The sequence below is a fragment of the Bos indicus genome, chromosome 23, assembly GCF_029378745.1.
Source record: "Bos indicus isolate NIAB-ARS_2022 breed Sahiwal x Tharparkar chromosome 23, NIAB-ARS_B.indTharparkar_mat_pri_1.0, whole genome shotgun sequence".
Classification (NCBI taxonomy): domain Eukaryota; kingdom Metazoa; phylum Chordata; class Mammalia; order Artiodactyla; family Bovidae; genus Bos; species Bos indicus.
This window is the reverse complement of record NC_091782.1, coordinates 26,492,425-26,562,003: the sequence shown is the minus strand read 5'-3', so window position 1 is coordinate 26,562,003 and position 69,579 is coordinate 26,492,425. Positions and strand designations below refer to the sequence as shown.

The 69,579-nt window shown below is 43.6% G+C and overlaps 1 protein-coding gene across 1 annotated transcript; it reads left to right on the top strand.

Moving 5' to 3' along the window:
- The first annotated feature begins 41,635 nt into the window (after positions 1 to 41,635).
- GCM1 (glial cells missing transcription factor 1) lies at positions 41,636 to 59,394 on the top strand. Its single transcript, XM_019985523.2, has 5 exons — positions 41,636 to 41,707; positions 53,235 to 53,487; positions 54,508 to 54,620; positions 56,250 to 56,378; positions 58,490 to 59,394. Exons 1-5 carry the CDS (start codon positions 41,636 to 41,638, stop codon positions 59,222 to 59,224), a joined length of 1,302 nt encoding a protein of 433 aa, XP_019841082.2. The 3' UTR covers positions 59,225 to 59,394.
- Positions 59,395 to 69,579: the final 10,185 nt, after the last annotated feature.

Genomic DNA, 69,579 nt, shown 5'->3' with positions numbered 1-69,579 from the left:
TACAAACAAGATGAGCAACAAACCGTGGTTAAACCATTCATTCATTGGGACTTTCCTGGTGGTCCAGTGGTTAGGCCTGTTGGCTCCCAATGCAGGGGGCTGGGTTCCACCCTTGGTCAGGGGACTAGATCTCATATCCTGCAACTAAGATCTAGAGCAGCCAAATAAACAAATATTTTTTAAAAATTCACTCATCAAATGTACAGCAGACATTTGCTTGAGACAGGAATTTTTGGTACTATAAAAGAAACTGTAAGCAGGGAAAGGCAGACTCTTAATTCCGTCTAACACTGTAGTAGAGCATGTATGGGAACATACTGGTGAGGTACCAATCCTGATGTGAGCAGAGATAGTCCAGGAAGAATCTCAGGAGGAGGTGCCATTGAGCTAAAGGTGGAGGGATGGGTCAGTGTTAGGCAGACATGAAGGTAAAGGGAGCAGGAAAAATAAAAGCCTGGAGGCATGAGGGGGAGGGTGCAGGTTCCAGGACCTCAGAGTCAGTATCACAGAGGCATGGGGGGCAGTGGGGAGGGAGGAGATGATGGATGTGGGGGTCCAGGGGTTGGCTCCTGCAGAGCTGCATGTGCCTCATCAGACCAGACTGAATGCCGAGAGCAGTGAGAACTTTTGAAGACATCACTTCAAACAGATAAGATTTATTTATTTTAGATTTGTTTATATATTTATTTTGGGTTTACTGGCAGAGTAGGGAGGTTGGTGTTTGCCTGTATGGTTAAACTTGGTAAAGACAAATATAGTACAAGGTACCCAAGATGGAAAGTGCCAACACACTGTTGGAACATTCTCTTCATTCACATAGCACATGAGGATCAATGTATTTGCCTTGAATATTTCCTTCTTCTCTGACATGTGAGCAGAGTCACTGTTTTGTGAGAGAGGGCAAATGGAAAAGATGCCAAACTTCAATGACATTCTTTTTAAATTTCATTTTATTTTTGAGATTTCAAATTTTGCTTTTTTATTTTTTTAATTGCAGTATAATGTACATTATTAGTTTCAGGTGTGCACCATAGTAATTTGACACCTATACGCATGATGCATTAATCGCCAGGCTAGATTTAGTAACCATCTATCACCATACAAAGTTATTGCAGTGCTACTGACTATGTTCCCCACAGTCTGTTACATCCCTGTGACTTATTTGTTTTACAAATGAAAGTGTGTACCTCTTCATCCTATTTTGCTCCTGTCCCCACCCACTTCCCCTCTGGCAGCTGCTGGTTTGTTCTCTATATCTGAGTCTGTTTTGTCATGGCTTTGTGTTTTGTTTTTCAGATTCTACATATGAAGCCATATAATATTTATCTTTCTCTGTTCAGTGACCGCTATTTGTCTCAAATATGGTTTCACCACTGATGCTTCATCCCAGCATTTCACACTGGCTGCCTCAAACTTTTTTCATCAAAGTCTTAACAATCATCCTGTCAATGTGACCTTAAAAATAAACTGTACAAAAGGTGGCTTTTGGGGACAATATGTTCATGGGAAAAAAACTCTGTCTCCCTTCTACCCACCCATCTGTGCTTCTTCCTAAAGTCACTCGTACTTCAGAGCTTAACACTGTGTTTTTTAGATCTTAGGTGCCAATTATGACTTGCATGAGCCATACTAAAGAAATTGAGAAATCCCTCTTTTGACTTGACTCCTTGGAACTCTGGAAAGGATGAATAGTAAGATTTCCTGTCAGATTCAGGCTTTATTTAAACTCTGCTTTAGTGCATACAAAGGCAAATTCTGTTTATTTAAAATTTTAATCATTACATATCAAGAACCACCATAACGGGACTCAGTTATGGGACTCAGCAAAATCACCAAATGTATCCATTTTTCGTTGCATTCAACCTCAAACATCTTTTAGATTTTGCATTCAACCTCAGACATCATTTTTGGTTTTCTTACTGGTCACCACAGCCTTTTAAAAAAAAAAAAAAAAAAAGGCAACAATACGTTGTATCCAGTAAGTTGATATTAGGAACTGTTCAGTACTCACATAGAGTGTGCTTTCATGTTGTAGGTATGAACATTCCCAAAATGTAACTATTTGTGTGTAGTCTTCTCTTAAGAAAATTTATCTGAAAGATGATCTTTTTTTATTTTGAATTCCATGAAAGAAAATCCTAGTTCCCATTCTGAGAATTTTTTTTTTTTTTTTTAAGATTAGTAAAGGGAATTTCCTGGCAGTACAGTGATTAGGGATATACAGTCTCACTGCCAAGGGCCCAGGTTTGATCCCTTGTCTGGGAACTAGGATCCTGTGGGCCTTGTGGTGAGGCAAAGAAAAAAAAAGATTAGTAAAGGATAATTTAACAAAAACAAACTACAGAATGAAATTAGATTTTTTAAAGTATTTTGTAGATTTATAATTTAATACTGACTTCACCTGCCTCTGCATTTTCATGACTGGACTTTAAATATAATTAAAGTTTTATCTCACAAGGTTCTCCCAAACAAGCCACTGTTCTGCAAACCTAATGGAGATGATTTTAGTAAGAGGAGTGGAGGTGGGGGCAGAAGATGGAGAGCTACGGGGTATGCGGCAGATTCAAAAAGATGAAAAAAAAAAGTCTGATTTCTGTTTGGGTTGAAAGTACATTTTTGCTTCTTGCTTCCCCAGAAACAATTAGAAGAGGAAGCATAGGTTAACCTTACGGAGTCACTAGGAGTTAATTACTCAGGGTACAGATGAAAGCAAGAAGGAATTCTAAAAATAATGCCTTCTTCAAAACTGAAGCTGTTGGCAAGAAGCAGGATGGGAGGGAGAGCTTATTAGCTTGACTCCTCTGCCCTCTGCAGCTCAGGCTCCCAGTTGATATCAGGCACTTTCTAAGATGAGAGTTCACTCTGCAAAGGTCAGAAGAACTGAGGACACGGACGAACAGCCATCGGGTGAGCTTGGTGGCACAAAAAACGAAGTGGCAAATTCACACTTGTGTTGGGGGCCCCTCTGACCCCTCAGCCTCTTGTGATCCACAGAGGTAACTGAAAAGCAGGCAGCCGGCCAGAGCCACTGTAGACGCACAGAGCCGCTGCCGACGCACAGAGCCACTGCAGACAGCCATCCTCTTGGGCCGAGTTCTGTCATCCAGCCCGCTGTCATCCTCCGGTATCAGTTGCTCTGGGAGGAGCAGCAGAGGGTTGCCAAGGCATTCATTTGTCTGTCCGTGTCCATTCTATTTTCTGTGCCCTTTATGCAAAAGAAGCCCTGCTACAGCCCCACTTCCTCCTAAAAACTTGACACCTAGCCCCACCCTGTGCCTTTCTACAAACCCTGAGAACTGTTTTACTCCACATGGCGACCCCGTGACAGATGCTACATGGTAGATCCCTTCCTTCTTTCTTCTCCTCCTTCCTCCATCTTCCTGCCCTCAAATCGTCTCGGCCCTGTGCTGGATGATAGAGGTACAAGGAAGACCGGGATGTTCCCTGCCCTCGAGTATTCCTCAGTCCAGTGAAGGAGACAAAAACCGAGGTCCGAAAACTTTGACTAATGAAGCAGCATGTCGCAAGAGTTCCAGCTCATATGAAAAGGAGAACTTACCTCTTCAGATTCATAATGAAGGCCTCCGTGCTCAACACCACATATAAAACATGCTGTGTACACAAGGATGAGTTCCATCAACAAATAGATTGATCATTTCAGAAAAGGCCATTGTGCCCAAACAGCAGCATTTCAAGTGCTGCCTTTTCTTTCTCCCACTTGCTAAAGGAAGGCCTTATCTGAAAGAATATGTTCGCCCACGACTAGAGAGGCTGTCCGAAGGATGTAGGCCTTTCTTAGTGAAAGATTTGCAGTACAGGTAAGAAGGCCCTTCCCTCATCACAGGGGTCACTCCCAGCGCTGTCACAAAGGAGCTCCTGAGGCAGATAGAGAGGCAAGGCCTGGCCGGCCAGGGCTGCCTTCTGGAGGGCCCTGCAAGTCCACGGCTGGTGGCCCAGCAGAAGCGGACATCAGGCCTTCTGGGAAATTCTTCCCTTGGTAGACAACAGATGTCCCGCTGCAGCTAGGCTTTTAGAGGGTGGTTACAAAGCCACTGGGCTTCCCTGGTGGCTCAGTCGGTAAAGAATCTGCCGGCAGTGCAGGAGACCCAGGTTCGATCCCTGGGCCGGGAAGATCCCCTGGAGAAGGAAATGGCAACCCACTCCAGTACTCTTGCCTGGGAAATCCCAGAGGAGCCGGGCATGCTGCAGTCCATGGGGTCGCAAGAGTTGGACATGACTTAGTGACTAAACCACATGGCAGCACCCAGAATTCAGGTTGCAGGGCTGGACATCAGAGACCAGGAGACGTACCAGAAGGGATGAGAAGCTTACAGGTTTACAGACAGCCTGGTCACACAAAATCAGAGAAAGCATTAGGGACCTTTATTTATTTCCTTATGAACAACTCTCAAATCTTTCTGCTTTCAGATGTTGCAAATTCAGCCCACCAACTTTGGACCCATAGGTCTCAGAAAAAAACAAGTCTCCACTGCTTGAGTGACTACTACTTTACTTCTTGTCTTTAAACCCTACCCTACTGTGAACTGCCAGGCCCCTTCCTCTTTCCCCACGAATCTGAAAATGGGTCTTTATTTATTTAGACCATGCCCCACTGCACATGGGATCTTAGTTCCCCAACCAGGGATTTAACGTGTACCCTCTTCACTGTAAGTGTGGAGTCTTAACCACTGAACTGCCAGGGATGTCCCCTGAAAATGGTTCTGTAAACACAATTTGAAAACCACTGCCGTGGTACAATATTGGAAAACTTGTTCATGTGCTGAAGCTGAAGCATCCATTCTATTTCAAAGGACGCCTCCTCGATGTTTTGGTTAGCTGCCGCTGTGTAACGAACTACCCAAAACATAGTGGTTGGAAGCAACAGGGATTTTATTTGCTCCCAGCACCGCCACTTACTAGCAGTGTCAATGTGAATGATTCTACGAAGCAGGAATTCAGGAAGCTCAGTGCAGTACTTCCAAACTATAAAGGCAGGAACGGCAGATCTCTTAGGTCCAGCCTCAGAAGTTACACAGCCTCATGTCTGCTGTATTTCTGCCTGTCAAAACTAGTCACAGAACCAGCCCAGATTCAAAGGGAGGGTAGGAGAAGGGCGCAGAATTAGCAGCCACCTTTAACCTACCACAGTGAGGGCAGCCTTTCCAGACTTCCAGCTGAAGCCTCAGAGTCTGTTATGGGTCGCTCCTTGCCCCTTGAATTTCTGTTCCATGACATTCATCATAAGTTAGCTATGTGGTGAGCTGGCTCCCTCATCAGGGCCCTTACGGCCAATGAGGGCAGGAATCTGTTAGACTAACCACCATATACTCACTGCCTGGCGCAGAACTGAAGCATTGCAGGCTTTTGGAAAATGTTCAGTGAATAGGATAAGCCATGATAAGGAAAATAGAAAATGCACACTTGGGGACAGTTAGAACAACACAGTGTAGCTCATGTGATACAGTTCTGTCGGAAGAAACAAGATAAGATAGTGCTCTGGGCCTTTGAAAGCCATCTTTTGGGGTACCAAATTTCTCATTAATCACCTAGAAATCTCATGCTTCCTATCTCTTCCACTACGGAGGAAAAATCTGACATATTCCATCTAAGTATACCTATATATCGAATATTCTGGAATATCTATATATATTTTTAAAAATTTTTAATTGTGGAAAATTACACAAACAGAAAATTTACCATCTTAACCATTTTTAAGTACCTATTTTGATAGTGTTAATAACTTCACATTGTTGTGCAATCATCTCCACCATCCATCTCCAGAACTTTTTTCATCTTGCAAAACTGAAACTTTACACCCATAAAACAACAACTCTCTGTTTCCCCATCTCACCAGCCCCCATTTCATTTCCTGTCTCCTTATCTCTACTCTATAGATACTTCATATAATTTTTTTTTTTATGTCTGGCTTATTTCACTGAGTATAATGTCTTAAGTTTCATCCATTTTATGGTATGTGTTAGAATTTCCTCTTTTTTAAAGACTGAATGATTTTCATAACCATCTACATTTTAACCTTTTTTTTCTTGTAATTGTGAAATTAACAATATCTATCCTAAGAGGGTGTAAAAGAACGGCAGTGCTTCAAAACACTAAACTTATCTGCCCATGCACATCAGGTAGATTTATTCTTTTTTTTTTTTGAAGTACAGTTGGTTTACAATATTGCTAGCTTTTGGTGTACAGCAAAGTGATTCCATTACATGTATTCTTTTTTCAGATTCTTTTCCTTTATAGGTTATTACAAAATGTTAAGTATAGTTCCAATAATTTTAATTTCAATAATTTTAATTATTCCTCATCTTCTCCGGAAGATGTCGCTGGTCCTTGAAAATGGAGGGTCACATCTGGCCATTAGGCGATTAGGTGCTAGTTGTTCAGTTGCTCAGTCGTGTCTGACTCTGGGACCCCACGGACTGCAGCACGCCAGGCTTCCCGGTCTTTCACCATCTCCCGGAGCTTGCTCAAACTCATGTCCATTGAGTCGGTGATGCCATCCAACCATCTGGTCCTCTGTCATCCCCTGATAGATTTCCCTTCAAATAATTCCTACTCAGTTACCCTGACAAAGGGTCACTCAGACCCTGGACTGAGCATAGCCAGAGAATGGTGCCCCTGACATCCTCCTGTTAGCCTTCCAATCTCTTTTCCTCTTGTTATTTAACACAACCTCCCTACATCACGCTACCCCCCCAACCCCCCTACACCCATCTTTTAATACTAACCTGTTCCAGGAGTCTCTCTCCTGGGCAGTCACCTTGGAATTTAGTAATCCCTTTCTCACCCTGCAGACTCACCTGCCACGTCTCTTGTATTCTAGTTACCCTTCCCGGTAAACACCCAAGTGTGACTAGGATTGAAAAATGATATTTGTGAGTGGAAGATTTATAGCTGTTTTTTCCCCCCCTTTCTCCGTTTCCCAAACTTTTTTTGAATTGGTTACACATGTCATAATTTAAAATTAGTTTTTAAAAGTTAAGCCAAGTTTTTACTAGGTCAGCGATGCCATAATTCTGCTCTCAGTTCAGTCTTTGATACCTAGCCTTCCCGATTTTTGCCATTAGTGAGGACCACCTGTGCTATCTGCCTAATAACTTTAAAACAATTTTTAAATTTTTGTTATTGAAGTAAAATTGATTTAAAATGCTATGTTAGTTTCTGGTATACAGCAAAGTGATTATATATTTGTATGTATATATATATTCTTTTTCAGATTCTTTTTCATTATACATTATTACAACATATTGAATACAGTTCCTTGTGCTATACAATAGAACCTTGTTGTTTATCTATTTTATGCCTAGTAATGTGTATCCCTCTCCCACCTCCTATCCCCTTTGGTAACCATGTTTGTTTTTCTGTGTCTGTGAGTCTATTTCTGTTTTGTAAATAAGTTAATTTGTATCGTATTTTAAATTCGACATATAAGGGATATCATAAGGTGTTTGCTTTTCTCTGTCTGGCTTACTTCACTAAGTGCAATAATCTCTAAATCCACCCATGTTGCTGCAAATGGCATTATTTCCTTCTTTTTATGGTTGTATTGTATATTTACACCACGTGTCTTTATCCACTCATCTTTTGATGGACATTTAGGTAGCTTTCACGTCTTAGCTATTGTAAATAGTGCTGCCATGAACACTGGGGTGCAGGTATCTTTTTGAGCTGGAGTTTTCTCTGCAATCCCAGGAGTGGGATTGCAGGTCATATGGAAGGTTTATTTTTAGTTTTTTAAGGAAGCCCATATTGTTTTCAATAATTATTTGCCTAATGACTTCTATTAAACCTAATTATTTTTACAGAGTTAAATAATTATATCCTAAAGGATAACTTTATGTGACATCTTAAAATAGAAAACGCATTTGGCACAAATATAAAGTAACCAGAAAAAAAAAATATGGCAGAAATAAAACAATATTCTCAAATCAACTTTAAACCTTGCCTGAGGGAAGCTGGGATCCTTTGCTAAAAGGGTGATTAGCAAGTGTTAGGGATCTTCTCCTAGGAGCATTGAGACATTGTGAATTAGTACAATGGACCTCATATCTCTTGAGGGTTCATTTGCACTTTAATGAAGTAATCTTGGAGACTACACCTTGGCTGGAGGGAAAGACTTTCTAAATTGTATTTCAGTTGCAGGGACTAATGGGGGTGGAAGAGGTATGTGAGCACCGTTAGGCTAGAGGGACTGGTCCAGAAGGTAATACCCACTGTGTGTGCGTGCTCAGTCACTCAGCTGTGTCTGACTCTTTGCAACCCCATGAACTGTAGCCCACCAGACTCCTCTGTCCATAGGATTTTCCAGGCAAGAATACTGGAGTGGGTTGCCATTTCTTACTCCAGGGCATCTTTCCCGCCCAGAGATCAAACCCCAGTCTCCTTTGTCTCCTGCACTGACAGGCAGATTCTTCACCACAATGCCACCTGGGAAGCCCTTGGTGGCACTGAACTCTCTGGCCTGTGCCCATGCCCCACAGCAGGGATTAAGGAACTAAGATGATGGAGCATTTACCAGGGCCTGACCATATCTCCTGTACTCACAGATATTCAAGCAGACAAAAACATAGTTTGTCTGTGTTTTTCCCTGCTGGGAACATTAATCACAGATAGGGCAGAAGAAAACAAACGCAGAGCAACTGAGGGTTGCTGGTGGTGGTGGTTTAGTCGCTAAGTCGTGTCCGACCCTTGCGACCCCATGGACTGTAGCCCGCCAAGCTCCTCTGTCCATGAGATTCTCTAGGCAAGAAGACTGGAGCGGGTTGCCATTTCCTTCTCCACGGAATCTTCCCTACCCAGGAAACGAACCCGGCTCCTGCATTGCAGGCAGATTCTTTACTGACTGAGCTACAAGGAAAGCCCTGAGAGTAGAGTAGAGTGCTGCAGAAATAGGCTTTCTGCAAAATTGTCTTTGCAACTTTTTCCCTCTTCAGTTTAGTCTTCACTCATTGCTATAGTTGTCAAGTCAACTGCAAGTGAAGACCCAAATGCTAGATAAATCCATAAATATTAGGCTGTAGTACAAAGACCTCTAGAGCTGGAAGTAGGAAACCTGAAATCCAACTCTCTTCCAACAGTTCTTAGCCCTATGATCACCAAGACCCACTTACCCATCGCTACTATTAAATCTTCAAATCTTTATTTGAATAAATTTTATTTGAATAAATAATTTTATTTATTTATTTGAATAAATTAGGCTCTGAGGCTCCCTGTAAGATGAGAACAATATCTTATCCCATCCCTTAAAGTCTGAGGACTAGACCAAATAACCCATTGTACCCACAAGTTTGGGGGTCATAGAATCCCATGAAGTAGAGAAAATCAACTGTACACTTCTTGAGCATGAAGCAAATACAAGATATACCAGTGTCTGAGCAGCCAACAAAGACATATAGTTCTGTATAGATAGCCAACTATGCACAATAAGGATGATGAAGATGTGTAGTTTTTATTGAATATTCACTCCTCACAACAGCTCCCCATAAATTAGTTTTATTACTATCCCCACTTTAAAGGTGTAGAAACCAAGGCACAGGGAATCCAAGTCAATTGTTCATAGCCTGTCATCCACATGCTGTAGAGATGCTTTTGAACAGACACCGTCTCTCTGTCTCGGGAGCTGTGCTTTTAGTGCTAAAGTCACATCACTTAGGAAAATAGGAGGAAGAAGATACACAAACCACTGCCTTGCCCTCAGAGCCTTGTGGCCTAAAGGGAGCCGGCACAAATGCAAGCATGAAGCCAGGTAGAATGCAGAGGCAGATAGAGCTGTTAGAACAAAGGGTTCCTTCTGGATGGGAACTGTGGGCAGGAGTGAAGAGCAGCTGGCCCAGGCTTCCACCTCTGTGTGGGGACTCCCTGGGGAGGGTCACACAAGAGACCCTCACACAGAGAGGGTCACACAAATAGAGCAGCACAACTTTCAAAGGGGACTTGATGGTCCCTTTCACGCCTGGCCTTCCACTTGCATTCTGACATCGATAGAACTTAGCATCACCAATAGGGACAGTAGGCAAGAGGCCCTGATGGGGTGGACCTGAAGCCCACTGCCTCTCCGAGGAAGAAGTCTTGCTTCTGTTAAATCCATTAAACAAGGAAGCCAGAGAGCAGAGGTAGTTCTAAAGCCATGACGACCTTCATAAGCAAAGCAAAATCTAAGCCTGTGACTGCCTCAAGGTTATGAAATTGAAACGTAAGGACAACCAATTACAAACTAGGCTTTAAGTTACAGCCAATCAATAATTTCCTTGCTCTGTTTCTGTCTTCTCTCTCTAAGTCTCTCCCAGCTCCCTTTGGTGAAGGCCTCAAAGCCATTCCTGGTTTAACACTGCCCAACGTGGAATCAATTTTTGCTCAAACTCTTAAAAATTGTCATGTGCCTCAATTTATTTTTTAACACGCCCAACAATCTAATGATGCCCTGAGAGCTAAGCTTACATGAAATGCAGGAAATAGAGGAGAAAGTTAAATGATGCCACATGGAAGCAAGATGACAAAGTCAGAATATGGAAACATTCTGCAGAAAAACAGATGTGTTTTCTGTAAGTCAGTCATGCAGGTCAAAGGAGAGGGACTAGTCTAGATGAAAACTCTAAAGAGCCATCACAACCTTGTGTAATATGGGCCCAAACTCTAAGAAACCAACTGTAAAAAGATATTTTTGATATAATCAAGGAAGTCTGACAAGGAGCAATAGAATGGATTTGTTGTTTTTCAGTCACTAACTCACATCTGACTCTTTGTGACCCCATGAACTGCAGCACACTAGGCTTCCCTGTCCTTCACTATCTCCCGGAATTTGCTCAAATTCATGTCCATTGAGTCGATGATGCTATCTTACCACTTCATCCTCTGCTCCTCCCTTTTCCTTTTGCCCTCAATCTTTCCCAGCCTCAGAATCTTTTCAAATGAGTTGACACTTCATATCAGGTGGCCAAAATATTGGAGCTTCAGCTTCAGCATCAGTCCTTCCAATGAGAATTCAGGTTGATTTCCTTTAGGATTGACTGGTTTGACCTCGTTGCAGTCTAAGAGACTCTCAAGTGTCTGCTTCAGTACCATAGTTCGAAAGCATAATACTAAGAAAAAGTTATTTAGTTAGGAGTGAATTTGGAATTGTGAAATGCCATGCTTTAGAGATCTGTCATGCTTTTAGGGATTTGATATGATTTCTAGCATCTTCTTTAAAATATTTTAGCAAGAAAGAAAAATGGGGATCGATATAGAAGACACAGCACAATTTTGACACTGCTGAATTTCAAGGAATGGCTATGGGTGGGGTTTCACTACTGAATTCTCTCTACTTTTGTGTATGTTTGAATATTCATAACAAACTAAGGAGTACAGAGAAAACTGTTTGCAGATATTGATAACAGCCTCACTCATAATGGCCCCAAACTGGAAACAGACTAAATGTCCATCAACAGATGAATCAATAAACCATCAGCCATACAATGGAATACTACTCAGCAATGGAAAGGAAGAGACTGCTAACACACACAACGTGGATGAATTACAAAGCTATTTGCTCTATGATTCCATTTATAGAACATTCTGAAAAGGACTAAAGGGACAGAAAGTTGATCAGTGGTTGACAAGGCCCAGGGTTGGAGGATGAGATTGACTACAAAGTGGCAAGGGGAACTGGGGGGGCGGGGGCGGGTGGATATCCTGGTGGAAGTTATCTGTATCTTGGTGGTTATGTAAGTTTATGCTGTGTGCTGTGCTAAGTAGCTTCAGTTGTATCCAATTCTGTGCTACCCTATGGACTGTAGCCTGCCAGGTCCATGGGATTCTCCAGGCAAGATACTGGAGTGGGTCACCGTGCCCTCCTCCAGGAAATCTTCCTGACCCAGGGATCAAAGCTGCAACTCAAAAGTCTCCTGCATTGGCAGGCAGCTTCTTTACCGTTAGTGCCACAGGAAGCCCATGTAATTGTATTCATTTGTCAAAATTCATGGATGTGTGCACTAAAAAAAGGGTGAATTTTACTCTTAAGTAAAAATTATATTTTAATTAATCTGACCTTAAAAAAAAACAGAGTGAGACCAAGAGCTAAGGAGGAAAGGGAGGAAGGGCGGGAGGAAAAGAGCAGAGAGGGGTCCTCTGCAGGCTTGGAGTCTGGAGATAGAGCAAAACTCCTTGCATACAGGGACCTGTGCAAGGTCAGAGCCATCTTGAGACCACTGTCTCCCTGGGACTGTTGCCACAGCCTTGGGGAGTAAAACAAAAGTATAAATCCTGCTTCTCTTTTCCCTTTGTGTTCACTGGGCCGTGATGCTTTTCCTCTGATGTGGCCCCTTCTCCTCGCCTTATTCACACTCTTTTAGGAAGACGGTCCCTGCACAGACTCCGGGCTGGCTGATGAGAGCAGTGCTGAGACATTTGATCTCACCTTGATTAAACTAGAACAGCCTGTTCCGGGGCTGGAACAAGCAGTGACCCAAAGGTTTTGTTAGAGTCTGGCTGTATTGATGCAAGTAAATGAAAGAATAGATGAGTATTTTTACTGCCAGCCGTCTGGCTAAGAATGGATGGGGAAGCATTCAGGAAGAATTAAATAGAAAACAGTGATGTTTCCTTGTTAGCATCCTTTTCAGCTGGTGGGGAAATCATTTCAGATTTCCATTTTTGGCAAATATGTCCCATATGTCCCTAGGCTGGAGCCCCAGACCCTCCTCAGGACGCCTTCAGACAAGGAGAGTTGCCTAATCACAACCCGTTTGTGTGTCCTGTGCTCGGGAGTTTGTGTGTCTGACTCTTTTGTGACCCCGTGAACTGTAGCCCGCCAGGCTCCTCTGTCCACAGGATTCTTCAGGCAAGAATACTGGAGTAGGTTGTCATTTCCTTCTCCAGAGGCCCTTTCCCACCCAAGAATGGAACCCAAGTCTCTAGTGCCACAGGCAGATTCTTTACCACTGAGCCATCTGGGAAGGCCCCTGTTTATTTCACCCTAAATTTTACAGTCCTAGGTCGTTTGCTGAGTTGTCATTTTCGTGAGATCAAAGTACATTTGCTTTAAGAGGTAAAAGCCACTATGAAGAAAATAAATAAGCTACAAGGATATATTGTACAGCATAGAGAATATAGCCAACATTTTATAACTATAAATGGAGTGTAATTTTTTTTTTTTTTTTTTGGGTGCAGCTTGTGGAATCTTAGTTCCCCAACCAGGAATCGAACCTGGGCTCTTGGCAGTGAGAGCATGGAGCCCTAACCACTGGATTTCCAGGGGAGTATAACTTTTAAAACTTGTGAATCACAAAGTTGTACACTGGCAACCTATATAATATTGTAACTCCAATATACCTCAAGAAAAAATTAATAAAAATAAAATAAATTCTCCTGCTAAAAAAAGTATGTTTGTGAATGACTGAAAGTTGGTTGACTAGCAAAAATAAACTATCTTATCATTTGTTGATGAAGCATTATCTCTTGTAATAAGAATTTTGGTGACCATCAAGAAATCAAGCTATTAGAATTTTAGAAAAACATTATTTTCTCATTTGAGATCTCAAAATTTTATTTTTAAATTAAAAAAAATGTTTACAGTGTTGTGTTGGTTTCTGCTGCACATCACAAATCAGCATAATTATACATACATCCCCTCCCCCATTCCCATCCCTCCAGTTCATCGTAGAGTGCCAGACTGGGCACTCTGTGCTGCACAGCAACTTCTAGTCTAAATTTTATTCTTAAAAAAAAAATATATATATATATATATATATTTATTTATTTATTTATTTAGTTTGACTGTGGCATGTGGAATCTAGTTCCCTGATCAGGAATCAAACCCGGGCCCCCTGCATCAGGAGCTAGGAGTCTTAGCCACTGGACCATATGGCAAGTCCCAAGTTTATTCTTCAACTATTAGAAGCATCTTCCATTCTGATAGTTGAAAAAATAAAAAATTAGAATGAGAAGTTTCTTTCCCACAGTTGTCCCCATTTTCCTAGCACCTCCTCCCCAAAAGAGTTTTTTTTGTAAATGGCAACCCACTCCAGTGCTCTTGCCTGGAGAATCCCAGGGACCGAGGAGCCTGGTAGGAGGCCGTCTGTGGGATCGCACAGAGTTGGACATGACTGAAGCGACTTAGCAGCAGCAGCAGCAGGGACTTCAATGCATATGAGTGTGAATATTTACTTACTCCACTTCTAAAATCTAAACTTTCCATTAAAGTATACGTCTGAAGGAAAATGTACACAAATGATAAATGATCAGCTTAATATTTTTTCTCAAAGCAAACATACTCATGTCCTCCTAGAACAAGAAAGAAAATGTCCTCAAACTCTCATGGTCCATGAGGCTCTTACCATGAGCCTCTTAATAAACAGATATTCAGGTCTTTTGCTCATTAAAAGGAAAAAAAAAAATCCACAGGACATTTATTTTGTTTTACTGATTAGTGGTTCTTTACATTTCTGGCTATGAGTCCGTCATTAATTATGTGTACTGCAAATAACTTTTCCTCTCTGTGGCCTCCTTTTGATCCTTTTAATGGTGTCTTTGAATGTACAGAGGTCCTTAGCTTTAATATACTCCAATTTGTAATTATTTTTTTTAACCAAGCCTCACCACCCGTGAGATCTTAGTTCCCCGACAGGCCTCCTGCGGTAGAAGCACCAAGTCCCAGTCACTGGACAGCCAGGGAATTCCCTACATTTTCTTATTTTATGGTTACCATTTGTTGTTTCCTGTTTAAGGAATCTTTGCCTTCTGCAAACTCACGAAGATATTTGTCTATGTTTCCTAGTAGCTCAGTTGTTTTACGTTTTCAGATCTCCAGGCCATTGAATTGGTCTTTATGTACGTTGTAAGGTAGTGGTCCAGATTCATTTTTCTTTCCATTTGAATATCCTGTTCACTTAGCACCATGCTTTGAAAGGACTATATTTTCTCTACTATATACAGTAACACCTTCATTGTAAATTAGCCATTCATCCGTGTGCTTCTGGGCCCTGTTCTGTTTTATTGGTCTATTTGCCTTTCATTGCACCAAAAGACCACACTGATTTAACTACTAGAGCTTCATAAGTCTTTTTTTCCTCCAGATATATTGAGGTAGCATTGACAAATAAAATGATAAGATATTAAAGTGCACCAAGTAATGGTTTGTTATATGTTGTGAAGATATTCCCCCATCAAGTTAGTTAGCACATCCATCACTTCTTATATGCATATTATTTATATACATAATAGTAAACATGTATGATATAACTATAATAAACTCTATAAATGTGATTAGTTTTATGTTTACTCCTTCATGTATTCTTAAAAGATTCCTACCTATTTAAATACATTTATGTTTCTTAAACATATGGATTATTTTAGGAACAGTGGAAGGATAATTATGAGCAAGTGTCTAGTCCTAACTTTTCCTTTGCATTATTTTGGGAAATTCTGCTTTGGTTTACAGAGTTTTGCCTTCCTCATGGACTCTGAGAAATCATATACTTCATGAGCGCCTTTGTCATGCCTTGAACATGAGAGGAACAGGAACATGGGAGGCAGCCTTTGGAAAGCTGAGAACAACACTATTTATAGGAGGGAAAAAAGATTGAGGTCCTCGATTTCACTTTTCAAGTGAATATAATAACGTGTGATCTGTGCAAATTACTTACACTTTTAAAGTACTGTCCTCCTTACAGGTTATTACGATAGAAACTGAGGCATATTAAAATTCTGAAGAGTTTATTTGAGCAGAGTGTATTAGTTGCTCAGTCGTGTCCAACTCTTTGTGACCCCATGGACTGCAGTCCACCAGGCTTCTCTGTTCATGGGATTCTCCAGGCAAGAATACTGGAGTGGGTTGCCATTTCTCTCTCCAGGGCATCTTCCTAATCCAGGGACTGAACCTAGGTCTCTTCTGTCTGCTTCAGGCCGATTGGCAGGCCGATTATTATTTTGAGGAAAAACTGATTCAAATCAGGCGGCACCAAACCGGACTTGGTTAGAACCGTTTTGTTGACAGGAGCAGGGGAAAGACATAGAGAGAAAGTGCAAAGCATAGAAGGAAACTGTGGGATTGGCTGTAATTTACAGCCCTACTGACTGTTAGTGATGCTTTGCCTTTAGGCTTTGATTCTTAGACATTTCAGGCTTAGGTTTTGGTTTTCTTATTCTGTCCGCTTCATTCCAAGGACCTCCACGTTTAATGAATGCTGTGGGTAAAATGGAGATAACATATAACGTTCAATGTTGTTGAAAAATTAAGTACAAAACGAAGGCGAAATATCTAGCACATTGACATTCAGTTCATTCATTCAATAAACATTCATTGAGAGGATTTTAGTTTCACTTGGAACTAAATAATTGAAGTGGACAAAACAAAGATGTCTTGCCTTGTGGCGTGAGCATTGTAGTAACTGCATAATAAGTGCATGATAGAATATGTTGTGGACAAGGAAATGGGACCCCACTCCAGTCTTCTTGCCTGGAGAATCCCACGGACAGTGGAGCCTGGGAGACTACAGTCCACGGGGTGGCAAAGAGTCGGACACCACTGAGCCACTGAACCGCCACCACCGTAATATGTTGCAAGTTACAAGGCAAGATCATACACGAGTGCAAGGCTGAGGGACCAAGAGGCCAGGCGGGACGCACTGCAAAGGCGACGTTCAAGCAGATTTGAAGGTGGCAGAGGTTCCCACGCTGCTGTCTAAGGAAAAGCATTTGAGGCCGAGGGAACAGTCAGTGCAAAGGCCACAGGTGGGAGCAGCACAGTCTTGGCTCAGAAGCCACAAGCAGGCCATGTGTTGTGCTGAGCAGGTTAGCAGGAGATAACCAGAGAAGAGATCAGAGAGGTGGGGGTGGGGAGGCAAGATCAAGCACATCTTTGTAGGCCATTCAGGGACACTGGCTTTTCTCTCTCTCCAACTCTCTGCAACCCCCTAGACTGTAGCCCACCCAGGCTTCTCTTCCATGGAATTTTCCAGGAAAGAATGATGGAGCAAGTTGGCCATCTCCTACTGCAGGGGAATTTCCCAAATCAGGGATCGAGCCCAGGTCTCTTTCATCTCTGGCATTAGCTGCAAATTCTTTACCACTGCACCATGTGGGGCTTCTCTTCTGAAGCGTACTTGATATAATCTCTGTTACAGGTATACAATATGGTGATTCACAATTTTTAAAGGTTATACTCTATTGATAGTTATTATAAAAAATCTCTGGCTTTTGCTCTGAATGAAACACAGAGCCAACACAGGGGTCTCTTGTGACTTCCATTTAACAGGAATTTTCTAGCCACTGGGTGGAGATAATATCTGATAAGGGTGGAAGAGAGGAAAACTGTTAGGAGGGTATTGCCATAATCTAGACAAGCTGATGAGACAGTGACACCTGTGAGAAATGGACAGAGATGCTAGATAAATTATAAATGGATAGCCAACAGAAACTCCTGACCAAGTCTAGGCGGAAATAAGAGGGTGATCAAAATAATGGCAAAGATTTAGGCTGAAAGGAAAGATGGGGTGACAGTAACCAAGGGAAGGAGGGCAGGCAGGGGATGGCAAGGGACTGGATCTCACTCTGGACTGCTGCTTGGACTGAGATGTTGATTCTCTTAGATGCTCCCGTGGTGACGCCAGGTGGACAGTGGGTAACAAAGCATGGCTCACAGGGGAGAGAGGCCTGAGTGGGGGTATTTATTGGGAGTCATAAGCCTAAGCTGAGTGTGGTGTTGGAGAAAACTCTTGAGAGTCCCTTGGACAGCAAGAAGATCTAATCAGTTCATCCTAAAGGAAATCAGTCCTGAATATCCATTGGAAGGACTGATGCTGAAGCTGAAATTCTAATACTTTGGCCACCTGATGCGAAGAACTGACTCACTTGAAAAGACCCTGATCCTGGGAAAGATTGAAGGCAGGAGGAGAAGGGGACGACAGAGGAGGAGATGGTTGGATGGCATCACCAACTCAATGGACATGAGTTGAGTAAGCTCCAGGAGTTGGTGATGGACAGGGAAGCCTGGTGTGCTGCAGTCCATGGGGTCGCAAAGAATTGGACACGACTGAGTGATTGAACTGAACTGAACTAAATAAGCCTGAGAGATGAGCTTTAAGCTCTGAGACGGGAGACGCAGGAACAGAGCGAGGAGATCCTGGGGCTCAGCGATAAGACGGGAAAAGAGGAACCGAGGGAGGAGACTATGAGGAAGCATCCAAGAGGCAGGAGAAAAATCCTGAGGGTGTGGTGTCTTGGAAGCCAAGTGAAAGGAGAGCTTTGAGGCTGAGAATCATCCCCCATGTCACCGGCTGTGCAGCAACCAGGTAAGATGAGGCGGGGATGGGTCACTGGGTTAGCTGTTTGTGACTGATGGAAGCACTTTCAGTGGAGTGATGGGGATGGTTTAAGAGAGATCTGGGGAAGAATCGTGGCCTTAAAGTACAGATAATTTGGGCAAGATTTTGGCTGTGGATGAGAGCAGTTACTGATGGGAACAGAGGGAAGGACAGGAAGAGGTTTCTTTCTTTTTATTCTTTCTAGGATTGGAGAAATTACAAGTTTTTGGTGTGCAAATGGGAGCGATTTAGTAGACAGAAAAACTGATGGTGTCGAATTGGGTAGAAATAATAGGGCAAACATTTTGAGTACTGGAAAAGGGATGGGATTAAGTGGCTTTGAATTGGAGCACAGAAGGTGAGGGGTCAGAAAACTCTAGAAAGAACCAGATGGTAAATATTTCAGTATTTGTGGGTCCTATCGTCTCTATCTCAACTCTTCTGTTGTGGCTGTAAAGCCACTGTGGTTGGTACATAAATGAACCGGCATGGATTTGATCCAATAAAACTTTGTTTCAGCTCATCAAAATTTTAATTTCCTATATTCTTCATGTGTTGCAAATATATCCTTCTTTGGATTTCCCCCTCTTCCATTCATTAAAAAAAAAAAAATGGCAGGCTGTGCAGAAATGGGCAGTGGGCTGGATTTGGGCCATGGGCCAGAGTCTGCAGACCCCTAATCTGTATAACTGGCAAGAGTAACCTAGATGGGTACAGAGAAATTGGACATAAGTGGTGAGGGGAATCTGAATTCTCTGGAGTGCTTCAGTTTTCTCAGTGAAGTAGCACCTTGAGAATGAGGATGAGTGAGAAAATATAGACGATTTCAGGAGACAAGCAAAGGCATAAAATATAGAGCGTGGATTGACCTGAAACATCTAAGTAGAACGCATCTCCCCACTGCATTGACCCCTTTTGAGGTTGGCGGTCTTGCATCTGAAGTCAGAGCTGTTCAAGGGGGCTGAGTGTCTCTGCAGCCGTGACACAGAATAGTCACAAAGTTGGGCTCAGCAAACTATGGTTCTGCTATTGAAGTGTCAGGTAGGAGGAGGCCAAGGTTGAGAGTTATTGCATAAGAGAGTGTTTGTAATGATTGTAGGAATAAGAGAGATTTATTAAACAATAATACAGGACACCCAATTAAATCTGAATTTCAATAAAGAACAAATAATTTTTAGTGTAAGCCTTTCCAGTGATTAGGAGAGGGAGAGAGACTATAAAGCAGTCAAAGGAGCTTTGCAAACTGGGGCATCAATGGATTGAGGTCTCCTGCAGGAACGGACGTTGGGGAGGGGTACCAGAGAGGGCCAGGCAGAGTCAAACAGCTGCCCTTGAGATCCCAGCAGGGGCAGCCACTGGTGACAAGGGTTAGGGTTCAACCATGGGAGGAGTGAGTGCCACTGGGTGGAGGAGGCGATCATGGTTCGTACGCCATTCAAGGAACTAGTGGCTCAGAGGGATTGAATGTCGTGACAGTATCAGCGGTGCCAAGGATGACAGATAATTCACACTCATCATCTGATCAGCACTGTGTGGGACATGAAATAAAAATTGGTCAGGGTTCCAGTTCAGGGTAACCTAGAAAAGTCATTTAGAGCTATATCAGGGGTCCTTGAATGTGATGCTAAGAACTTAGGACCACTCATTTATTTTATTTTTTAATTTTTAAAATATAGATTTGGCTGCACCAGGTCTTAACTGGGGGCATGTGAATTCTTAGCTGTGGCATGTAGGATCCAGTTCGCTGACCAGGGATCATACATGGTCCCCCTGCATTGAAACCTTAGAGTCTTAGCCACTGGAAAACCAAGGAAGACCCAGGACTGCTGGTTTAACATTGCCTCCCTTTCGTGTGAAGAAAAGTAGTGAATCAATGAAGTCAGTACACCTCACTCGATTTGACATACCTGAATGTGAAAGTGTTTTAAATACACGAAACACATGTTATGGTATGTAAACGAGGGTTGGGTACGCTGAAGCTTTTTTTTTTTTAAGCTTTTATAATCTTCTGAGTATTTTTAAATGAAAGCAATTTAGAAAATACTTCAAGGACTTTTTTTTTTTTTTTTTGGTCTGGAACAAGTGAGTAAAATTAGACTGAATAAAAAGAGAAAGGCTGACCCCTTAAAATATGCATTGGACGCTTGCATGGGCGCTGCAGGGTGGGCTTAAGGAGGAGTCTGGGAGGAGCCAGCGAGGAGGGTCCCGAACCGGGTGTAAGTTCTGACCTTCCAGAAGAGGGAAGAGGCACACAAGCATTTCCTGCGAAATCATGTCCCTCCCTGGCCCACTTCAGCGTGCACGCCCCACTCCCCTTCTCCATCAACATCCAGGTTGTCACTAGGATCTGGAAACAAACAACTCCAAGGAGACACAGAGGGCCTTTCGAGTTTTCAAAGTACAGTCCACTGGGCAACGCTGGCTAAGATGTGTGGCCACCTCAGAAGAAGTGAGCTCTTGATACCCAATCAGAAATGAAAAATGCTTCAGTTCTTATGATTACGATAGAATAAGCTCAGGAAAACACGACAGAGTCAGTGGAGAAGCAGCAAACCCACAGCATCTACAGAAATCCTCCCTGGGGGCTGGAGGGGTTGGCAGAGCAGGACAGGAGAGAGACTGGGTGACAGTTAAAAACTCTACCCCACCTCTGGAGGCTAAGTTCCCAGGGAGCAGTGGGGGAGGTCTGTGCACAGCCTGTCCCCAATTCCTAGAGCAGCTCCTGACAGAGGAGATGAATAAACACTTGTGGAGTCAACAAATGAGTACAGAACAATGAAGGAAAACCTGGAGAAGCTCCTCCGCTGCCTTTGGCCTTGGGCAAATTAATTTGCATCTCTGAGCCTCAGTTTCCTCCACCTCCACACCTTTTGCAAAGAAGACATGAAATGGCTCTGAACTTTTAGGAGTAGTGACTCTTGCTGTTACTGAAAGGGAAAGAGGTGAGGAATCATCTTCGCCTGGTAGGAACATATTTTTAGAAATAACTTGAAAATTTTTAAGGGGGCCAGTGCTTTAACTACATTTTTGGGAAATCTGGGACTTTTCTGGAGGTCCAGTCGTTAAGACTCTGAGCTTTCACAGCAAGGGGCATGGATTCAGTTCCTGGTGCGGAACTAAGATCCCACGCCACACGATTCGGTCAAAAAAAAATTTTTTTTTTTTAATTGGAAACTCCTGAAACTTAGAAGAAAACTATGCAAGTAAAGGTGGAAAATTACTTTCTAATCTATGTCAATTCATATAGAAGACAGTTACATACAATATCTGCAGAAAATCCCTGGGAACAGACAACATCCTAGGAAAAAACATGACATGTAAATGGATAAACAGCAGCACGTAAATAGGGACCAGGGCGTCAACCCCAAATTCAGGCTTACGTATCTTGGAACGGGAAAGTCAAGTTTCGAGAGGGAGTCTCATCTCCCACGCAGAACCCAGATCTTCCCAGCAATAGTCAAATCTAGATCTGGAGCCAGAGTTTAACACCTCCTGCTGCTGCTGCTGCTGCTGCTAAGTCGCTTCAGTCGTGTCCGACTCTGTGCGACCCCTGAGATGGAAGCCCACCAGGCTCCCCCGTCCCTGGGATTCTCCAGGCAAGAACACTGGAGTGGGTTGCCATTTCCTTTTCCAATGCGTGAAAGTGAAGTCGCTCAGTCGTGTCGGACTCTTAGCGACCCCATGGATTGCAGCCTACCAGGCTCCTCTGTCCATGGGATTTTCCAGGCAAGAGTACTGGAGTGGGGTGTCGTTGCCTTCTCCGTAACACCTCCTAAGACAGTCCAATTCATTTTGAATTAGTCAAAGTTTTTTCCTTCCAAAAATTAGTCTCTAGCAATTCCCACCTCCCCACCCCTCCCTTGCTTTGGCACTAGCTCTGACCTCCGGAGCCTCCGGAGGAAATACAGGCCAGCCAGAAGGACAGGGCGTTGTGTCCTTCTGACCATTGTTACTGCTTCTCACAGCTGTGTACGCAGGGGACACCCCGGAAGTGTTCACTGCATTGAACCTGGCCTTGCCTTTTCTCGCAGTGACGTCTAACAGATGAAACAGCCCTGGTCTCCATCACTACAACATCAGGACTGCTCGTTGCCCTCTGAGATGTCAGCTGCAAGCATTGATCCGAAAACCCTTTGGGAAGATAGGTGTCTGCTCTGATTACCTCAGTCAGTCAAGAAGCAGCTGTTGAGGGCCTACCATATGCCAGGCCCTGTTGTAAGTGCTGGGAGCCTATCTCCTAACAAAATAGGCAGGTCACCTTCGTACCTTCTCTGTGAGAAAACAGAATGCATAAGGAATATCAGATCTTCCAAAGAGTGATAAGTGCTAAGGGAAAAAAAAATGGAAGCAGGTAAGAGGAATTAGGAGTGTTGAATGGAAGGTGTGGTGGTTCCAGTGTAAGCAGGACAGCCACTCAGCCAAGATGAAACGGTGATGAGAAGGTATCCGTGAGATCATTGAGGGGAGGAGAGCGTGGCAGGCTGCGTGAAGTCCTGCAGGGCCAGCCTGTGTGGTGGGAAGGACAGAGTGAGTTTAGGGGGAGAAGGGGGACCCATCACAGAGATGTTGTCAGGGAGATGGAGGGGAGGGCTGCAGGAGTCCCCAGCCACATGGGGCTACCGAGCTCTTGAAGAGTGGCTACGACCCACTCCATTTCAAAGACTTTGAATGGAAGCAAGAATGTGAACTTTCTCAATGTTTACATGGATCCCACGTTGAGACGGTAATATTGTAGAGATACTGTGTTAAATAAAATATACTACTACAGCCATGTCACTTGTTTCCTTCTACTTTTTTATCATGGTTACCAGGGAACTTAAAACTCCACATGTGACTCCTGTTCTGTGTCCACTGGATAGGGTTGGTTTCGGGTCTTGCACACCCTTCTAAGAACTTTGGCTTGTATTCCAGTTGAAATGGGGATCCCTTGGAGAGCTTAGAGCAGAGGAGTGACATGGTCAGGCTTTTTACAAAAGGACCCCTCCAGCTGCGGTACTGAGATTAAATCGCAGGAGGTCGCTCATGGACAAGAAAGCCCCGTTAGGAGGCTGTGGCCACGATACAGGGGAGATGCTGGTGGTTTAGCCTGGGGTAGCAGTAAAGGCGACGAGATGTGGTTGGAACTGGATGTATTTTGAAGGTAGCGCTTACCAGGATTTCCTGCAGGATTAGATGTGGGATGTGAAGCAGTAGAAGGAGCCAAACGTGCCAGAAATGATTTTGGCCTGTGGGAGCTGGAAGGATGGGGCTGCCACTGCCTGAGCGAGGAAGACCATGGGCAGAGTAGGAGATTGTAAGGATGCCCATGAGTTTAAGAATAAGAGACTGGGGAGAAGAAGCGGAATCAGAAAAGGACTAAGAAGGGAGGAGGCAGAAGGTGGTGACCTGGAGCCAAAAGGAAGAATGTGTCTCCAGGGAAAGCAAAGACATCAATGTGTCTCTTGCCCCAAGAGACAGAGTTGAGAACAGAGAGCTGACCATTGGATTTAAATGATGGAGGTCAAGAGATTTTTCGGAATAGTCTGACCAAAAGCCTGATAGCAGTGGGTTTGCCTGAGAATGGACAGGAAAGACTTTGGACACAGCAAGCATGGAAAACTCCAGGAATTTTACTGGAAAAGGAGGAGAGAGGTGAGGCATAGCTGACAGGTACTTGGGGCCAGAGAGGGATTCTAAATTATGATGGGGTCAATAGCAACAGGTTTGGGTGCTACTGAGAATAACACAGTAGAGAGGAAAACTGATGATGTAGCGTAAACGTGGACCACTGCCGGATTCCGGTTTCCCTGGAGATGAGACGGGATTCCATCCAGGGCACAGGCAGATTTGCCTGTAGGAACCAGGGCAGTTCCTCTTCACTGTAAGCATGTGGATGCTGGTGGGACATGGTGAAGGGTCTCTTCCAGCTGCTTCATTTGGTCAGTGAAGTGGGAAGCAAATCCATCAACAGTTGGAGGTCTTGCCGAGTGAGTTCAAAGTGTCAAATAGGCATCCAGGAGAGAGCTAGAGGCAATGAACGGGGGAAACAGAGGCTGGTAAGGGTCCCAGTGGTACTTACGGGTGTGAGTTTAAAGCGAGACCAGTCAGCACGGTAGTGTGTTTTCTCTAGCCACTTTCCACTGCAAAGGGCCAGAAGTAGCCTACACCCAAGGCTGTGGCACCTGCCAAGCTTCTCTGGAGCTTCCCTGGTAGCCCATACGGTAAAGAATTTGCCTGCAATGCAGGAGACCCGGGTTCAATCCCCGGGTTCGATCCCCGGGTCAGGAAGATCCCCTGGAGAAGGGAATGGCACCCCTATTCAGTATTCTGACCTGGAGGATTCCATGGACAGAGGAGCCTGGCGGGCTGCAGTCCATGGGGTCGCAAACAGTTGGACACGCCTGAGCGTCTAACACTTCACACACATAGATTTGACCCTTTCAAACAAATATTTGCTGAATGGCTTCTGTAATCACAGCAGTAACGTTAATAAAACTGCTTTTGCGCTGAGAACCGCCAACTCAACCGCCTCTCAGGTGAGGCGGCGTGCTCTTGCACTGCCTCCCTGTGGCCATGGCGGGAACTGCGGCTGCTGAGGCACCAGATCAAACAGTGCTGCCGCCTCCTGGCAAATTTCTGCTACTGCAAATACGCCAAGACCACATCTACAACGATTTTCTCACTGCCCTGGGCTGGTGAGCACTAAAAACGAGGACCCGTCCAAAGGCTAATCTTGGATGGCCAGATCATCCCCTCCATTTTCCATTCTTATTCTCAATACGGAGCAAAGTAATCCCTACTAAAGGACTCTTTTTTCCTGGGAAGGTTTCCATCTTAGCGGACAACTTTAAATATCCAATAGCCCTCAAGAGCCAAGGCAATTAGTCATTGAATTTTAAGCATCTGTGGAAGATCAATGCAAGAAATATTTTAGATGCAAAAATTTGCATTGTGGCTACTCCCTTGCATGCTGTCTTATAGATGGAATATTACTCATTTTGTTCTCTTTGACTTTTGGTTTAACTCTCTGGTAGTAGGTTTTGCTAGTTTTACTTTTCTCCTTGTTAGGTATTTTTCATTTGATTGTTATATTTACAGTTTCTCCGAGTCCTTTCTTGCTTTCTGATGTTCTTTTTTTCCGTGGTATTTTGCTTGTTCCATCCTCAAGGACTTTAACGTCATAGTTGCCTCATTTTCTTGCAGTCTTCTCCCTCCAAGGCTTGGCTAGGGTTGATTGGTTGGTTTGAAATCTCTCTCTTTCATGTTTAGGGCTTTTGCCAAATGTGCAGTCATCCTTGACTATCATATTTAAAAGTGAGGCCACTTTTTAAAAAGCTGATTTGATGTTCTACACATATGGGTTAAACTTGTTGACTGGTGGGTTCTTTTTTATGGGGCTGGTCATTTTTATTATGGAACCCTGAACCATCTGCACTTCTTTTTTCTGAGGCTGTTAGATTTCTACAGTAAAAAAAGGATCATTCATTTGTTACAGCCAGAGTGGTGTCCAAGCATAGGCTTTGTGGTTGAACTTCTGAAGGCAGGGTGGGGAAAAGGGCTGTGATCCTGACAATTAATTTGTAGACATTAATTGTGTTAATTTCAGCCTGGTGCTCATCCCAGTTTTAACTTGTTCTTTATGTCCCCAAATTTCAAACTTCTTCAACTCCAAAGCTTTGGTTATTCAGTTTCCTAAGAGAACAGATCTCGGCTGTCTTATTGGTTGTGGCAGGAGGAGATGATTGTCTGATGAGTGCATGGGGGACAATGACCCAGCTGGTCAGTACTCAGACACTCAGCTAATGCTTTTCCCTCCTGACAGTCTTGCCTACCCAGGTCCCTAGGGTCTCCAGGCCCTGAGTCTGTGAACCAGTTGGCTTTCTTTTCTTCCAGATCCACCTCCACTTAGGTTGGAATGTACCCTCTTCCTAGGTTAGTTTCCCTGATGTCTATTTTGTGTCCCCAAAATTTTGGAAATCTCTCTTCTACTGTGTCCTTTTTTTTTTTTTTTTTTTTCAAATTTTTGTTCTAACTCCTTTTAAAATTCTTTTGCAGCTACTAGTCGGTTTGGGGAAGGTGGGGAAATAAGTGTCTATGGGCCATCTACCATTTTTAAACAGAAGGTTTTGGGGGTTTGAAAACTATTTCATTGCCCCAGGTCTTACTTGCAGCTTGTGGGATCTTTAGCTGCAGCATGGGAACTCTTAGCTGTAGGGTGTGCAATCTAGTTCCCTGACCCCTGCACTGGAAGGCAGCTTCGTAACCTCTACACCACCAGGGAAGTCCTCTAAACAGAAGTTTTAAATGGGCAAGTTTTGAAGAGACAGAGGGAAAAGTACAGAGGATGGGGCCTTGTCTGGAAAGAGGGCTCAGATGGCGCCTGGTAGGGCTGGGCACGTGGGACAGTTTGAAGGGACTGAGCCTCTGGGCAGAGCTGAGAAAGGTCTGATCCAAAAGTTGCAGAGAGGAGACCGGAGGAGCCTGGAGCACTTGGGGGCAGCGAACATGACTATGTCATAGCTTTGCTCTAGGGAGTCCTGCTTGGGCCAAACCATCATACACGTGATCAACTTTATGCCAACCTTTCTAAGCTGAGCATTAGCGTCAAAGAGCAAGGCTCTTCCTACCCAACCTGTTCAACTCTACCTGCTTCTGTCATGTTTTTCTGAGTTCCTCCTATTATTGCAGCATCTCTAACAGAACTTGGCATTATTTCACTATTATCTAAATGTGAGCAGGCCTGATCTCACAGACCTATCTTCATATTTCAAAAGGAGTTATAAACAAACAACAGGAGCTTCCCTGATCATTCACAGTTGGTAAAGAATCTGCCCGCAATGCAGGAGACCTGGGTTCGATCCCTGGGATGGGAAGATTCCCCTAGAGAAGGGAACGGCTACCCGTTCCAATATTCTGGCCTGGAGATTTCCATGGACTGTATAGTCCATGGGGTCCCAAAAAGTTGGACACAACTGAGCGACTTTCACTTTCACCTATAAACAACAAGGTCCTACTGTACAGCCAAGAGAACTATATTCACTATCCTATGATAAGACATAATGGAAAAGAATATTTATGTAAGAAAAAGAATGTGTGTATACATATGAAAGTGAAAGTGAAGTCGCTCAGTCGTGTCTGACTCTTTGTGACCCCACGGACTGTACCTGCCAAGCTCTTCTGTCCATGGGGTTTTCCAAGCAAGATTACTGATTTGGGTTGCCGTTTCTTTCTCCAGGGGATCCTCCTGATTCAGGGAATGAACCTGGTCTCCAGCATTTCAGGCAGACTCTTTACCATCTGAGCCACCAGGGAATCCCTTTATGTATATATACATGTGTAACTGAATCACTTTGCTATAAACCAGTAATTAATACAACATTGTAAATCAACTATACTTCAATAAAATATTTAAAATAAAAAAATAACAATAAAAATAGGGTTCACTGTTATGGAAAACTGTCACATAAAATATTAAGGTTAGACGGACCTTAAGACATTGTCTAGCTTATACTTCTGTGCCTGGTGGTGGAACTGTACTCAGGAAGTGACTTGAAATGCTCATCACGACTACGGACAGGCCATGTGGACAAGGGACAGGGCTGGAGCTGGTGCTGTAAAACCCCTGAAGGAGTCCCCTGTACCACGTTGCCTGGTGGTGACCAGATGGCTGAAGCTCTCAGCTTCTCCACCTACAAAATTGCACAAGTAAATGCCCCTTAAAAATGGTTGTAAAGTCACATGTTGTAATTCAGATCAAAATAGATCATTAACAGCACACTACATTTTGTATTCAAAGATAAGGTAATGGAATTTGCTAGGAATTTTGCTACGAAGTATGTGGAATGTGCCGTACCTTCAACCCTTCTTAAATTCAGTACATTCCCTAATCTTATGAAACTTACAATTCAGTAATATCTCTTTAGAGAAGGGAACAGAACAAAGGCAGAAACCTGACTTTTTTTTAAACACTGGAATTTGCTTCTCAAATTAGAAATAATTCAGAGCATACTTCTCTGACCACATCTGCTGCTGTTAGCTCAATTTTGCTCTTTTCTTGACTGATGTTGAGTTTCTCTACCCTGTATACACAGGCTTGAAAAGCTTAAATGCAGCGAGAACATTCCAAGTGACCATCGGTGGATGGATGGATAAACCCAGTGGGGTATATACATACAATGGAATATTATTCAGCCTTAAAAGAAAAGAAATTCTCATACATGTTACAACATAGGTGAACCTGAGGGTTTTCTTCTAAGTGAAATAAGCCAGTCACAAAAAGACGAACACTGTAGGAGTCCATTTAATGAGGTACTTAGTCCATTCATACAGACAGAAAGTAGAATGGTACTTACCAGGACTTGGAGGGGAAGGGGAGTTATTGTTTAACAGGTATGCAGTTTCAGTTTCGCAAGATGAAAAGTCTTTTGGAGATGGATCGTGGCAATGTTTGCAAACAGTGTGAACATACTTCATGCCACTGAACTGCATGATTAAACGTGGTTAAACCAGTTGACCAAATGGTCTCATCTTTTTCATTTATATGCAAAAGAAATAGTTTTAAGTAACTTTTTAAACAGCAAGATGATAAAAATGGTATGAGTGTAACCTAAACTTTCTCCTCGAGGTATGACCTTGTATACTTATCTTATTACTTATCACTGAGTCGAAGGGCAGGATCTAGTTTTCAGGGCAGACCCAGGGCCGGCGTGTCCATGGCCCTGATAGCTCACTCATCCGTCACTGTCCTCCATCCTGCAGAACAAGCACTCTTAAACTTTCAGGGTTCCTTTTCTTCCTGCAAATTTTGAAGCAAAGTTTTGTTTCTGTTTTTGTCTGCCTCTAATGCTGGGACCCCAGGAGGTGGGGCAACAGCCCTCCTCTCCAATCTTCACACCTCGTCCTGCACCCACCCGTCCAAGGAGCGCCTCTCACGCGGGCCTTGCTGACCACTCCCCCCCCACCCTACCTGGGACCTGGGCCTCAAATTTCCATGTCAGGGTGAAACAAGGGTGTAAATATTTACAATTTTTATACCTGCGGTAAGACAAGAAGGGTAGCTAATGCTGTTTTCTATGGTGATGCAGGTATATATTTTGATAACAGCAATTACAGGCTCAGTATTGTAAGCAGTCAGAGAAGGCAATGGCACCCCACTCCAGTACTCTTGCCTGGAAAATCCCATGCATGGAGGAGCCTGGTAGGCTGCAGTCCATGGGGTCGCTAAGAGTCTGACACGACTGAGCGACTTCACTTTCAATTTTCACTTTCATGCATTGGAGCAGGAAATGGCAACCCCCTCCAGTGTTCTTGCCTGGAGAATCCCAGGGATGGGGGAGCCTGGAGGGCTGCCGTCTCAGGGGTCACACAGAGTCGGACACGACTTAAGCGACTTAGCAGCAGCAGCAGCATTGTAAGCAGTACGGTAGGCCACTGCCCGCTGCAGGCTTGTTAACTCAGAAAGAACTGAATTAAAGCGATTTTATAACAACAACAACAAAAATGGTTAAAACAGTAAATGTTATGCTACGTATATTTTACAAGCTTTTTTAAATGGGAAAAATAAAGGCGCTTCAGTGCATTGTAAGTGTGTAAATCCATTAGCATATCCAGAATTGAAATCAGAAGTGGGGACTTCCCTAGTGGTCCAGTGGTTAAAAATCTGCCTTGCAATGCAGAAGACACAAGTTCGATCTCTGATCAGGGAACTAAGATCCCACATGCCAAGGAGATCTGAGTCTGAGCACCACAGCTAGAGAGTTTACGCACCACAGCAGAGATCTCTCATGCTGCAGCTAAGACGCACTGCAGCCAAATAAGTAAATAATTTAAAGTATCAGAAAAGAATTTTTAAAAAATCAGATGCTCGTGCTTCTACGGCCTTACACATCTGCCACACAAGAGCAGGCGTTCAGTCTACTTGTCAGGCTGGTTGAATTGCCATGAATTTCTACATATCAACTTGCAAGTGATTTCAGTGAATTATTCTCAAGATTGAAGATTTCTGGATGAAGTTTGAAGGCATTATAAGAAAGATACTTTCTCACAAGTATTCAGTGGGTTTCTCAGAGGTTACATGGCAGATGGTTTTGTAACAGTCTGAATGTGGGAGCAGAAATCAGGTGGCCAGCTTCAAAAGTTACTAAGTTTCAAGTATTAGAGAAAAGGAAAGAGTTACAGGGACTCACTTTTAAAATGAGTCCATTTCAGCAAGTCCTGTTTCCAGACTTCTAAATGACTGAGATGGCGGGTAAACGTCAGCCCTTCCATTAGCCAGGACCTTGGGCAATTGTCTGGGCCAGTCTGTGTCTTCAGGCAGCTAAGATACCATCATCCCATTTTGCAGATGTAGCAATCCTTGTGCCCAGAGAGGCAAAGAAATTTGTGTCAAGCCACACACAAAGTGTGTGGTCTGTGTCCAGGACTCAGGGGTCCCGTCTTTCTGAACCTGTGCTTATTTCTGCTCTATCGTGCTCTGCTTTACGTAACTTCTCTGTTTGCCCACCACATTCTAGAGTGAAAATATTGTGTGTGTGTCAGTTGCTCAGTCGTGTCCGAATCTTTGAGACCCCATGGACTGTAGCCCACCAGGCTCCTCTGTCCATGGAATTCTCGAGGCAAGAATACTGGAGTGGGTTGCCATGCCCTTCTCCAGGGGATCTTCCAGACCTAAGGATTGAACCCAGGTCTTCCACATTGCAAGCAGATTCTTTCCTGCAATGTTTGACTACCTGGGAAGGTGAAAATGTTATCCTTTCTAATTATTGTGTAAAAAAGTCTTTGGGTGTCCCAAGCTGTTGCTTATCTGAGAAAAGGTGGATGGTTATCTGGATTCAGAGACTAAAGACAAGAATCTGAGTCTGTGATGTTTTATGAATTGGTTAACCTCTCTGAATCTGATTCCTTATCTGTTAAAATACATGCTCAATTCAAAGTGTTTTTGTCAAGTGGGATTTGTTGGTGCATGTATTTTTTATAGCATAAAGAAAAAGGGTTTTCAAAGAGTGGTCCAGAAAGACCTGGGGGTTTCCCAGGAAGGGTTCAAAGAACAAAACTATTTTCACGATAAAACTAAGCTCTTACTTGCCTTTCTTCACTGAAAATTTCTCACAAGTATTCAGTGGGGTTCTCAGAGGTTACATGGCAGTTGGTTTTGTAACAGCCTGAATGTGGGAGCAGAAATCAGGTGGCCAGCTGTCTTCGATTAGGTTAGATAGTAAAGACCCTTGCAAAAAATGGTAACTTTGTGATTGTGATTCTCCTCAATTTTTTGTTTTGAATATACAGTTATTTTCATGAAAATGTTATTTCTGTTAAAATACAATGAGTTATTCAACGGACATCACCAATTCAATGGACATGAATTTGGGCAAACTTCAGGAGATGGTGAGGGACAGGGAAGCCTGGCCTGCTGCAATCCCTGGGGTCTCAAAGAGTTGAACATGACTTGGCAACTGAATAACAACACAACATAATGCGTTATTACTGTTAATTGAGATGAATTAATAAATATTTCAAAAATTTTTCAGTTCTAATTTTAATATGATCAATCTGACAGACATAGCCACATACACAAAAGCTCTTTAAAATTTTTTAAAATTTTATTTGGAGGATAATTGTTTTACAATGTTAGTTTCTGCTGTGCGACCACATGAATCAGCTATAAATACATATATATCCCCTCTGTCTTGAACCTCCGTCCTACCAGTACCTCTCCACCCCACCCCTCTGGGATATCACAGAGCACAAAGCTGAGCATGAAAGCTCTTTGAGGGTCTCAATTTTTCAGAATGAAAAATGTCCTGAGATCCAAAATTCTGAGAATTATTACTACAAAGTCCCGTAGAAATAGTAGAATTTTTACTTTATATCATTGGCCTTTAAAGAAAAAAATGTATCACATGATAAAAAGGATGCATTCCTTTGATGGAAAATTTAGAGAATTATAGATAAATATGAAGAAGGAAATGGTATCAATAATTCCATAATACAAAGAACTGTTATCATTTCTTTTTTTGCACTTTTCTCATCATCCTTTAATTGTGAATATCTAACCTGTGATTTTGCCAGGCTTCAGAGTTTAAATTGGGGGGCTCGAAGAGTTTTAGGCGGTTATTTGCTGGCCCTCGGACCCACCTGCAGGATCCCGATTCCACCCCAATCATCTGGTTTCTTCAAGGGGTGTCTTGTGTGTTCTGATTACTGACTCTTGGGTTATCATCTGTCCATCTTATCCTTCCTCTCTTGTTCTACCCGCATTGGAGCTGGGGCAGCTAAGATCCACACAACCCACCACCTCCTTCCAGTGTCTTCATTTTCTCGGGGTGCCCTGCCTGATATGGGCAGGAGCTCTGGGGACACAGAAGCAGGGCACCGAGCCCGCTGGAATTGGTCCTGGATGCCGAAAAGCCTTGCTGTGAGCGAGGCCTCCCTCCTCCAACGGTGTATGTCCTAAGGGCAGTTGATGGAGTACAGTTTTCCTAAAAGTATCTTTTTCCTCAACATCTCCTTTAAAAAAAAAAAAATGTTTTTTGGGGGTGTTTTTCTTGATGTGGACCATTTTTAAGGTCTTTATGGAATTTGTTACAATATTGTTTTTGTTTTATGTTTTGGGTTTTAGCCATGAGGCACATAGAATCTTAGCTCCCCAGCCAGGAATCAAACCTGCAGCCCCTGCCTTAGAAGGGGAAGTCAACCACTAAAGCCAGGAAAGTCCTGTCATCTTCTCCCTTTAACTCCTGCCCACTTCCTAGTCCTGAGCTGGGAGCCCATGGAGAGTTAGAGGTAGGGCAGTTCACACAGTGCCTACTGAATGTCACTAGAAACAGTTTCCCTGAGGTGCTCAGGGTTCAGAACTTTAAAGCTTAGCATTTTATAGCAACACTTCTCAAACTTTTGGGTCTCAGGACCACTTTTCTTAAAAATTAATGAGACCCTCAAAGAGCTTATGTGTATGTGTATCTGTCAATATTTACCATTTTAGAAATTATTAGGCTGGTGCAAAAATAATTATGGTTTCAGACCCTGAATTTTAAATCATAAATAGGCTCAAATACATCTCTATTAATCAAAATAGGAACCATTGCAATCAATACATTTTTGCCAATGAGAAATGTTTATTTACTCCTGTAGCATAAAAAGCTGTGCTTCGGGATTTGACAACCACTTGGAAATCATTTCTGTGTCCTGCTGATTGTGGAAGCAGTTTCTCTGCCAAAAGTTGTGGAGATGCTTAAAGAAGTGGTAGTCAGTTGGTGAGAGGTCAGGTGAATATAGCAGATGAGGCAAAACTTTGTAGCAAAATTTGTTCAACTTTTGAAGTGTTGGTTGCACAACGAGCGGTGAGGCCTTGCAGTTTTTGACGCATCTCATCTATCTGCTGAGCATACTTCTCAGATGTTATGGTTTCTCTGGGATTCAGAAAGCTGTAGTGGATCAGAGGGGCAGCAGACCACCAAACAGTGACCGTGACTTATTTTTGGTGCAAATTTTGGCTTTGGGAAGTGCTTTGGAGCTTCTCCTCCATCCAACCAATGAGCTGGTCATCACTGATTGTCGTATAAAATCCATTTTTGTTGCACAACACAATCTAATCAAGGAATGGTTCGTTGTTGTTACGTAGAATAAGTGAAGATGACACTTCAAAACAAGAATCTTTTTGGTTTGTGGTCACTTGATGAGGCACCCACTCACTGCGCTTTTCCACATTTCCAATGTGCTTCAGATGCCAAACAACCATGGAATGGGTGATGCTGAATTCTCGGGAAACTTCTTGTGTAGTTGTATGTGGATCAGCTTCGGTGATCCTCTCAGTTGGTTGTTGTCAACTTCCAATGGCTGGCCACTGTGCTCCTCATCTCCAAGGTTCTAGTCTCCTTTGCAAAACTTCTTGAATTACCAGTCCACTGTACGTTCATTAGCAGCTCCTGGGCCAAATGCATTGTTGGTGTTACGAGTTGTCTCTGCTGCTTTATGACCCAACTTTAAACTCCAGTAGGAAAATCTCTCAAATTTGCTTTTTTGTCTAACATCATTTCCATAATCTAAAATACGTATAAAATAAATAGCAAGCAATAATTCATTATAAAAAACATAAAGCAAGAAGTGTGCATTAAAATGATATATAATGTAACCACATTTATTTAAGAAAGTATCCCAATATCAAATGGCAAAGTTCAGCAATGCAAAACTGAAATTACTTGAGCACCAACCTAATAAAGCAGAGATAATTTTGAAATATTTACTAATTTATCCAAAATAACAGTAACAACTCATTACATTTTAACAGAAATCTTATTTTTGTGAAAATAAACTTAAAACCATGTTTTTCTGAACAGAACTATAAAACCTTTATTTTTTGTGAAAAAAAGTGTGGTACCTCATCCCTTCATGGAAATGGTGGAATCATGTCCCTGCTTTGTTTAATCTGTGGTTCTTAAATTATTTTTTTTAAGTTGATGTTAATTTCCTAACTTGCAAAACTGTTGATGAAACAGAATAGTTTTCTCAGTCTTGTCATTACCCACAATGTTATCAGCCTGTAGGGCATCCCACTTCTCTTGCCTTTGAGACAAAAGCACAATAAAATATTTATAGGCATTTGGAAACAATCCACCACTATGAATTGGAGAGCTTGTTTGGTTTTGATTTTTTCTATTTGGGAGGGGATTGACATTGGGTTTGTGCTTGCGATTTTTATATATATATATATATATATGTTATTGTTTCTATTGGCAAAACAGTTCTCAAGCCTCATAGTTAAGTAAATATTTAAAGATTTCATAATGTTTTCCAAAAAGCACCATAACAGCCAACTATGGTTCTAAGCAGCTGACCATGTTTGTCTTGTCTGCCCAGAGATTGGAAAGAGATGCTAAGCCTTTTCTTTCTCAGAAGAGATACAGCGCAGAATCTGCTTTAAGATGATGCAGGTTCTCTTTAGAACTGAGGTACTTAGACAGAACTGGGAGAAATCACAAATGGCTTAAAGGTTGAGAAACCCTAAAGGAAAAACCCAAAGTTCAGTTTTATGCAGCACAGAAAGTGATCGCTGAGAGGTCCCTCGGTTACCTGCTTGAAAGTTTCGTGTGTTACCTAAGTGTCTCGTTGGGTGGATGATGGCTGTTCTCTATGTCCTGCATGTTGACTCAGGTGAGACATTACCAAGCATTTTCTGATTTTAAGGGGTATCAGGTAAGTGCCTTTGGGTACTCACCTTTAGAAGCATAAATAAAAAGGAGAGTGGTTTATTTTGAAGTCTGGGCTAAGTTCAGGCTTACTTAGATGGGAGACGTGTTAGTAGATCTCTAATAATTGCAAGTTGGAGCCATTCACCTCTAAGGGGAAAGAGTGTAGATAGTCTCGAGGATCACGTAATTGGGAAGGAGAGGTTGGAGCTAGCTTCAGGCTTGTCTGTGCCCAGGTCTCTCTCCTCTCCCTTTGCCTGCCTCTCTCTTCTGCTTCTTGCTCCCTTGGTTGTTTCATCTCTCAGACCTGTTATATGGCCACACATGTGGCCACAGCAACTCTGAGGTCAGGCTTGCAATTTGGCATCTGAAATGAAAAAACAATACATCTACCTCTGATTTGGAAAATTCCAGGGAAGAACTGCATAAGTCAGACTGGGTCCCATGCCAGAAGGGACAGAAAATTCTGATAAACAGCCTTGGGGGAGGAAAGAAATGTTCTTTAAAATGATGAGGTAAGGAAGCAGTGGAATCTTTTTTTAAAAAACTGTTTAAACTTTTTGGCCACACCATGGAGCATGTGGGATCTGAGTTCCCCTACAAGGGATTGAACTTTCATCCCCTGCCTTGGAAACATGGAGTCTTAACCACTGGACCACCATTGAAGTCCCAAGAAGCTGTCAATCTTGATGCCAGGAGGGGCTGGGGTGTCAGACAGGCTTACTCTGTCAGGAAGGGAATGTCTTTTAATGTCCTTCTTCTCTGATTGATTTCTTCTGTGACCAGGGTCAGTTTGCTGATGCTAAGAGATTGGTTACTTAACAATCTTATAAAGATCAAGTTACTTAACATTTCTGTGCCTATTTGCTCCTAGCAATATAGCTTAATGATACTGTATCTCAGGAGGTAGCTGTGAAGATTACAGAATAACATCTGCCTCCCAGGGATGCTCTAAGGACCAGTGTTTAGCATGGCCCCTGATATATAGTAAGTGTTTCGTCAAGGAAAGCTGTCATGATTACTGTTGTTATCGGTAACAATGCCAGAGATCCAATTAGGAGAGTTTGGGCAAGACTGTGGGGTATGGCCTTAAGAAAGCAGAAATGTCATCACTCATCTGGGACATATGGTCAGAGCTCAACCCGAGTGTGGAGACGGAGCACCTCAATTCATTCAGTTCGCCCTGTGTCAGAATAGGGCTGGTTTTGTGGACAAGGATGGATCTGCTGTTGAGGCTGGAATTCCAGTAGATCTTTCTGTAAAGAGGAAGAGAGTAGAAGATACCAGCTTCACCTTGAGGGAGCTAGCAACTTAGTGGGGAGCCAGAACCAACACTCATGAACAGTTAAAGCAACAATATGTACAGTAGTATTATGATCGTGCAAAGTAAGACCTGCATTTGGTGATGTATGTAGGAAAACAACAGTCTGAAGTGACATGGGCAACATATAACCTGTGGGAGCCTCCAGGAACTTGGGAACATGAGGTGATTTTGTTTTTTTAAGATTATGAATTTGGGACTTCCCTTGTGGTACAGTGGTTAAGACACTGAGCTTCTACTGTGGGGGGAATGAGTTCAGTCCCTGGTCAGGAAATTAAAATTCCCCATGCTGCATAGCTCTGTCAAAAAATAGGAGAAAAGAGAGATTATGATTTTTTTTTGTTACTAAGGGTAAAAAGTGCTGGTTTAAAGTGATGTAAGACAGCTTACAACCCAGAAGAATTCTGGAATACCACTGAAGTGAGAAATCCTGTGTTGTAGATCTGTTGTGGGAAGGTGTCATAACAGGTGGCATTTGGGGAGCTCCTGAGGGTTGGGTTGGGTGTAGCTGTATGGAGGGGAGAAGACACCCTAGCGAGGAACCCTGAGCAACTGGATGATCATGGCATGTGCAATTATCACCTTATTTCCTCTCAGCTCTACATCCACTCCTCATCCTGCTTACTGGTTCTGGAGCTAGACCCCAGAACATTTCTCTTTGGCCAGCTGGCACAATGCCAGGCCTTGTCATGCTACAACTGTTTGGGGATGGAGAAAGATCCTGACCAAAGAGGGTCTACAAAGAGCACACCAAGATTAACCAAATAAAATACAAGAAAACCATGCAGGGTCTTAACTCCAGAAGGGGAGGAATTTCTTAATGAACTGAAAGCCTAATGAAATATCTTTCCAACATTGCCAAAGGTATCCCAGGGCATAACACAGCCGGTGAGGCTGCCCCAGCATCTTGCCTTCCAGCTTACTGATTCCTTCCTCTGATGACCTGGACCTTCCTCCAGGTACTGACTTCTCAGCAGGCTGAGCACACATACTCCTCATACCATTTTACCTTGCCGGTGGTGTCGCCACTATCTAGGGCTAAGTCTTATTCCTTGACACCTTCAAATGGTTTGTCCTTCAAAAGGCTGATCAGGCATCCTGTTGGTGGAAGAAGATTCCCCTGAGTCTCCTCCCTCCAGCTTAGTACCTTCCCCTCTACATCCTTCCAGACTACTTCTTTTCCATGCATCTTGTTATCTTAAGCTCAGTGTCTGCTCATCTTTTCCACTTCTACACTTCTTCAGGGCTTTAATGCTTCCTTGCTTATCTGCAGAGACTAGCAGACTGCTTGGGACACAGCAGGTGAGCTGAACCAATGTGGGCTGCACCCTGGCTGCTTAGGACACTTTTGAAGAAAGGATTATATTATTCTTTACAATTAAAACACTCAGAATTCATGGGGCAACCTTGTTAGGGGCAGGATGGCATTTTAGTGATTTTAGTAGCTTGGGAGGTGTTGGCTAACCAACATCTTGTCATTGTTGTTCAGCTGCTAAACATCTATTCCAATGAATTCCATCACTATGACATATCTTGCTGGTTGTCTGTCTTCTCTCTTTTGTACGCATGCCGAGGTAAATGGTGAAGGAATTAGAATTCTACCGTTACTCAGTCTGCCTTGGGCCCAAACTTTGAAATTACAAGAAAGAAAACATCTGGACTTCCTCATGAGAATCTTAGCAATGTCCATTTCTGTTAAAACGCCTTTTTGACATAAACAAGGGGAATGTTCATAAGCGTACCATAGAATATTCATCACATTGCTGGCATTCTGCGAAGAATTGGGGCTGGGTAAGTGGCTCCCGGGTCACTCTTACCTATCCCAAGCTGAGAGCATCTAGATTTTGATTGGATTATTGCCAGAGCTCATTAGCATAGTGTACCTTGACCTGGATTAGGGAACAGCAGTCTCTGCGTAGAAAATGACCAGAACTTGCTGGGACCTGAATCGGAGAGGAGATTTTTCTGAAGCAGTTTTGTCTACATCTCCAGAAGTCAGAGGTGAGGAAACCATTATAAAGTTTCAGTTGTAAGATAAATAAATTATGGGGATATAATATACAGCATTAAAAATATAGTCAATAATTTTGTAATAATTGTATGGTAACAGATAGTAGCTTGTCTTTGCGTGATGACAATGTGTTTTACACTTGAGGCTAATCTAATATTGTAAGTCAATTTATATATTAAAAAAAATGTAACAAAGCCAGAAATCCTAAGGAGAGACAAATGTAAGGGCGGCGACAATGGTCACCGCATTTCTACAGGGTTTTCATTTGTTCCGCTTGGTCTTCTGTGGAAATGGTGAGACATGAACACAGTTTGGCCCAAGTTGCTTTGAAAAGAGTCTGGACAAATGTTTTTTAATCCTGAGGAAAACGGAATTTGCTTGTTTATGTTTCAAAGACTGCAAACCATCTTTTCTTCTTCCTTGCGTTTTAGTGTTAGCTCTCAGAGAAATATTAAGCTCATGTTCATTTGGCAAAAATTCATATCAGAAAAAAATCGGAAAAGCAAGGTAGTTTTTCTGCACAAGATTTTTTATTTCCTTTTCCTTAATTTAAAAACAAAAGAATTATATTGACATTGCTTAGGCTTAAGGCAAAATCTTCTACTCTTTTGAAATGTGAATCTTGTTATTCTAATATACTTGTTTTTAAAGTCTGAATTAAAGTCAATCTGTGGCATCATTTATTCTGTAACTTAGGGTTTCTTTCCCAAACAGAATTTGCTTTACACTCAATGGATATTTAATCTTGCACATCAGTGTTTGAATTGGGAGTACTGAAGTTTCATCTTTTTGGATGACTAGGTTGTAGGTGAGTGTGGGTAGGTATGTTAGGGAGGGAAAAGACTCCTATTAACTTGTTACTTAGTGGCCAAGAGCTTCATTTACACGCTCGGGTCACAGTCATCTATATCTATGCACTTTACTTCAGTACATCTCAGTGACTGCCAAGTGTTAGGGTTACATAAAGCTAAATTACTGAGGAACAGAGTACATGGGACTCTAAGATTGAGATTATTTAACTTGTGGTTTGAGTGACTCTTAAGTGGTTCTGTGTAACATCATTATGGCTCTAGAGCACCAAGGCACGGAAATGTCACACATGTAAACATGTCTTACTTCATATTCTACTAGCAAGCACATGTCATCTCAAAATGATTTCCCCCCCCTCCCTCAGAGTTGAACACTTTAAATATCTTTCCTTCTTTTTACTTTTTTGGGGGGAGGGGAGGGTAAGTTCCTTTTATAGACATGAATTTGAGCAAACTTCGGGAGATGATGGAAGACAGAGGAGCCTGGTGTGCTACAGTCCAAGGGGTTGCAAAGAGTTGGACACAACTTAGCCACCGAACAACAAATCCCCTTAAACCAATTATAATTAGAAACTAGTATTTCTTGTGTGGAGGGGGTGTTTTTTAATACCTACTGCCGGGGTCCAGCCCCGGTGGATCCAGGGAATTCGAAGTGGGGATGGCGTCGGCGAGGATCAGGAAACAATTGCTTAATTAAACGTTAATTAAGGATATAAAGAGTGGTTAAATAAGGATAGCTCAGTGGGGAAATTCAGTGGAGAAAAGAGGCTGAACAATTTAATGAAAGTAAGATCAGACAGAATTTTCTTGTGGCGAGCAGGGAAGAGTGAGATTGCTGAAGTCAGAAAGTCTTGAAGGGTGCTTCGGATTAAACAACGGTGAGAAACACTATTTTAGAGCAGTAGTCCTCAGTTTTTCCCTCCGGGAGATATTTGGCAATGTCTGGAGATACGGTTGGTGGTCAACAAGGAGGGGTGGGTTGCTGCCAACACCTAATGGGTAGAGACCAAAGGATGCTGTTAAGTATCCTCCAATCCAAGCCCCACAACAAAGATTATAAAACAGGTTTTCAATGTCAATAGTGCCAAGGTTTTAAAGGAATCTGATAATCATTTGAGAATATTTGAAGATATAAAATATATGAGTGAAGTCGCTCAATCGTGTCCGACTCTTTGTGACCCCGTGGACTGTAGCCTACCACACTCCTCCGTCCATGGGATTCTCTAGGCAAGAGTACTGGAGTGGGTTGCCATTTCCTTCTCCAATATATAAAATATATGTCGGATTATTAATCTCTATGGGAATTTAAATTTTAAAAAGACTTCTAGACACATCTGGCTGTGATGTTCCCCTCTTGTAACACACCCACAGGGTAGCTAATTTTGAAGGTGTATCCATGGAAACAACTCCAAGCCAGGTATCCCTCCCTCCCCAACCCGATATATGGAGGAAAAGGTCCTAACCATTGGCTACAGGTGACCATGGTACTTATAGAGGCCTTTGCACTTGGGGCTAGCAACCAGGAAGGTAGCCCAAATCTGAGGGTGAAAGTGATGTTCTTCCGCATGGTCAAGCTTTACTCCAGCAGGCTCACTAATGGCTCCTACATTTTGTTTTTGTTTGTATGTTGGTGCTTCCCAAAATATCAGTGAAACAGTCTTTTCTGGCAGACAAGTGCTGGTATTTTTAATGATATTTTCTCCTGAATTCCTTTTCTTAAAAGTCATTTTCAACTGGCGGATAACTGTTTTACAGAGTTGTCCTGGTTTTAGCCATACAACAATGCAAATCAGTCCCAAGTATACCTATGTCCTCTTCCTCTTGAACCTCCCTCCCCTCCCCCTCCACCCAAGAGCACTGATTTTTATCTCTTTAATGATCAGTATCATTGTCATTTATTTTTTAGTGTTGGAAAGCAGTCTCCTGGTCTAAACTGCTTGGGTGGACTGATCCAACTGTAAGAGCCTTTGAGAGCAAAATTCTCAAGTGCTTCTAGAGCAGCTGGATAGACGGAAACCTGTGGGTGACCTGACTTCATCATGGAACCTGAGAACGCGGATTCTGCAGACAAAGAACTAAGCTGGGATATTAATGATATGAAGCTGCCTCAGGTATGTACTTGTTCTCATGCTGTGCTCAGCATTTGGCTGTGAAGCCTTGAACGTAACTTGCCAAGACCTGGAAGGAACTTGGTGAGGGTCCCAGCTGAATAAATGCCTCTCCTACAGAGTTTCGTTTGGACATCCAACCAAGGACTTTTTTAATGTATATGACTTTGATGTATTTATTTTTGGCTGTGCCGGGTCTTCGTTGATGCACGGGCTTTTCTCTAGTTGCGGTGCCCAGGTGTCTCATTTTGGTGGCTTCTCTTGTTGCAGAGCACAGGCTCTAGGGCACCAGGCTTCAGTAGTTGCAGCTCCCAAGCTCCAGAGCACAGGCTTGATACTTGTGGTGCACAGGCTTAGCTGCTCTGTGGCACGAGGGATCGTCCTGGACCAGGGATGGAACCTGTGTCTCCTGCATTGGCAGGCAGATTCTTCACACTGAGTCACCAGGGAAGCCTCTGACTGAGGACTTTTAAGAGGAAATTCCTAAATCCATGATTTGAGAAGGCCCTCCCAGACCAGACTCCCCTGGTTACAGACTGAAGCAAAGAAAGTGTTATTTCCCCTGCCTTTCGTAGTTGTTTTGGTTCCAATGCCACCCGCCTGGCTAGCTGGTAGAATGAAATCCATGATAATGTGTCTGTAGATTGACTCTCTGTAACACACGAGCTCCCATACAAACTTATTTGCTGGGAGTAATGGGTTTAACCTAAATCTGTCTTTGGGATGTCCCGGTGAGAGTTCTCTTCTAGAACTTCTGTGACTACTACACAGTCTGTGCACGTGGGGCTACTCTCCAGCTAACAGAGCGGCTTCCATTTCATGTTTTCTTTGCCTTCTTTGCCTTCATCTTTGGCAATGACATTTTAAAGTTTTTTTTTATTTTGTTTATTTTTGGCTGCACTGGGTCTACCTTGCTTTGCGCGGACTTTCTCTAGTTACTGCAAGCCGGGGCTATGTTTCATTGCAGGGCTCGGGCCTCTCATTACAGTGGCTTCTCTCGTGGAGCACCGGCTCTAAGCACACAGGCTTCTGTAGTTGCAGCACACGGGCTTAGTTGTTCTGTGGAATCTTCCCAGACCAAGGATTGATCCCATGTCCCCTCCATCGACAGGCGGATTCCCGTCTACTGTGCCACCAGGGAAGGCCTGGCAACTGGCATTTTAAACTCTTAATTTGGTGGAAAACAGTTGTTTTATCTTTTTTTTGCTGAGCCACATGGCTTGTGAGATCTTAGTTCCCCAACTGGGAACTGAATCCCAGGTCACAGCAGTGAAAGCATTGAGTCTTAACCACAGGACCACCAGGCAATTTCCAACATTAGTTGTTTAAAACTGCTTTCCTTGACTCCACGTTTTGGTCTTTCTTCCAGTGAAGAAGGTTTTCACTGGAAGTCATTGGGAAAGGTTCCTGGGAAAGCTAAGATGAGACTGCCAGAACCATCTAGTGGAAGGTCACGTTCATTTGCCTGATTCTGGGGAATGAGAAATTTGAATTATCCCAAGCAGAGGAGAGGGAATGGAGATTCCACAGTTATTGTTGGTTTTTTTTCCCAGTAGTTTTGATTTATACTCATTCCAGATTTCACTCTAAAGAAGGCTTCCAGATCATTCCAAATTTCACTCTAGTGAAGTGCTTCTTTTTATGTTTCCCCTTAAACTTCCTCCCCCATTCTCTCCTGGTAGGTTTTGGAAGAGCTAGGAAGCACTAATATGCCTTACTTGCCATTCATTTAAGGATGGCTAAATATACCACAGCTAAATCATGCAAATATCTATTTTAAGGGTTTGTGTTTATAGTTGCTTGTAATTGGTTTATAACAGTTGTAGCTGTTTTAGGGGAAACTTTAAGGTAAATTTTAATTACTGCTGTCTTAGAGACCCATAATCCTAATTCGTGATTGCAGGTCCCAAATAGAGAAACTGGACATCTTCAAAAACAAGAGTTGAAGGAAGCAGGTATATAGATGATTTCGCAAATTCCCATCCTAGAGCGGGACCTTTAATGGGGTCTAAGAACACTGTGCTAACATGTATTTTTTCTAGGGCAGAGGATTCATATCATTCATCAAATCTATAGACAAAAGAAAGAACCATGTCCCTGGAGGGGATCTCAGGGTTCATAAAGGTTCATGTTCCAACATGAATTTTCCAAAACTTAAGCCTTCTCAGATACCAGAGACATTTACAAGAAAAGTCCACATTCAATTCTGGAAATGTACCATTTTTAGTTTGTAGAAAAACTTTGGTAGCTCATGGAAATAGATAAGTGTTCTTCAGTTTGTTAAATATGCCAGGGAAATGATTAAAAGAGCAAATGGTGCCTTAGTATTTTGGAGAAGGAAATGGCAACCCACTCCAGTATTCTTGCCTTGAAAACCCCATGGACAGAGGAGTCTGGTGGGCCACAGTCCATGGGGCTGCAAAGAGTCAGACACGACTGAAGTGACCAAGCACGCACGCACATTTTCTGAGCAGAGTTGACATAGTCCTTATCTGGATTTATGGGGCTGTGGAATCGTATCAAGACCCAGCTGAGGCGAAAAATAGAAGGTGTTGAAGCCAAACACAGTAGATTTTACATTTTGAGAGTGTTTCTGAAGGCAGACCAGTGTATGATGAGAAGCACAAGGCTAGGAGACCAGGCCTAGGCTTTGAATTCCAGTCTTGCCTCCTTTTACCTGTAGAACTTCATAGAGTGGTTTAGCATTTCTGAGGTCCCCTTTCCTCTTCTGATAATGAAGTTGTTGCACTAAGTAGTCTCTTCCGGACTCTTTTAGTTCTAACAATCGAGGATCTGGTGACTCGAGATTCAGAAGGTGGCCTGTGCCCTCGGACAGGGAAGGGGTGCCAAGCACAGGGCCTGGCACTTACTAGACAAGAAAGGACAAGTATGAAATCCATGAATGAGTGGGTCCGTGGCTTATCATCTGGGTGACTCTAAACAAATCCGTTTTCTTGTTTTCATTATCTCCTCTGTAAAAGTAAAATAGTAATTCTTCATATACCTTGCTTGAATCTCTAAGTTGTTTAGAACAGATGTGTTCTCAAAATGTGTTCTGTAGTGTGTAAGTTACAAGGAATTTTAATGGATGTTATGAAGGAAGGAAAGAAGGACTAAGTTCAACCAAGTTAAGCCAATTTCTTCTTTTTTTTTCCCCATGCCATGCATCATGTGGAATCTTAGTTTTGAATGCATGCCCCCTGCAGTGGAGATGCAGAGTCCTAACCACTGGAGGATTCCCTAAGCCAATCTCTCTGCTGCAGACATAGTGTTTTTCTTACTGCATTATGGCTCTCCCAAGAGGAGGCTGTGTTGGCAATATTGCCCTAACTTATTTTTGACCACAAAGCTCTCTCTGTTTTTCCATGGAGCCCCTTAGGCAATGAGTGGTCCTCAGACCATCTGTTTGAGCATTAAAAAAAATGTTTCAAAGAATTCCATCTATAATAGCAATCACTGGCTTACTACTATTATACATTTCCCCAATTTCATTCTCTGTCCCCCCATACAAAGAATTTATAGTTTATTTTTCATATTTGCATGTTCTTGCCACGATTCCTACAAATTCCTGCAACTTGTAGATAAATTTCTTTCTTATTAATCCACTCACTTGCTTCAAGTTTCAAGATGGTTACCTGAGTTCTTGTTGCATCTTCTGGTCCTGGAAACTCCAAAGGCCCTTTCTACATCACAGATCAAGATCTATGAATTAATTTTTGGCAATAGTGAACGATGACATCCTCATCAGGACATCAGAGATTTTTGATGTCAATGGGATGTGTCAAATACCACTGGATGCAGAGGCTGTTACCCCATGTTAACTTTCATGGAAGGACTCATGATTTGGGCCAGTGGAACAAGATCAGTGTCGGAACAGAGAATCAATGCCATATAAAAAAAATGCCAGAGGCACTGAAGGAGGGCGTATATAATTTAGCATGACTCTGATATGTCTACAGCTGTATTACCCTGAACGCGCCCCATCTCATCTGATCTCAGAAGCTAAGCAGTGTCAGGCCTGGTTAGTACTTGGATGGAAGACTGACTGGGAATACTGAGTACTGTAGGCTTTGGCTTCCCTGGTGGCTCAGACAGTAAAGAACCTACCTGCAATACAGAAGACTCAGGTTTGATCCCTGGGTTGGAACGATCTCCTGGAGAAGGAAATGGCAACCCACTCCAGTATTCTTGCCTGGGAAATCCCATGGACAGAGGGGCCTGGCGGGCTCCAGTCCACAGGGATCGTAAAGAGTCTGACCCGACTGAGCGACTAACACTTTCACTTACTTTCAGGCATGGGGATAAAGGCTGAGCATTTGGCAAAAGGGCTCTCTCTGGACAAGAATATTGTAAAAGGTGAGAGGATTAGGTCAGATGAAGATAAGACAAACAAGGCAAAGTAGAGCACTTTGAAGTTCAAAGGCTCCCTACAGGGGAACCATGCACAGGCATTCAGTAAGGAGATCTGGGAGACAAGCGGCCTGAAAGGTGGTTTGGAGGCAGGATTGTTTCATGTGCCCTCCTCCCTTCTTTCAGCTGCATGTTTGTCTTTATAAATCTTCCTGGAACTCATTTCTGATCACTTGTCTAACTTGTGGTTAATTTGATACCACTTCTACTTTATCCAGCCTCCACGGAGTCAGCCCAGAACTGCAGGCACTTAACTTACTCAAAACCATCATTGATAAATGCCTCTTTATTCCAGTCCAACATAATACACTGATTTTGTTTTCCTTTTCTATTCCCTTAAACTACTTTGGAAGTTCAAATATAATTGCTGTAGGGTTTGCTTGATCCAAGCCGCAAAAGTCTGGGTTGGGTTAGTCTTAACCTCTGTTAAAAACGCTCACCACATGGTTCATTGGGCTTCCCAGGTGGCACTCATGGTAAAGAACCTGCCTTCCAACTGCAGGAGGTGTAAGAGATGCAGGTTTTATCCCTGGGTTGGGAAGATGTCCTGGAGGAGGGCATGGCAACCCACTCCAGTATTCTTGCCTGGAGAATCCTATGGACAGAAAAGCCTGGCGGGCTACTGTCCACAGGGTCACAAAAAGTCTGACACGACTGAAGCGACTTAGCATGTACATACATGGTTCATTACAAGGATGCTTCTCATTAACATTGATTGTAATACTTGAGAGCCTTGAATGATGAAGAAATCTCTTTCTTTTTTTTCTGGTTGAAAATCGGGAAGAAAACCAATTCCTTTTTCTTCTCAATAGTACCCACTGAACAGGGAGACGGGAGCGGTTGCTCTGCTCCCTGCACCTGCCAGATTCTCTGAGCAGAAGCACAAGGTATTGCAATAGCCCCACAGCAGACAAACACCCCGAATCATTTTGTTCCTTGAATATGAGCAGTTTGCCGATTAAACCCACAAGCAAAGCCACACGGAGCTATTAACTCACACAATTCCAAGGTTTAAATATACTTTTTGTAGAGAAAATCTTAAACTATACATAGGCTAAACATAAATACAGGGCCACCTGAAGCCTGGAGAATCAACCCCAACGAGGCAATGTCTCTGATGAGTTCGTTCCTGGACCATGGTTTTGACAAGCATTATTTCCTTTGCCTCAGTCTTCTGGGCAAAAGTGAATCTCTGAGCTCCTTCTGTGAATTTGTGTGGATACATGTAATCAGAACAAGCTAGTTATAATCAGATGTATCTTGGTGCTAGGGAGCTAAGGGGTAAATACGAGTCTGCATTTCTGGTGAATTATTATCTGACTGCATGGTCAGGTCGCCTTGCTGTTGGTCTGGCGGGGACACTCGTGACTTCGTCCTCTTTGCCTGGCATTCTCCTTGTTCTCAGTGTCATTTGAACTCCCTGGGACATCTCCACATGTATGGACCCTGTGGTCATTGGGTCCCCCCACTTTGGAGGCCAGACTTCTTCTGCTGCCCTCTGCTTCTGGGGTGGTGGGGATGGCAGCAGAGACTCTCGTTGGGTGCCTGCCAGGAGGTCCCTTGCTTAGCCGCATGGAATTGGGAAGGAAAGGGAGAAAAGAAAAGGTAGAGGGTGACAGAATTTGAAAGCTGGGGCACTCTGTCCCACCTTAGTGTTGTCCAAGCAAATATGGAAGTTTTTGACCTGCATCTTGACCTTTGATAAAGGTAGGAAATTGCAAGATTACCCAAAGGCAGTAATGCTTAAGTTAACTCAAAAGCATTTAGTCGAATTGAATTTCTATCTTTGAAAACATTTGGAGTTGGGTTTCCAGTTGGTTCAGAGAGGTAAGTTCCCAAAAGGTTGAAGGTAAATCAAAATGCTGGATACATTTTTTTTTCTGTGCTCCATTGGTAATATCTAATTTTTCCCTCTCTCTGATTTATTTAAACATGTATCTGATGTATCTGTTTGCTAACCCTGTTTTATTTGGAAACATTTACTTATGAGGAATTTATAAGCTATTCTTATTAAGGGAAACCTGGCAGATAATTGTTTTACACTAGAGTGGATTATATCCCAAGGGAAAATCATTTTTAATATAATAGCATGCTAATATCAATATTTTTGATATCTCATTTCAGAATTTTGATTTTAGCTCATTAGTTTTATGTAACAATGTATATTTCTTAAGATACCCATTAAAACTTCAAGTAGTTAAATAAATGAGAATGAGGAAAGAATGATAGGTGCTATCATTGCACAGCCTCAAAGATTTTGAGTGACTTAGAAGACTAAGTCTCTTAGGGACAAAAATTACATACAGAAATCACAGAAATATTCATTAAACCACCAATGATATTACCCACAATATAATACAATATAAATTTGTTATATTTATATGTTGGAAACCTTAAGAATATTCCCTTTAAATTATAAACTTCTTAACCAAGAGGGAAAACAAAGAGTTACTCATGAAAATTTAGAAATAAAAATAAACAGAAGATCTGAAAAGAGGGAAATGTTTTGTGAGGAATTGTTAAACAAGATTAAGAAATAATCGTTCTTCCTTTTGGCATCCCACTCCAGTGTTTTTGCCTGGAAAATCCCATGGACGGGGTAGCCTGGTGGGCTGCAGTCCATGGGGTCGCTGAGGGTCGGACATGACTGAGCGACTTCACTTTCACTTTTCACTTTCATGCGTTGGAGAAAGAAATGGCAACCCACTCCAGTGTTCTTGCCTGGAGAATCCCGAGACGGGGGAGCCTGGTGGGCTGCGGTCTACAGGGTCGCATAGAGTCGGACACGACTGAAGCGACTTAGCAGCAGCAGCCTTAAATTTTAGTAGATTTTCAGAGTTCCCTATCATTCATTTGATACCTGGATTCCTTTGCATCACTGGAATCTGGGTTTTCTCATATTTGCAATGTCAAAAAATGTCAGAAATCCCACAAAAGTCCAAGTCACAAGATTGGTCATATGTAAATAGCCAAGAAAATATCTTGACGTAAATACTCTTGCTCCTGGTATTTTTCTTGAGATTGTACGTTGTCAAACTTATTACTGGCTTATTAATGGAATGGGAAAACTAAGGTACCGGTGGAGGAGCTGATGGAAAAAAAAGCTTAACATACCGTGGAATGCAGAATAAACCATGTGGGCTTTAGAACGAACCTCAACAATATTAAAGTAATCGAAAACACAGAGTGTGTTCAACTACAGTGGATCCAAACCAGACATTAATAACAAAAGACAACAGGAAATTCTGTAAATACACGGAAACTAAACAATGTATTTCTAAATAATTCATCAAAGAGGAAACCTCATAGGGAAGCGAAAACATGGATTAAACTGAGAAAAAGAAAAGGCAGTTCAGAGTGCTTCTTGCTCCACTGGCAGGGAGTCCTTGCTTTAACTGGAGTATTTGAATTGCTCTCACAAACACTGTAGGTTCCTTCTGGTTTGTGGGGTCTATGCCATTGACCAGACTGAAGGGGCCCCTCACCTTTATTTTATTTATTTAAAAAAAAAATGTATTTATGTATTTACTTGGCTTCACTGGGTCTTATTTGCATCTTCGTTGCAGCACGGGACCTCTTAGTAGCAGTATGTAGGACCGAGTTCCCCAACCGGGGTTTGAATCCAGACCCCTTGCAGTGAGAGCTTGGCATCTTAGGCACTGGACCGCCAGGGAAGTCCCATCCCTCACCTTTAAATCACGGAAATCTCAGCTTTCCTTCAAGACCACCTGTTCTTGTTTCTGCTGCCCTGACATCTGTGCTTTGTATTGGAATAATTCAAATCCACTGGTAGATTTCTGCAGCCCAGATTGTTACAGGTCCACATTTTAACGTTTTAACCTACCTTGTTATTACTTGAGAAGATAAAATGTTATGCTTTTGGCGGCATGTCTGAGGCAGAAGAGAGCACTGTTTAGAGCTTTGGATCAGAAGGAAGAGAAGAGAAGGTGGGTGGAGGAAGCAGGAGGGGTGGAGGGGGCTGCCTCCGGGGGCTGCCCGAGGCTGTGTGTTGAATTAATACCACTCAGATTTACCAGAGAAGCTGGAGGGAGAACTGGAGAACACAGCTCACTCAGCATCTTGGCCCAGCTGGGCCTCTTTCCTAGAAACTAGACGCAGTCGCCTTTGGAGAGGGGAACCCCACCCCGAGACACCACCTCCTTTCCCCTGCCCTTCTGGAGCAGCGTCCCCTTTCCTCACCACTGGACGGCACAGCGGAGCTATCGTTGCACTGTTCTGAAAGAAAAGCTCAAAACCAGGAGCTGTGCCCACGAAGCTTTGGTTTTATTGGGGCCTGGACTCCTGTCTTACATTTGGCTAAACAAGGTTTAAAGTGTCAAGTGACTTCTCTGGGGGTCATCTCCTAAAAGCTGCTGGCCCTCACACCCAGTGGCTGGTGTGTGTTGCCCAAGATCAGAAGACTAACAGCTAACACTGATGTGGAACTTGCTGTGTGCCAGGTACTGGCTTTATTTTTTATTGATGTATAGTAGATTTGCCACGTTGCTTTAGTTTCTGGTATACAGCAAAGTGATTCAGTTATACGTTTATCAATATATATTCTTTTCCATATTCCTTTCCATTACGGTTTATTACAGGAAATCAAATAGACGTCCCTGTGCTATACAGTAGGACCTTTTTTTTTTTCTTTTTAGTATATTTTACATATATAGTAGTTTGCATCTGCTAACTCCAAACTCCTAATTTAGCCCTCTCTGCTTTCCTCTTTGGTAAGCATAAGTTTGTTTTCTATGTCTGTGAGTTTATTTTTATTTCGTAGATAAATTCATTTGTATCATTTAAATTTTTTTTTCCTTTTTTTTCCCCCTGCTGCACACAACTTTCAGGATCCTAGTTTCTTGACCAGGGAATGAGCCCAGGGCCTCAGCAATGAAAGCACAGAGTCCTAACCACTGGACCACAAGGCAATTCCCTGTATCTTTTTTTTTTTTTAGATTCTACATATAAGCGATATGATATTTGTCTTTTTTTTACTTGCTTCAACTTAGTATGATCATCTCTAGGTCCATCCACGCTGCCGCAAATGGTGTTATTTCATTCCTTTTCATGGCTGAATATTCCATGATATGTATGTACTACAACTTCTTTATCCATTCATCTGTCAGTGGACACTGAGGTTGCTTCCATGTCTTGGCTGCTGTGAGTAGCAAGCACTATTTTGAATGTTTTGTGTATGGTAACCTGTTCAGTCTTCAAACATCCCTGTCGGGCAGGTACTCGCACGGCTCCCATCTCACAGAGCAGAAAGTGGAGCCCTGCGCAGGAAGGAACCCTCTCAGGGTAAGGCCCGCACCCTGGCCGAGTGCCTCCGCAAGCTGTGCTCCTGTTAGCAGCGGACAAGCTCTCTGTGAAGGGCCAGATAGTAAACAGTTTAGGTTTTGTGGGTCATACAGTCTTGACTGCACCTACTGGACTCTGTCGTGGTGTGTAAACGTCTTCACAGACAACACATATGAATGAACATGGCTGGATTCCAATAAAACTTTATTTACAAAAACAGGCATTGGGGACTTCCCTGCTGGTCCAGTGGCTAAGACTCTGTGCTCCCACAGCAGGGGCTTGGGTTCGATCCCTGGTCAGGAAACTAGATCCCACATACTGCAACTAAGAGTTCACATGTCAAAACTAAGACCTGATGCAGCCAAATAAATAAATATATTTAAAAAAAAACAGACACTGGACTGGATTTGGCCCATGGTCCTAGCTTGCAGACCCTAGCTCTTCACTGTTAATTAGTACTACCTCTCATGTACATAAAACCTCTCATTTTTATTTCCTCAGACCCATTTCAATCTCCATGAAATTCCATACAAATGACAACTATCATTAATAATATAAAACTTAGTTTACAACACATCTGCTTTTCCAAGTACTTTTGTGGAGAGTGTTTTATCAATATCCCCATTTAAGAGAAGAACAAAATGAGGCTTCAGAGACAGCTGCCTACCCAGAATCGCATGTTACAAAGTTCTTTGGCGTCTTCTACGCTTGAACTCCAACTTAGAGAGACATGACCTCCTGGAGCTGCCCTTCCATCCTGATGTTTGCTTTTCCTTCTCAAACGTCTTGTTTTTCCTTTCTCACATTCTATGCTATGTTTTCTTGCTTGAGGAGCAAAGGAGAAGCACCCTTCTGGAGCTTCTAGAATCTAAACCCTAACCTTCCAGAAGCTTCTTGTTGAAAATGTTTCTTATACCAAGTCTCTGGAAGCTGCAAGAATGGGCACTGCTTAAGTTTGACCACTGAGATTGCTAATGATTCTCACTCTAAGAACTGGCCAAACGTGGCCACGTGCCATAACTTCACTAACATTCAGCCAGAGCTCCCTGCCTGCTAGGTGATGTGCTAAGTACTTTTGATATGTTATCCTATGTAACTCTCAGACCCACTCGAGGTAGGTAGGTCTGGTTATTTCTATTATACACATGAAGAAACAGAGGCACAGAAAGTCAAATAACTTATGCTATGAGGATTAAGTGTCCTGTGTCCCTGCCCACTTAAAAAGGAGAGTTTTGTTTAGTTGGGTATCCATGGGCAGGGAACTGTGTCAGTCCCGGGCAGGAACATGAAAGTTTTCAATCAAGCTCAACTTGTCCTTACTCCTCCACCCCGTTTGAGGTTCATGAACATGAGAGTAGAGCAAAGGGGAGAGAGTTTCCGCAGAGGAGGAAGCGGCTCTCCAGCCTTCCACTGCGTTTCTCAGGTGGTTTTGCATTAAACTCTCCACTTTCTCAACAAGCTAACCACCACTGCCCTGCCCCAGTGCCGTCCACAGCCATTGTGCAAGAGTATCATTGTGTTGCTTCACCCTCCAACATCCTCAGTGAGCAGTGGTCCTCACTCTCATCACCAAAGGCTAGAGGAGCATCAGTCGCGCAGAGGGCTGCATCACAAGCCATTCTGGTCCAGGGGGCAGATGTGGGATGGACCCAGTGGTCACGTGGCCGCAGCCAGGCTGTGCATGCTCAGATCACGTGGTAAGATCCAGCTTGGTCTTTGCCAGAGATACAGCACCCAGAAGAGCTGCGCACCAGGCCACCTTTATGCCCAGTGGTGACTTCAGCTGAAACTATAATAATCTCCTTTGTGTTTTCATCAGAACGTGAAAAAGACAGACTGGTTCCAGGAGTGGCCCGATGCCTACGAGAAACACATCTACAGCTCCGACGACAGGAACGCACAGCGCCACCTGAGCAGCTGGGCCATGCGCAACACCAACAACCACAACTCCCGCATCCTCAAGAAGTCCTGCCTGGGCGTGGTGGTGTGCGGCCGCGACTGCTCGGTCGCCGAGGGCCGCAAGGTCTACCTGAGGCCAGCCATCTGCGACAAGGCCCGGCAGAAGCAGCAGAGTGAGTAGTGCTCCCGCCCTGAGGGGCCTTAAAGTTCTCCCTCCTCCCAAGGGAGGGTGGAGGAGACCAGGGCTGTTTCTAGAGATCATTTTAAGGACAGCCAGCCAGTCCCCGGGGCCCCTGTATTCCCATAGATCTGCCGTGCCTGCTGCACCCACCGCTAACACTGCTCCCCAGGGTTAAGATCTGATTTGGGACCTCTGTTAAATGGAAGATGCATCACTCAGGGGACAAACAATAATTCATCAGTGCAGTCACATACATGAATAGTGTAAGAGAAAGTTGTGCATCAGGCTTGCCACCCTACACCTTGGGGAATGGGGTCCCCCAAATGATCTCAGTGAGTGTTTTAATCCGAAGAGGGGACCCGGGACTAAATATGAGGTTAAACTCAATTCCATGCCATTTAGGTTCAGGCCATCATCACATGCTAATTCTTCATTTTTTTTTTATCATATTCATCAGATTGTGAAATAGATGCATTCAGCATTCCCTGTGCATTGCCCACTTCAGACCTCAAGTTCTTTCCTTGTCTTTTGTTTTCCAAACTTGCTCTCAGGGCAGGATGGTATCAGTCATTTACACTTTAGTGGAAATTTAGCAGCTGCATTCTCTCTGTCATGTGGTTTTGCTCCTTGACCCTTAGTTCAAATTGTGAAGTGAAAGGATTTTTTCCTCTTTACAAAGAATTTGAAGTATTGGTAAATAAGGAGAGAAGGATTTTTTTTTTTTTTTTTGCTTAAAAGAGCTCCCACCCCCTGCCCACCCCCGACCTGTAAAATATTCCTCTCAGTAAGTAACTGCTTCCTCTACCACCTGTAAGACTGACCTGGGCTGCTTTAGTGGTCTGGTCTCCTAGGCCCGGGAGTCATGCCCAGTGGGTGAAGGTCTGTGAAACTGTGCCCAGGTGGACTCTTTGCTGTGCAGGAGTCAAGTCTGACACAGGCAGAGCTGCACAGACTCAGGGGTCCGCTGGCCGGGCTCTGCCGGGCGTGGTCACCTTCCTCTGCTCTTTTGTAGGAAAACGCTGTCCCAACTGCGACGGGCCCCTGAAGCTCATTCCCTGCCGGGGCCACGGGGGCTTTCCCGTCACCAACTTCTGGAGGCACGACGGACGCTTCATATTTTTCCAGGTTGGATTTACGTTAGTGATTCCATTTCTCTTTACTTCAAGAACTGTTCACAGAGCACGAGGGAGACTTGCCTCCGGGAGAGGCACAAGTGGAGGGGAGTCTGCACCCTCCCTGGGGGAACCCTCTGGGCAAATGAACGTCTGTACCCTGAACCTTGAGAGAGGATCCAAGGGCAGAGCCCAGGTTCCAAGGGGGAGACATGCTGTCGGCAACATGAGCCCCCGTGCACTGGCCTTCCGCAGACCAGTAAACGTGGACACATTGCGTTACTCCTCTAAGCCCCAGTTTTTGGTAAAATGTGGTATTAAGGGGTCCTCTCCAGGGAGGTGGTAGAAACAATGGACCCTGAGAGCTGGACTGTTTGGATCTGAGTCCTTCCTAAACCTGCCTCTGAAAAGAAAATGCTCTGAATGTACAGGGTTTGCCAACTTCTGGAATATAACTATTTTCATCATGGGTGATTTCAAGTTGGTTTTCTTTAAGTTAATTATTTTAGTATACATTTTTTCATAATACTTACATGATCATAAGGTTGAACACAGGGTTTCATGGCAAAAGCATATCAAAAATTAATATTGAAGGTAATAGAGAATGAAGATATTAAGCTTGACAGAAATTCTCTGGAAAGATCTCTTTGGTAGAACTGCGCAGGACGACCTGAAATTTTCTTTCCTTGCTTTCCTCTTTGTTCATTCAGTATCTCCAACAAATATATTTTTAAAAATTTTAATTCTATTGGAGTATAGTTGATTTGTGGGGAGCTTCCCAGGTCGTGCTAGTGTTAGAGAAGCTGCTTGCCAAAGCAGGAGACACAAGAGACATGGGTTTGATCCCTGGAGGAAGGTACCTTGGAGGAGGAAACGGCAACCCACTCCAGTATTCTTGCTTAGAAAATCCCATAGACAGAGAAGCCTAGTGGTCCATGGGGTCACAAAGAGTCAGACATGACTGAGCATGCACGCACACCCATAGTCGATTTACAGTGTTGTGTTAATTTCAGGTGTACAGCAAAGTGTCAAGCCATTTTTAACAACCAGCTCACAAAATACCTGAATGGCCAACAGTTGGCTCTCCAGCTGGCTGGCTCTGGCACACTCTGGATCCCAGTTTCCCCACTTTACTGGTGGAGGTTTCCCAGGTGGTAAATCTCTCCATGCCTCCATCGCCTCCTACTCTGTAAGCTGGGGGTGATGGTAATGGTGTGGCCCTCACAGCATTGCGCTGAAGATTCAAGAATATGTATAATCAGTGTTACTCATTATCACTATGAATGTGACGTGGCAGGGCTGGGGAGAGGCACCGTGCAAAGAAGGCGTGCCATCAGCAAAGGCCGGCGGGTTGGTGGGCTTCTTGTTCAGTCACTAATTGTGTCCGACTCTTTTCAACCCCATGGACTGCATATAGTATGCCAGGCTTCCCTGTCCCTCACTGTCTCCTGGAGTTTGCTCAACCTCATGTCCATTGAATCAGTGATGCTATCCAACCCTGGGAGGATATTAAAAGGTTGCTCTGATCTTGTGACAACAGTCAACTGCAACAGCACCCAGTCCGACAGCAGAGAACAGGATAAGAGTTTACATACCATAAAGTACGTCTAGTTGTTTATTTCACTGCTTCTTCTCCTTTAAGTCAAAGGGAGAGCATGACCATCCAAAGCCAGAAACCAAATTGGAAGCCGAGGCCAGAAGAGCAGTGAAGAAAACGCACTCGGCGTCTTCCTCAGTCTCCTCGAAGCTGAAACAGAGCCCAGAGATAAAGGTAACCTTGCTCCATGCATCTTCAAAATATATGGGGACTTGCCAGCCCTGTGGTGGCAGCAGTAGATTTCCCTGTCATCACCTACAAATGAGGGCTTCCCACATGCCGCTAGTGGTAAAGGATTCATCTGCTAATACAGGAGACCCAAGAGATATGGGTTCTACCCCTGGGTCAGGAAGATCCTCTGGAATAGGGAATGGCAACCCATTCCAATATGCCTACCTGGAAAATTCCATGGACAGAAGAGCCTAGAAGGTGCAGTCCATGGGGTTGCAAGTCAGACACGACTGAGCACAAATTCCTAGGCAGAATCTATAGCAGGTCTTTGAACCTACAAATGAGAGCCCCAAATCATATATCTTCAGGCTCACCTATGAGCTAGCATCTGGCAAAGAAACTGAATATGTGACTATGAATACTTTTCCTCTTAATGTCTACCATCCTTGTAGCATGCCCTCAACCATAAAGTCCATATAATTTCAGAATCATCTTCCCTACTATAGTTAAAAAGAGACCTGAATTAGTACTTAACCTGTGTTTGGCACTCTCTGTATTTCTGCTAGAACCAAAAAGAAATGATCTGCATAAAATCTGAGCCTCATACTTCTTCATTCTCCCCCAAAGCCAATGATTTCCTTAGTGCACTTCACCAAGATGAAACAACCAGGCAGTTTTTGAAAACACTGGTCATCTGGGGACGTGGGGATGCCCACTTCTCCCCACGGTCAAACTGTGCTGTGATGTTCATGGCTTTCTGGGTGTTATACTGTAGGTAGGGTTTGTCTGCTTAATAGTGTTTTACTAATTCCTATACTTTTTCCTAGGCTTCCCAGGTGCTGCTAGTGGTAAAGAACCCGCCTGCCAATGCAGGAGGCATAAGAGATGCAGGTTCAATCCTGGGGTGGGGAAGATCCCCTGGAGGAGGGCATGGCAACTCATTCCAGTATTCTTGCCTGGAGAATCCCATGAACAGAGGAGCCTGGTGGGCTAGAGTCCATAAGGTCACAAAGAGGTGGACACAACTGAAGTGACTGAACAAGCATGCAGCATACTTTTTCTACTGGTCAATGGTCCACGTTTCAGGAGTACAGAAATTGAGCCAGTCCATCCTTGGAGGTTCTAATGTACCTTAAGGGAAAAAAGTCATAATTTGAGTCACAATTTCAGGGAAATAGGAGCCCCTGAATCCCAGCAACGGGTCCCTTATCCCACCTACCAACCCTGGCAGAAGTTGCAGGAGGTTTCTTCTCACTCATCCTTCCTGGTCGGTCTTTCCAACTCCATCCTCTTATTCCTCAGTTGTTGTGGTTGTGTAGTTGCTAAGTTGTGTCCGACTCTTTTGTGACTCCATGGACTGTGGCCTGCCAGGCTCCTCTGTCCATAGCATTTTCCAGGCAAGACTATGGAGTGGGTTGCCATTTCTTTCCCAGGAGATCTTCTCAACCCAGGGGTCCAACTTGCGTCTCCTGCATTGGCAGGCAGATTCTTTACCACTGAGCCACCAAGAAAGCCCTATTAGTCAATAGTTTTACATAAACAAGAAGATAACTTAGTCCTCAAGCAGATTCTTTTCTTGTGATTAACTGGAGAATGATATACTTTCTCCATTTAGAAAAAGAAGTTGACCACATCATATGCCAGAGGTCTGTGATTCAACAAAGTGAGCTTGGAGTTTCTTGAGAAAAAAAATGAACTCTTGGAATCCATTAAAAAGTAGAGAAGTCAAGGAGGAAGTTGAGATTCCTCTGAGGATAATGTAAAACTCTGAAGCTGTGGTTTGATTTGTCTTACATAGCCCCTTACAAGTTTCTCACAGAGGCAATCAGGGTTTCAGATTTGCATTTGAGGTGGAATGTTGTAAACATTCTCCCGTTCGAGTAAAAGAAGGGTCATGCAGCCCTTCCTGGTTGGTCAGATTTCGCGTTGAAATGGCAGCAGCCTTGAGTTCTTGCAGGCCTTGTGTGCTTGTGCAAAGCCCTAAGTGTGTTTGTGCTTCGAGTATGTAGGGAATGAGGAACATGCACAGAGCACTTACTTGTGCAGGGTCACTCATGGGTGCCTGGGGTAGGAGGGTGAGTTTTACTTATTAACACGAGCTTTTGTCTTTCCAGCCTCTTCCAGGTGAAACACAAAGTTGGGAAAATTTAACTTGGTCTTTCCAGGAAGCTGTCCAACTGCCTCCTGGTTACAGCGGACACGTGATAGGTTACACTCCCCAGCAGAAAGCATGGAATGACGGCTCATCCTTCACCGAGAGCTATGGTTTGGGGGGTACCTCTGAGCTGGCAAACCTCACTCCCACTCTGGGCCCCCCTCAGCTCTACGACAAATGGGATTTGTCCCACAGTCGGGTCTCCAGCAGTGGAGACCTGCTCCAGCCCTCCATCTCTGGAGTCTTCTCTGATTACAGTGATCTGCAGACATGGAATAAGAATGTGGCTTTGGGACGAAGTCCTCTGAATGACAATAGTTGCCCCAGTTACCCGTTTCCTCTGACCAGCTGGCCCTACGACTTCTCCCCTTCCCAGAGCTCTTCAGAACCCTTCCACCAGCCGGTTCCAGTGGAACCACCAGCAGTCAAATCCAGCTATCCACCCATATGGCCAAATCAAGGGGGTGAACTTTATGAAGAGAAGGTGCCTGTGGATTTTAACAGCTACCACCCTCCCACCACATGCCATTCACCCCAGGAAGACCCTCTTCTCCTCACCCACACCTCTCAGCCTTATCATCAATATGCCCTGCCTGGCAAGAGCAACAAATGGGATTTTGATGAAGAAATGGGGTGCCTGGGTTTGGATCACTGCAACAATGAGATGCTTCTAAACCTCTGTCCTTTAAGATGATCCAAATCAGAACCCTTGTGCACTGCTGGCGGGAGTGTCATTTGGTACAGCCACTGTGGAAAACAGTATGGAGGTTCCTCAAAAGATCAAAAGTAGAACTATACCAGATGATCCAGTAATCCCACTCCTAGACGAATAACAGAATGAAACCAAATCACTATCCTGAAGAGACATCTGCACCACTGTGCTCACTGCAGCATCATTTACAGTAGCCAAGACATGGAAGCGACCCAAGACAGGTGCATGGGCAAAGAAAATGTGGTGCGTGTATATATATACAAATATATATATATATATATATATACCATTGAGCTGTAAAAAAGAAGGAAATCAAGTCATTTGCAACAATATGGATGGACCTTGAGGGCATTATGCTAAGCCAGAAAGAGAAAAACAAATATTGTATGATCTTGCTTACATGTGGAATATTAAAATACCCAGATTTATAAGAAATAGAGATCAGATTTGTGATTTTCAGAGGCGGAGGGTGAGGGCTGGGAAAACTGGGTGAAAGTGATCAAGAGGTAGAAACTTCCAGTTTTAATATAAATAAGTCCTGGAGATGTGAGGTACAACATGACTGTTGGCAAGTCTGTGCCATAGTTAACAAGACTGTACCATATATTTGAAAGTTAAGAGAATAGAGCTTAAAAAGTATTGCAAGGGAAAAAAAGCTATAACTGTCTGGTGATGAATATTAACCACTCGTAATGTGGTAAACATTTTGCAGTATATGCATGTATCAGGGCATTATGGTGTACACTTTAAACTTATACAATGTTATTTGTCAACTATATCAATAAAATTATATCTCAATAAAACTGGGGGAGAAAAATGGCTGAAATCTTTTATAGCCATTTAAAAAACTGGAGGGGAGAGTTGGAAGAATTTCTGTAGGAAGTAGTTTTCAAAAGGCAACCACAGATAAGTCAGAATGACAATGGCAAGCAGAAGGCAAGACTTATTTCTTAATGCGAGTAAAATCTTGGCCTGTCCTCCTCCACTCTAGTACTATAGGAGTATTAGAGGAGTCTTCAGGGGTGCTGGAGTACTAAGGGAGTCCTCAGGAGTACTAGAGTAGACTTCAGGAGTACTAGAGTGCTCCACAGTGAGGACTGAAAACTTGTCCAACCTGTGGCAGGCAATTTCCTCTGCTCTTTTCCCCCCACAATATTTGGGAATCTCAGCATCTAAGCTGCATTATCTGTTCCATTTTCAATGTCCTTTAAATGACCTCAAACCAAGCAGACATGAAAAGCCAACTACCCAGGATCTCAGCTAAGCCTTCTTGGAACGAAGGACCAGAGAGAGTGAAAGAGCTTCAGAGGAGCAGAAAGATGAAGATGCTACCACTGAAGTAGTTAGCACTTTGTCTAGTATGAAACATACAGAGTTGGTTTATAAGATGTGTCCCCTAGTTGATTTCTAAGACTCATCAAGGCAAGGGATAAGACCCAACCCTATTTCCTAAAGACAAAGAGCAGAAAAATTAAACGGCTACACGAAGAGACATTCCAGGGGCACCAAACAGTCTCCTTTCCTTCCTCCTCTCCTCCCTATCTTCCCCTTCCACGAGGGCTCCAGTTTTGTCCCATTTATCTTTATTTTTACAGTGTTGAACAGCACAGTTTCCAAATATGTGCTTGAAAATGTTTGCTTAGAAGAGTCCTTGTATAATTAACATGGCCATGGTCAGGCAGTTTATTTGAATGCCAGTTCATTTTTTTGCTGAAGTACTTTACAATAAAGGTGCGCCCAGACATAAAATCAGGAAAGAACCATGCAATCAGCGAATATTTTCAAAATAAATGCTCTTTTCTATTTGAATAGTAACAAATGCATGTGATACAAAACTGGGCTCCTAGTGTCCTTCTTAAGGCAACGTGGACTATTTTCTTCTCTGCTTTCCAAAGATTAGAGATATTCTCTGCATACAGTAATCCTCCCTTATCCAGGGTGTGGGTATGTTCCAAAACCCCCAATGGATACCTGAAATCACAGAGAGTACTAAACTCTATATATACTAAGTTTTTCCTATATATATCCCTATGGAGGTTTAGTCATTAAGACGTGTCTGACTCTTGCGACCCCATAGACTGTAGTCCGCTAGGCTCCTCTATCCACGGGATTTCCCAGGCAAGAATACTGGAGTGGGTCACCATTTTCTACTCCAGGGGATCTTCCTGACCCAGGGAATGAATTTGGATCTCCTGCATTGCAAGTGGATTCTTTACCAACTGAGCTACCAGGGAAGCCCATACATAACTATGGCAAAACTTAAATCATAAATTAGGTTCAGTAAGATAATATCCGGAGAAGGCAATGGCACCCTACTCCAGTACTCTTGCCTGGAAAATCCCATGGGCAGAGGAGCCTGGTGGGCTGCAGTCCATGGGGTCGCTAAGAGTCGGACACGACTGAGTGACTTTACTTTCACTTTTCACTTGCATTGGAGAAGGAAATGGCAACTCACTCCAGTGTTCTTGCCTGGAGAATCCCAGGGACGGGGGAGCCTGCTGGGCTGCCGTCTATGGGGTCGCACAGAGTCGGACATGACTGAAGCGACTTAGCAGTAGCAGCAGAAGAAAGATAATATCTGAATTGCTGGCATCATTATTATTACACTTTGGGACCATTATTAAGTAATGGGATTAAGTAATGGGATTCTCCAGGCAAGAACACTGGAGTGGGTTGCCATTTCCTTTTCCAATTATTAAGTAAAATAAGGGTTATTTGAACACAAGGATGGTGATGCTGTAACAGTTGTCTGATAACCAACATGGCCACCAAGTGACTACCGGGTGGGTAGCATATACAGTGTGGAGGCCCTGGACAGAGGGGTGATTCACATCCTGGCTGGGAAGCCAGAAGGATCATCATATTGCTGTGTGTAGCTGAACTTTGATATTTTCATTGCTGCATTAAATTTATTTATTAGTACCTAAAATGCCTTTCCTCCATGCTCTAAGACAGGTGTCTCTGCTCGCTAAACATTTTGGCTCAAACTTCTAGGAAGAAGTGTCTCATGAAATTCACCACTACTTGGAGAGTCCCAGGAGTTTGCAGCCCCCAATCCTGCCTGGTCCTTGAGTGTAAAAAACCAATTAGAGACATGTAACCGTTGGATCCAAGAGTTGGAACAAAGTTTAAAGGTTGCTTGTGCAAGTATCTGAACAGACATGAATCTACTTGATAACTTCTTAAATAGAAGCTTATCCAGCCTGTGTTTATATCTTTGCAGAGAAGAGAAATTCTTTCCTTTAGAGCACAATCAGAATCACAATTTCATCAGGTGCTTTGAATTCAGGTCATTTCAAGGATGCCTTACTGTTCCCTGAGGACAAGGACTAGGTCTTCAGTTGAAAAATATTACAAGCCTACTATATATACCCAAGTAGCAAGACATCTGAATCTGTGTAACTCACAGAAGCAAAGGAAGGCCCTGAATGCTAGTCCTTACTACAACGGTGCAGTGGTCAAAATAACCTAACACAGGCCCTGACCACAACGCATGGAATTTCAAACTTTTGCACAGGATCCAAAGTACGTTTTAGACTGGGGACTGTTTGGCAGCCACAGCGATCACAAAGACGGGCCTTTTAAATTAGGCTCCATTGAATATTCAAAAGGCAAAAAAGAAAAGACAGGCTTAGGGTGGAGCAGGCTATGTATGGGGTGAGGCCATGGGCATGGCGGACACTCCTGGGTCTGGGAGGCTCCCCCTGCACCTCAAGAAATTGTCAGGGAACAGGCCCTACCTGGGTGGGAACTTCAGTTTCTGTTTGGTCCAAGGCTTTCTGGATATTTCAGCTAGTTCACATGTGCCAAACTAGGCACAGTGCCCACCCCCTGCCCCAAACCTTATCTCTAGAAATGACAATCTTGATATTTAGCAAAACAAGAACAGAGCCTGAAACATCAGACGGGACCAAAAAACCTTTTACAAATCACAGCCATCCCTACCCAGCCCTCCCCAATCCCAAGTCCTTTTCCCATGCTTCACTTTTAGTGATGGTAGTGGTTTAGTCGCTAAGTCGTGTCCGACTGTTTCGATCCCATGAACTGTAGCCTGTCAGGCTCCTCTGTCCATGGGATTCTCCAGGCAAGAATACTGGAGTGGGTTGCCATTTCCTTCTCCAGGGGATCTTCCCAACCCAGGAATCAAACCCGGGTCTCCTGCATTGCAGGGAGATGATTTACCAGCTGAGCTATGAGGGAAGCCCCATAGCTTTTAGTTATGTTTAGTTTAGTTTTAAGTGTTGCCTGCCTCTAAGTGGCCTTGACTCCTGACAATGTTTTATCAGTCATTGCTTTCTTTTGTCAACCAGCCCTACCAGTAGAGGTCAAAGGTAAACTGGACCTGGACATCGGGGCTTGGTTGAAAGATGACTGTCTTGGTGGCCAGTTGGGTACCTCCAAGCTCACGGCATGAGTGAGATGCAGAGACTCTTCAGGAGTGGGTGAGGGAGACATAGAGATCAGACTTGTGTTTGTCAAGGAGGGAGAGGGATGGACTGGGTGTTTGGGGTTGGTAAACGCAAACGATTACTTTAGAATGGATAAACAGCAAGGTCCTACTGTATAGCACAGGGAACTATATTTAATCTCCTGGAATGAAACATTAGAAAAGAATATTTTTAAAAAAGAATATATATGTGTGTGTCTGAGTCACTTTGCTGTACAATGGAGATTGGCACAACATTGTAAATCAACTATGAATGTAAAAGTGTTAGTAGCTCAGTCACATCCGACTCTTTGGCACCCCCTGGACTGTAACCCACCAGGCTCCTCTATCCACGGGTTTCCCCAGGCAAGAATACTGGAGTGGGTAGCCATTCCCTTCTCCAGGAAATCTTTCCAACCCAGGGATCAAACCCAGGTCTCCTGCATTGGCAAGTGACTGGAGCTACTATAATTTCAATTAAAAGAGTGTGTGATGGGGAGGGTTAGAGGAGATGGAATGGAGGATGAATAATTGCATGTGGGATTCAGAAACAGAGGAGGGAATCAATTTTAAAACCAGAACCAACTCTCAAATTCTCATTCTGTTGTTCAAAATAGAAAGACTCATCGTGCGCATGGATTTTGACCAGAATCCCTCCCTCAAATTGAGAGCATTGTCCGATGAGAAGAGGAGGCTACTGGCCTAGAGGATTTCAGTGGTTTATCCTTCCATCCCACAAATGGATGGACACTTTCTCCAGGGAAGTTTTTCCCTTGACCAGGAGAGAAGAAACGTATCTGACCTAGCTTCCATTGCCCTGCGAAGAAAAAATTATTTTGGAAATCTGAGCTTCGTTTGCTCAGCCTCGGGGTTGTTTATCTAGCTGTCACAGAGAGCTTGTGCTCCTTCTGGCACAAAATAAAATACAGGAACTGGACAGTAACCGTGAGACACAGCGTCCTTCAGGCTGACGCAGGCTGAGATGCGCAGCCTGGCGTTCTCATTCCTTCATGTTCCTTTTGTGTGACCTCACGTCAGCATTTTCCTCTTGTGCACACGATGGAGCAGAACCCTGTTCTCTTTTCCCCAAGAGAGTAAAGAGCTTGTGTCTAGTTTGCTATCAGCTCAGGCTCCTCATATGCCCCCAGCAGACCTTCCACGGACCTGCCTTTTCCCAGATCTTAGGAACCATTTGGTTTTGCTCCAGTTATAAGGCAGATGGAAAACTGCCTTGAAAGGAACTCAAGTCTGAACTGTCCAGACTCCATCCGACTCCATCCTAAGATGCTGAAAGCTTTTCATGAAGGCTGGGAGAGAAGGTTAAATACTCTGAGACTTTTAAACATAATTTTTATTTTTTTATACGATTTTAAAGGTTACATTCCATTTATAGGTACTGCAATATATTGGCTCTATTCCCCATGTTTTACAATATATCCTTGAACCTACCTTACACCGGATAGTTTGTACCACCCAGTCTCATACCCCTATTGCCTTCCCCCTCCACTGGCAACCACTATTTTGTCCTCTATTATCTGTGAGTCTGCTTCTTTTTTGTTATATTCACTGGTTTGTTGTATTTTTTAGATTCCACATATAAATGATATCATATAGCATTTGTACTTTCCTTTCTGACTTACTTCACTTAGCACAATGCCCTCCAAGTCAGTCCATGTTGCTGCACATGGCAAGATTTCATTCTTTTTCATGGCTGCATAGTATTTCATTGTGTGTGTTTGTATATACACCAGTGATGACTGAGTGACCAAAAAACAACATCTTATTTATCCATTCATCAATTGATAGAAATACTCTGAGATTTTTTTATTGAGAATGTAGAATGTGCCAGATATGGTCCCAAATGCTTTCTAGACATTATTTATTCCTTTAAACAACAATGCAGAAAGTGTGATTGTCTTCATTTCACAAACAAGAGAACTGAGCTCTGAGATGTTTTGTAACTTAGAAGGACACCCAGGAGACAATGTTGAGTAAGCATCAGTCAGGAGAAGGAGCTTTCAAGGGGGGTGGAGGAATTGGGGAGATGTTGGTCATCCTTGCAGAGAAAGGATGGATAAGTTCTGGGGAGGCGACGCACAGCAGGCGAGATAGACTTCAGGGCAAACTGCTAATGTGATCAGCATCCTTGATACCCAAGCAGGTGAGCTTAAGGTGCATCAGGGCTGCGCCAGTCACTCAGTGCTTAGAGGACTCAGGGCTGCAGTTGAAAACTCACAACATCCAGTGACGTTCATTAAGGACCATGAGAACCTGGCAAAACCACCCGGACAGTACTCCTCTGTGTCCCCGAGGTTCCCACACAAACACACACACCTCTGCACATCAACTGTCATGCTGTCTGCTGTTTCATTGGAATCTCTGTGGCTCCTCCTTCAGCATTTTACTGGTTCTGTGGTAGCAAAAGCCACCAGGGCTTAACCATGGGATGGAGACAAGGCACTCCATGGGGTGAGGTGAAGAATTCTGGGCAGGGTGTGGAAACATGCTTCAGGTGAATAGAGATCAAAAGGATGACTCTTAATGATAGCTTTTTTTAGAAATGCTCGGCATTTCTCAGAAGCCATCAGAGCCTGCCATAGTTTGCATGGCTAAATGATTGTCTTATAAGCAAAAATATGAAGCTGTCTCTCTGGCTTTCAGTTTCTTTGGTCAAGTCACATCATCATGGCATAGATGAGATATAGGTGGAGCAGCGTGCTTTGGGCTCTTAGTAACCCTGAAAGATGCTGCTGGGAAACCCATGAAACACTGGCCATGGAGATCCAGGTCTTCATCTTCACCTCAAGAAACAAAGCATGTTTGGGGGAAGCATCTGGGGTGGTGACAAGGTCAGTTTTGGGTGAAAAAAGCAGATAAAGACTGAAGATTAAGTAACGGACCTGGGCACTCCCATTCTCCTGACTCAGGAGTATGGTGTCAGTGTATTGGAGAAGTAGAAAGAACACAGGACTGGGTGTCAGAGATTTCATGGGGGAGGGAAGCTTTTTCCTCTACCCTCTCAGATCTTTGAGCTTCCCCGGTGGCTCAGACGGTAAAGTGTCTGCCTACACTGCGGGAGACCTGGGTTCAATCCCTGGGTTGGGAAGATCTCCTGGAGAAGGAAACAGCAACCCACTCCAGTACTCTTGCTGGGGGCTTTGAGATAAAACTGCTGAAGCCAGTTGAACTGACTAAAGTGATTTATTTCAAATGCATATTGAGGGCCTTACAGAATGAAAGGAAAACCCCACAGAGGTGGTCAGACCCAGAGGTTAATACAAAGGACAATACATCTGTGGAGAAGAGATGAGACAGAGAAGGCCTCTGAGCTTCCAGGTGCGGTGCATGATGGGGTGGTAGACATACAGGAAAACTCATGGAAGATGAGGGTCATTTTAGGAAGGTTTGTGATGTGGATTCCTCTCCGTGCCATCCCTGAACTAATGAGAGTCTAGAGTCCTTTCCAGTGATGAAAAGTCATTTGGCTCTTCCTGGTGCTGGAGGGGAGGGTGGCACCTTCACATGGGAAATTTATTCCCGACTTTTAGGTAATCAGGGGGAAGGCAGAGAGCTTTTCCTGCAGTCCATTGTTTCTCAACTGCATTCAGCTCAAAGCAATCTTTATGTCAAAGTGGCATATTTGGGGAGGCACAGTCTGTGTCCCTTTAGCTTCCTGTAACTTACTGACAGTCTCTTCCCTGCTACGCTGGAAGCAAATTGAGGGTAGGACTGGGTCTGTTTGTTCTCCAGACCCCAGCACAGGGCCCGGCCCATTTGTTTGACTGCTAATTAATGGGTGAATGGCTTTGAGCTGCTCTGAGTCTCCGTTTCCTTGTCTGTAAGGTGATGATAGTGCTGCCCAGGTGGCTCAGCAGTAAAGAATCTGCCTGCCAAAGCAGGAGATGTGAGTTTGATCCCTGGGTCAGGAAGATCCCCTGGAGAAGGAAATGGCAACCCACTCCAGTGTTCTTGTCTGGGAAATCCCATGGACAGAGGAGCCTGGCAGGCTCTGGTCCTTGGGGTCTCTGAGAGTCAAATACAACTTAGCAACTAAAACAAGAAGACAAACATAAAGGTCTTGTCTTAGCATCCAAAGATCCCTTCCTACATTGATTTACTCTGCAGCAAAGGTTCCCAGGTTGGTCATGAGAAGGCAACAGTTTAATCTTTTTTCTTGATTTAAATGGAAGCTCGTCCTTATATGGGGGCTTCTCTGGTGGCTCAGAGGGTGAAGAATCTGCCTGCAATGCAGGAGACCTGGGTTCAAACCCTGGGTCAGGAAGTTCCCCTGGAGAAGGAAATGGCAACCCACTCCAGTATTCTTGCCTGGAGAATCCCATGTGCAGGGGAGCCTAGCAGGCTACGTGGGGTTGCAGAGTCGGACAAGACTAAGCAACTAACACTAACACACTTCTTCCTTATCTGAATGTTCCCAGGGAAACATGGCAAGATGTGATGGAGAGCAGAGCAAGACTCATCACAACAAAATACTTGGGAGCATTTTCTCATTTCGTCCACTCTTGTGACCAAGGTTTGGCTCAGAGTTTGGACCATGTGGATGCAGACACGCCACACTCATATCCCTTCCGGTAAGGAGATGGCCCAAGGGTGGGGATGGCTGGGACAGCACAGGTTACTCTCCAAATGCTCCATTCACCAAGGCCAGAAGGCAAACCAGTGTCCCAGCTTTGCATAGCTGCAGAATGGACTCTTTGGAAAATGTGGCCTTGAAATATCTCACTTATGTTTTTATCAGAACGTTTCAAACATTAGTGGCAAATCTCTGGCTTAGTGGAAAACAGTCCTCAAGTTTGGAGTTAGGCATCCTGGATCCTCTTGAAGACACTCTCTGCCTTGTCCTTCTTCAAGCAAGCCACACTTCTCTGGGCCTCAGTTTCTTCCTTTGATCTTAATGTCTAGGGCCCTCTTGGGTCCAATTTTTTTTTTTTTTTTGATTGTGCTGTATCTTCGTTGCTGCCCATGGGCTCTCTCTTGTTGCAGCCGGGGGGCTACTCTTCATTGCAGTGCATAGACTTCTCACTGTGGTAGCTTCTCTTGTTGCAGAGAGCAGGCTCTAGGAGCATAGGTGTGTGGGTTTAGTTGCTCCAGCGAATGTGGAATCTTCCCAGACCAGGGATTGAACCCACATCCCTGTGTTGGCAGGCGGATTCTTATCCACAGTATCACGGAAGTCCAGGTGTAATGCTTTAAGGTGGTTGCATCAGTACTAATTTGAATGAACCAAATCCAGGATCTGCTCCCTCAGGCATCTCTTCCCATTCTTGATGATGCTGGTGTCCCACCATCAGTTCAGCAGGACTGGCACCTGGATCTACTTGCTGGGGTGTGGGGTGGTGCTTTGTTCAATCACCTTCCCTGGCCTGAGCCCCCGAGTGATCAAGGACACAGCTAAGAGATGCTGGCCATGGTAAAGGAGAGTGGAACACTGCGGAGGAATGGCAGAGAGATGGGGTGGAGGGGTTGACCAGTGAGTCAATCAGCCATGGTCTTCCAGGTTCAAGTTCAGCCTGGCTGGGATAAACTCAGTTTAGTCCCTCAAAGTTGAAGCTCTCAAGAAGACTTGACATTCATCTGGCACTCACATGGCAGATCTTGGGGTTTAATGGTGGTGGTGGTGGTTGGGGGGTGAGCTGGAGAAGGGAGCTCTGTCCATAAGTCGCTTATAATTATCAAACCTTTTCTCTGAAGCATTCTGATGGGTAGGTCATGCCTGAATGATAGAAACTACAACAGAGATGAAATATAACCCTTTGAGAGCATCCAGCACAAGTAGATTGTGTGTAATTATTTAATCATTCATTGGCTGGAGGCAAATCAGAGAAGACTTCCAGGAAGAGGACTAGAACTTTCAAGGTGGAGCTGTAGGAGCTGGGAGAAAAGGCGTTCCAGA

Excerpts from the sequence above, each read along its gene's own strand:
- GCM1 (XM_019985523.2), top strand. The coding sequence starts at position 41,636 with ATGGAACCTGAGAACGCGGATTCTGCAGACAAAGAACTAAGCTGGGAT. Across the intron at positions 41,708-53,234 it reads ATGATATGAAGCTGCCTCAG|AACGTGAAAAAGACAGACTG; the intron begins GTATGTACTTGT and ends TGTTTTCATCAG. Across the intron at positions 54,621-56,249 it reads GACGCTTCATATTTTTCCAG|TCAAAGGGAGAGCATGACCA; the intron begins GTTGGATTTACG and ends TTCTCCTTTAAG.